At 39.6% G+C, this 72,089-nt stretch overlaps 2 protein-coding genes across 2 annotated transcripts; both read left to right on the top strand.

Moving 5' to 3' along the window:
* The first annotated feature begins 31,793 nt into the window (after positions 1-31,793).
* LOC136676694 (brevican core protein-like) lies at positions 31,794-70,188 on the top strand. The gene is made up of 12 exons (XM_066653873.1): positions 31,794-31,860; positions 32,790-33,161; positions 33,985-34,159; positions 34,925-35,052; positions 36,245-36,538; positions 59,275-59,388; positions 59,497-59,610; positions 61,267-61,425; positions 61,967-62,049; positions 66,831-66,975; positions 68,298-68,480; positions 68,756-70,188. The coding sequence occupies exons 1-12, from the start codon at positions 31,797-31,799 to the stop codon at positions 68,896-68,898; spliced, it is 1,974 nt and encodes a 657-aa protein (XP_066509970.1). The 5' UTR covers positions 31,794-31,796; the 3' UTR covers positions 68,899-70,188.
* LOC136676519 (serine-rich adhesin for platelets-like) lies at positions 40,938-59,151 on the top strand. Its single transcript, XM_066653608.1, has 3 exons — positions 40,938-42,393; positions 47,715-59,030; positions 59,135-59,151. Exons 1-3 carry the CDS (start codon positions 40,938-40,940, stop codon positions 59,149-59,151), a joined length of 12,789 nt encoding a protein of 4,262 aa, XP_066509705.1.
* Positions 70,189-72,089: the final 1,901 nt, after the last annotated feature.

Raw genomic sequence — 72,089 nt, 5'->3', positions numbered from 1 at the left:
TACAACCCCAGTCTGGATTGTGGTAAGAGTTGGAATGCAAAGGCATTCCAGCACAGATTACAAGCATTTAGAGAGTTATTATTTGATATGTTGTATTGGTTTATATGTTTATGAACTCTAAGTTAAAGGTGATAATAGTGTGTTTATAATTGTATATGAGATATTTACATTTAGAAACTGATTTAGAATAAAATCAGATAAGCTAATACAGTAAGAAGTAACCGTGATTTGTGTTTATATAATTTTTTTCTCCCACCTATACATTACATAGACTTAGACAGCTGTGTTTATGTGAGCAGTGAGTAGACTAACAAGGAACCAGGATGATACAGATAACAGCGGAATGCCATTAGGAGAGTTTTGGACATGGTTAAACAGACACATCCACATACATAAACTGGAAACTCATGGAAATATACAGTACTGTGCAAATGTTTTAGGCACTATAGATTATGAGATTTAAAAAGCTATTTATCTGAGCAGCAAATGTTTAAACAAACAAACAAACAACAAATAACACCCAACATTAGAATAAAATCAAATCAGATTATTCCAGTGAGTGTGATACTCTGTGTGTGAATGTTTTGGTTTAATTTTTTCCAAATCTCTCCACGTGGCAGTCCGTATTATTTGAGGTTATCATCCAATACCTAGTTTTAGCAGTTAATAAATAATGATCTTAAATAATGTGTGGTGTGGCTTTAACAAATTCATGCAATCAAGGAGAATCTGAACAAAACATTGGTCTTCAAACTCACCCACACCTACTACTTTATAGAAAAAATATCCGCTTTACCCTGGAAACATAATTTAAACATCATATCCTTTATGGCCTCAAACTTGTTTGTGAATAGTATTCAGCGTAAAGTTTTGATAGGTGCTGTGTGCGTTTTCAATGCAAATAAATAAAAAATGCACTGTATGGCTGGGCCATTGAGTGACTCCCTGCCCTCAGGCTTGTGTGGAATGAATGTCGAGGCAAAACAATGTGGAAGGCAGCAAAGGCACATTATTTTGGGACTTCTCTATCCTTCGGTGAAATTTCATTTCCAATGTCTGCCCACAGTCTGCTGGACTGGCACGAGATGGACATGCTGACCTTTCAATTTAACAACAGCCATGAAGGGACACAGTTCTACACGCCTGAGAAATCACATTTATTGTGTTATACGCTGCACGAAAGACAGAAAATGTAAGCATTTTTGGAGATTTTTCCAACTAAAAGGATACACTTTATCTACTGACATATTGATATCACTCCCTCTCTCTTTTTCACATACTCTGTCAAACAAATACATAAGTACAAATCAATATTTAAGGCAGAACATTAAAATAAGTAAGTAAATAGCAACCATGGCCTAATGTTTAGAGAAGTAGGCTTGGGATTGGTTCATTCCTCAGGGCCAGCAGGAAAACGGGCTGAACTGCCTTTTCAGAGATTACATTTTGTTGTATTATTGTCTAAACCCCATTAAGCACACATTAATGTTTATTACATTATTCATAAATAGGTTTAGCAAATGAATGAAATACAGATTCAAATAAAAAATAAAATAGCACAAATAAAAGCTTGAAAATTCATCATCATCATCTTCTTTGCCGCTTAATTCATTTCAAGGTCACGGTAAGCTTGAAAATTGTTCATTTAAATGATGAAGTAAATAAATATATCTAAGCTTATACATACGAACCAAATCCATCAGTAAAACCTAATCAGGCCATTTTTTGATAGACATTTCCACAGAGACCTCCAGCACATGTTCTGGGTTAGAGTTCATCACTTGTACAGATCTATTCTGGAGCGTTCCCAATCCCACAGAGCTCACACCACCCTTCATGAATCTGGCAAGTTTTAGTTATTGCTAAATGTATGATACCAGCACATTAACCTATACACATTTTATAATCATGTCCATGGGAAAAAACATATCATGCCTCTTTTCCTCAGGCATGTGCATTTGAGCAAGACATAGGTGGAGATATCAAGAAGGAGAGATGCTGTGTTTAAGTTATGTATTAATCAAAGAATCGACAACAATCCAGATGAAAGACTGCAACCATATGAGGCCCTCAACTGGAGTAGCCGTCTAATCTGAGAGTGCAAATTTCACCTTGTTATTTGTGAGTAGGATGCACCCCCTTCTCCCTTCATCACCAGCACAAAGCAGCACAAGGGCGTCTGTTATCTGGCGGAACGGTTCTCCTTTGATTCTCCTCCAAATATGTTGAATTGTCCAGTGCTTGACGTCTTGGTAGAAGCATGAGCTTGCCCTCACTGTCAAAGCTTGATGACTTTGTTTCTTTATTAGGGAGCTCTTAGATAATATGTGGAACTGGTGACAACTGAACTGAGGAGAGGACACAAATGAATGAAGCAACTGATTTTTTGCTCAGCACTGTACACACCCACTAATTAAAGCTGTCATTAATCATTTGAATAGTATCAGCAGACTGATATAGACAGACATTGTAGAAGGCATTAAAATGGTGTATTTTATGTGCTGGGATTGTGTTTGTGTTAGTAAATGGCAGTAGTACTCTGTGAGCTCCAGGCCTTGTCTACTGTGTGGGTGGATGAAGTAGGGTTTGACATCAACAGGAGACAAGACAGTTTTTCACTTCAGTGAGATCTACTGCAGCTCACTTGGATGAAGAATTGAAGAGGGAGTGAATGCCTGATAAAGCTTCCCTCTATCTTGTGTGTGTGTGTGTGTGTGTAGGGCAATCCTCCTGAGCATGTCAGTTTAGTCAATACTTCCTCTAAAGATGGCCGTCTCTGTTAAAGAGGGTGTCACTAACATGTAGATGACACAGAGGTTCCTATTACTCAGCTGAGTGCCAAGTGTGTGTTGAGGGGCGTGTGTGGGTGGGTGTGGATGTGAAAGTGTATGAAGACTTCATGCTGCCACTTATTAACCACTTAAAAATTTCACTTATTTCCAGGAAAAACAGAAGCATGTTGTAAATTTGTAATAATTATTTGTCTAATGTTTGGTGAAGTCAGCTATTTCCTGGTGCACGGATGTTTACCAGACACCGGGCCCTGGAACAGTTGAACTGCAGTCTCTGGAGTGATGGAGCTCCATCACATTCCTTTGGAATGAGTTGAAGTGGCTTTTGTGATTTAGAACTCAATCCTCCATCAGTACCGAACTTAACTAAACGTCTCATTGCTGAATGAAATCACGTTCCCGGAGGCATTTTCCATTTGATTTCAGAAGAAATACTTGAAGAATCTCTACCCAACTAATAAATAAGCATTTAATCATTCAAATGGTTCATGCCTCTATATAGAACCATTGATTATGCCATAGAACACTTGAAGAAGCATTTCAGGATGTACAGGTGATGAGTGTATGGCTCAAATTGTATGGATATCATTGTGTGGAGCAAGTTTTTAAAGGTCTACAGAAGATTTCAAGAGTGAGAGAATCTTGTCTCCAACCTGTGAATGGAAAAGCATGGGACCACCATGAAAAGGAGAAACCAGGTGTGTTAACAGCCAGGACAGTGAGAGCCAGAGGACACTAAAGCCAAAAGTATGATAGGTATTTAATGATCCTGTTTGAAGCTGAGTCTTTATTTGACCTTGTTTCAACCTCACTAAAGATTTAGCACCTCATCGCCTTCTGGTTTGCTGGGCTGTCATTAGCCTTCCTCTACACTTCTGGAGCACGAGGCAGAGGAGTACCATTCAAGTCCAATAAAGCAATCTAATTAGCCCTGTCACAATTTACTGTGTGACCGACCATGTGAAGAATGATAGACATGCAGATGGACGACTGTGTGGAAGTTTCCAATCTATATTTTAATCAAATAAATTGTATGGAATGTGATATGAAAGACTTCAATGCGTGAATGTTAATAAATATAATATATTTTATAAACAGCATGCAGAAGTGTTACTGAATTATTTTTATTCTTTCCAAGTAGAAATGCTTTATTTACAAAATTCCAATAAATGAGAGTTTCTTATTGGACTAAACATGATTCTTTTATCAAAATATCTCAAAGTCCACTGAGGAACCATTTTGGTTTACGTATTTTTGTATATTCTAATTTGAACATGAATTTGTAGTAAAGAATAAAATAAAACGTTAGACAACATCTAAAAGTCTCTAAAATGTGTATATAGCAATGTTGAATCACTGGGGAGTTTTATGTTTGGTTTAGGTGCGTCAAACAATGAAAATAATGAAATGAAATAAATCACATTATTGTCTATATTTAATCACATTTGATTTAGTTGCCACCACGACCCTGAAATGGAGAAGCGGAGAAGAAAATGATAATGATGATGATGATGATGATTTAGTTGCAGATATTTGACCCTGAAATACAGATTGTCTGTAGAGGACACAATGAGCTTCATCACAATGGTTTAATTACATCTCCAAGGCATGGAGTAGGTCCCTTACAGAGTAACACAGACAGTCCATTTAGGAACACCGCCCCCTTTGTTTTCATTTAGACTTAGTGTTCCAGGTTTCTATGTGGGACTTTTCTAACAGGGGCAAAGAAAACACAGCAGAAACATCAAACCTTCTTCTTGGACAAATCTGACAAGTGTTGTAAACAGGAAATGTAATCACAGATTTAGAACAGCTGAATAGCACTTGTTATAAAGAATACTTTCACCTTAAGCGTTCTGAATGCACTTTGGGTTTAGCCGATCTGGAGAGAGCAGACTGTACCTCATCTTGTTCTGGCTCGTGATCAGCATAAGGTTTACCTTCTCTTTATGTAATAACAGAGCCATGTGACCCGGGGGGGATATGGTGGTAAAATGCGGATTTTCAAATTCAACATAATGTTCAACATAAACCCCTGGGGAAGGGTCTCGAGATAAAATTCTATTACACACAAACTGTAGATGGTTCACAGGGATAAACTACAACAATGCATTTACCATTTAATATATATATATATATATATATTACTAAAATAATATCACACTTATATTAAAGCTTACCCTTGACATCAGTCTTTTTGCCCTGAAAGTCTTTACATAAATTTGCCTATTAAAACATTTCCAGCCCAGAATAATTTTCTGTTCTTTCTGTTCGAAAAAAAAAAAACCTCTTTAGCACACAAGTTTATGCCATATGGCAACAATGGGCCTCGACTGTCAGCTGGATTCTGTCAATGAACGCAGCATTTAGAATGTCCTGGGAGTGGAAAAACAATGACAATCCTATTATTTCAACATGTTACAAACTGAAATAATATGCCTGGATCCAGTGTGTTGGGACAGAGGCTGGTTGATTCGGGAAAATTACTTTAATCAAGTCATTTCCAGGCTGTTAGTAATTTAATAAGTTTTTCCATGATCAGAAAGGCAAAGACTCCCTAAAAAGATACACTAGTAATGTATTAGGATATGCCAGGCTGTCCTGGTCTGAGTAAACTGGCCATATGTCTTGCATATAGGCGCTACATTTTCAACACACAAACAATTCTTCTTAGTTGGGGCAAATAAAACCTGTGTAAATACATATTCTGAAAAGTCTTTTCACAAAAGAACATACACATCCAGCTTCTAGAAAACCTTCCCTGATAGTGACCGCTCTGCTTGAGCTCAGCTTCTTCACTGCAGCTCACTGTGGAGGAAAATAGCCCGCGTTTGACAGAACTGGGTTACAAACCCAAACCCTGGCATTAGTTCATTGATCACTGGCACATTGTTTTATGTGTAGATTGTGGTCTGCCAAACTTGCACCAGAAGATAAAATATTGTCTATATTAGGCAATACCAAAATATCTAGGAGTGTTTTGAGCATTTTAAGGGCTATAACTCTCCTAGGTCACCACTTTTCAAATACACCAGCACAGTTCCATTGAAGTACAACATAATGATAATAGGAAACGACGTATGGCTTCTGATTGTAAGCATTTCTGCTCTGCTATATGGCCAATAGTCATTTGGAAATATGCATAGTTACTTATTCAAAAGTCATTCTGATATGTAGGTTATTAATCAGGAATTTGAATTTGGAAGATTGCAGTGCGGATAAGATGGTATTCATTCACAGGAGCAGTGAAGTCAGGTACAGATGTGGAACAGAGGCGGTTGCTCTAAGATTGCAAGGGAAGCTCAGCTTCCCCTAAAATATATAAAAAAAGTAATCAAATATATACCGTTGTGTGTCCATGTCATTGAATAAATATGCACTACAACGCGCTCAACTTTTGTTCAGAATCAGCTTCTTATCACTGGTAAAGACGCAGCTTTCCCGTAGCCTCACAGTGATTTAAACAGTGAGGATGCTGAGCGTCCAGAGTTCAATAGTGAAGCAGCAAAGTGCAGCGAAACGAGACGAGTCATTGGATAAATGCTGGGCTTTGTCCCGCCCATCGGACGCTCAGCGTCTCTGGGGGTCTATGGGGCAGTGGGCTGGCCTCGGCTGGCCCGGACGCTCAGCTTCTGTATGATGATTGGATAATTTGTCTGAGGCTGAATCCCTTTTTGATTGACAGCGAAATGAGCGAATCAGCGATCCTTTGGTGTAAAGATCCGTGGGAGCACAGGTGGACACACTTTACATGGGCCAAGGCCGTTTAAGCAGCCTAGCTCTGCTGGCCATTGAGAGGACACTAGTCAAGTCCCTGGAAAAGACGCCTTGTTGGTACGACAGGGTCAAAGATCATTTTCTTAAAAAGAAACGGAGGGTAGAATTTATGTATAAATAAACCGTTTTTTATGATGTAGGCCGAAATTGAGCTTCCCCTCCTTGAAAGACCAGCATCCGCCACTGATGTGGAAAAATTAGTCTTGACTACTCCAAAAACCCCACTGCTCCATAGTAAAGGGGTGTTTATACCTATCCAGTCCAAAAAAGGCATTAGACATGGTGGTCATAGGCTCATGTACAGCTCCTTCAGGGTTTCCCATTATCAGTGCTTTTCTATGGAGGTTCTAAAAGTGTGTGTGAAAGCCTGGGTTACCAATGTGTGCATCTTAATGCTGCATTCACTCATTGAAAGGAGTGTCCACAAATCTTGGACGTATAATGCATGTAGGCTAAATAAGAGTTGTCTGTGAAGCTTCACCAACCACTGCTGTAAAAACACAAAGCTCGGGGGTGGAGCATGGATGGAGTTGATAAACAAGCTGGTGTTTTGACCATGGCTAGGTCTTTCTTCTGGCAGCTAAACCGCTCTCAGGAGATCCAGATCATGTCCAGAGTGAAAATATTAAGCCAGAGAGAACAGTGTGGTCAGTGAGAAAAATTCCCACCCTGTCTCTCTGTGTTGACCTCATTTCCTTAAGATCATGCTGCTTCCTGAGCAGAGGTAATGTCATTCTTACGCACAAAAAACAAGTTTTCTTGCAAAATGTTGAACAAGCTGCCATTCAGATCAAAGCAATGCTTAGATATTAATTACCATTTTGCGAGATTAAATAGTGATTAGATTAAATATAACTATCCTGCTAAAATGCTGTAAAAGTATAAGGATGCCAATGTTTCTTGATGCTTCTGGTGTCTGAGGCCTCAGGGAGGCTGCTGTTTACAAGGTGAGGTATGGTCAGACTCTGTCAGACAGTTAGAGTTGAAAGCATAGACTTAATAAGTCAACTGGCAAGATGAATAAACACTGAGAGAAATGATGCTTAAAAAAAACTCATGTTAGTCGTTTCAGAAGGGGGTCTTCTTGATCTAGGTGGAGGCAGAGAGTTTTTCATTCGTTTATTTTTAAGACGGCTTACCATGCTGCGTGGTTATGGAAAAGTCATAACTTTATATGTCTGGGTTTTGGAAAACAAGGTGTTTTTCTGTTATGCCAGTGCTTGGTATTAATTTTCAAATGTGTAACATCTTGTTTTCAGGGTCTTGTTTTTGCTCTTTGAATTATGACATTAAAAACCTGAAGTATCAGCTCAATTTTTTCTTCAAAATTTTTAGAAAGTGTTAATAAGTAAAGCAAGTCATCATTTAGTAAAAATGCTCCCAGCTAGCACTCCTTACCGGGCCCACATGGGTTAAGCATGGCTAGCTGATTCCAACATGGGCATGGGCACTGAATGACTTAAATTTGCTGTATATCTTGATCAACCCTGAGCAGCCTGTAACTTTGGGTCCCACATGGGCCCATTTGGGCCATCCTGGTCCCATCCCTGTCCTTGGATGGCATCCATACATGGGGCCAACAATAAACCCACAGATAAACCTTGCTGGTAACCAGGGCTGCCTGCCCATATGAGGTGCACATGGGTGTGGTGGCCAATGGAATAAGACACTTTCAGCAGATAATTCAGACTTAAAAATGCAAAGAAGACTAACAATGGGTGAATTCACATCATAATGAGTAATATAAGATTTACTGAGTAGATTTTAGATGATTTTTCTTGCTATGATTTTTTTGCACTGCCAAGGTAGTGGTTCAATACAGCCATAGTCCAAGTCTGAGTAGTTCAGGGCAGATGTTGTAGGACAAAGCTGCCAAGAGCTGACGTCAGAAGACCTGGCGTTAGAACAAAGCTTCTATTAGGCATATCTGCTACTTCTCAGACACACAATATACAGTAGTTAGGTTTTTAACACTAGTGTTCACATACCTTGTAAAACACTGAGACCACCTATGAATCCAGCTACAAGAGTACATCAAGTGATCAGGAACAAATCCTATTTAAACGTAATATAATCTGGGACCATTACTATTTCCAAAGACGTTGTTAAGGATGTGTTGATGAAGCTTGAATAACTTCAGTGTCCCAAAGACTAAACCCTACACATAAAAAAATATCTTCTTTGGAAGAATGCCACAGAAGAACCATTTTTTGGTTGCCAGTGTAAACAAACATGGTTTCAATGGATAGTTGTTTAAATAACCACTTTTTGAAATTGCAACACATGAATGTGGAAAGATGTAACGAAAAGTACTTCTGTTAATGTTAAGCTTTAGATTTAAACTAAAGCTTCTCACTCTAAGGTCAGTAGAATTGTGTGCCTTGAAGGTATATGTTAAAGGCTCAATTAAAAGACCACAGTGTAATTTTTTGAACTGCTGTTGTGAGGCAGAAAAAAAACAAATATGATCTCTACTATGGTTTGGAGATTGTATAAGTGATTTCTGCTGGATGTCTGCATTGCGCTGTGCCTGACAGGTCTCTCTGGCTAATCAGCGCTCTGCAATTATCATTTCATCATACAAAGAACCATTCAAGCGTACAGATCTAAATAGAACCATTCATTGAAGAACCAACGTTTTAGTAGTGATCATGACATTAAAAGGCTTAAGAATGCATATACCTATATCTGTGTATCACTCAATCATTCATTAACTGCTTATCCATTTCCAGGTTGCGGAATCCCAGAATCACTGGGCGTAACACACCCTGGAGGATGACACACATTCACACCTATAGATATTTTTGAGTAGCTAATTCACCTATAGAAGTGTGTTTTTGGACTGCGGGAGGAAACCGGAGCACCCAGAGGAAACCCACAAAGACACGGGGAGAACGCAGACACCCACAGTCACCCAGAGCAGGGCTCGAACCTACAACCCAAGTAGCTAGGTGACAGTGACACTATCTGCTGCGCTACTGTACCACCCGCTTTGTATCATGTTTTTATTTAATTTTAAAAAATAACCGTTCTCCTCTTAGCACACTGAGCTCCAATGACATTGGATTAATGGCATCTAAAAAAGGAATGGTAACTAGGTCCCCATATATCTGAACAAGCATGTGCTAACCTTTAATCCCCCAGCTTGATAGTATGGTGTGATTTGGGGATACCCAGTTGGTGGAATTTATATTAAAAAAGAAAGATCTAAAGCCGTTTTAAGAAAATACTAAGAGACATTATAAAGATGTCTAATGCCTGAGGGTTCTCGTTTGATTCTTTCTACCTCTCTCTCACTACCGTCCTCCAGCTGGGCTACCAAATGACATAATCACATGGCGCTCATGGCAGAATTACGGCGGCCCCTTCTCATACGTAAGCTGAGCACTTCTTGGAAATAACTGCATGCAACTGCCATTCAGTCTTATAAATGTGACTACTGCTCCACAGGAGCAATGCGCGAGCATGTCTGGTTATGGTGGGGTTCTAGTAAATCACCACTAATTTAACAAATTTCAGCAATTTTTTAAAGGCCTAAAGGCAGACACTCCCACTTCTTGTTCTCCACTGATTCAGTAAACAGACGTCCTTTAATCACCAACGAGAATCGCTTTTCACTGAGCCTTCAGAAGGATAGTTTTGCAATTTCTTTATGTGCCAAAGGGAAACAGAGATTGTTGGTGACATTATATTGTGGATGTCTTGTCGTATTGGCGAGAGTGAAAAGAGCTTACGTCATAGCTTCTGTAATTTAAGGAACATAATCTCAATTATTTACACTTGTCCATGTAGGGAAACACTTGTCCATGTTTTTGTGGCACTAGACAGAGTATTGGATTGGAACTCTGTAGACTGCCGTCAAGAAATGGTTTTCCTTGGTTCTAAAGGGTTGTGACATCCATGACCAAACTACTGAGTATCGACAATCAACCTGAGCTATAATTTTAAACGTCATTTGTTTGGTCTGAGATCTTTCCTTTCATTTATTTATCTTCAGTAACTGCGTCATAGTGTTCAGTGTCACACTGGGTCAGGAGACTACCTGGAAACACTGGTGTACAGACTTGATGAAAAGTCTAAAAATGTCTGTTTTTTTCCCGTCTTCACAACAACTCTAAAAGTGGAGTTTCTGAAGTTGAATATCTTCAATGTGGCCAGTTTTCTGTGACCTAAATCACAGTTTGTGTTGAAATGAAATCCCAAAACACATAGAAAAAGCTATTTAAAAAAATATCTATGTGCATGTGGGCCAGGCATGGCACGGTGTTGCAGTCACACAGCTCCAGGGTCCTGTGGTTGTGGGTTCAAGCCAAGAGGAGTTTGGTGTGTTCCCCCAGTGTCCACGTGGGTTTCCTCTGGGTGCTCTGGTTTCCAACCACGGTCCAAAAGCATACGTTGGTAGGTGGATTGGTGACTCAAAAGTGTCCATAGGGTGAGTGTATGAGTGAATCTGTGTGTGTGTCACCCTGTGAAGGCCTGGCACCTGGTCCAGGGTGTGTTCCTGCCTTGTGCCCAGTGATTCCGGGTAGGCTCCGGACCCACTGTGACCCTGAACTGGATAAGTGGTTGCAGACAATGAATAAATGTCGGCAAGGAGTAAGACTGAAATTTGGAGGTGTGGTAAAATATCCCTGCACTTTATTATCATAGACGTTGTTGGGGATTCTGTTTATTTTTCAGAGAAATATGATATATCTACTGATGCTGAATAATGAAGACTTAATGGTCATTTTGACTAGAAGTTAAAATAATGAAAAATGGTCTCTGACTTTTGCCCAGCACTGCACAAAGAAAGTTAAGAAGTTAATCCTCAGGGGTCCCCACTTTTATGTTTCGATACAGATTTGACAAGGTGTATGTGTATGTATGTGTGTATGTGTGTGTGTGTGCCTGCACATGAGTGAGAGTGTGTTAGTCACAGGGCACTAACCCATTACTCATCTCTGCACAGGACCCTCATTATTTGTGGAAATTGCAAACAGCAGTGTTCAAGCAACATCAGGACAAGGCTTCTCTCCAAGTTCTTGGAACATCAGCATTTACAAGCTCTTAGTTCTGAGTACTGGTAGACACTATATAACTGTGTGTGATGTGTACATGTGTGTAATTTCCTACAAACCTGTGTGCGTTGAGTTTCTCATAAACATGGCAGAGAAAGCGATGACTTATCCGCTATACTGTTCAATTGTGCTGCAAATGTAAAACAGCTGAGTGAAGAAAAACATTTGGTGCATTGTTTTACTGACTGTGAATGGTGGATTTTGTGGTTAGCTGTATGTGTGACTATGTATATAAGACGTATTGTGGTTGCTTCCTGGTACATTTGTTTATGGCTTGCTTGCTTTTCAGGATAATAGGCTTAGCCCCTTGATCTGGCAAATATCACACACACACATACACACACACACACACACACACACACACACGCACACACACATTTTTTCACTCAATTTCTCTCCTTGTGCCTCAGTGTTTTGCACATTTACAGTAAGCCATGGCTCTTTATCGAGCAAGATGTGCCATTCCCTCTCCTTCCTGCGTCTTTTTCCTGGGATCTGACTGTTGACTTAAGGAGAGAATGGGTGTAACGCATTGCATCATCAGCACGCACAGAGACTGGAAGAATTACTCTGGTGGGATTATACAGCACTGTTTAAAAGGGGGACAACTGTTAATCAAGGAGAACAGGTCCTACATGTAATTCATAATGTAATTCTTTATCTGTGAGTATTTTTATTTTGAGGGACATTTTACTTTAACTTCACAATTTTTCAAAGTCAAATACTTTTAACTTTACTACATTATGAGAATTTATTTGTTCTTTTTGTCTCCTGCATGCATAAAAAATAATAAAAAATATTTCCAAACAGAATCACATCAATCAGAACTCTCCGGTTCAACGGCAATGCAGCAGCATCATGTGCCAGTGGGAGTGCATATGCCAAAAGCTGGATGAAAATCCTAACTTGCCACAGCTCCCCTGGCCCTATTGTCATTCATATTTTTTGTGAAGTTACCACAAACTCTTTCTATGTTTTGGCTCGTAGTCTGTTTATGAACAAAGGCCTACAATGCTTAAGTTTTTTTTTAATTAAACTTAAACTTGTAACCATTCATTCATTATCTGTAACCTTTATCCAGTTCAGGGTTGAGGTGGGTCCAGAGCCTACCTGGAATCATTGGGTACAAGGCGGGAACACACCCTGGAGGGGGCGCCAGTCCTTCACGGGGCAACACACACACTCACACCTACGGACACCTTTGAGTCACCAATCCACCTACCAACGTGTGTTTTTGGACTGTGGGAGGAAACCGGAGCACCCGGAGGAAACCCACGTGGACACAGGGAGAACACCACACTCCTCACAGACAGTCACCCGGAGGAAACCCACGTGGACACAGGGAGAACACCACACTCCTCACAGACAGTCACCTGGAGGAAACCCACACGGACACAGGGAGAACACACCAACTCCTCACAGACAGTCACCCGGAGCGGGAATCGAACCCACAACCTCCAGGCCCCTGGAGCTGTGTGAATGCGACACTACCTGCTGCACCACCGTGCCACCCAACTCTGCTTGTTTGCAAAACATAATTTCACAGCAATTTGTTTCTACCTAATGGACAAAATTTGCCTTCAGTGTTTTATGCTTTATGATACTTTTAATAGACATCAGCGTCAGACTGATTAATGACATCTTATTAAAATATTGGTGTAATGTATAACTAAGAGTAAATAAATGTATATACAATGATGGTAAATAATTCTAAAAAATAATAAATAATTGTCCTGGTTATCAATATTATTGTTCAGTATCTGGCATTTGTTAACCCAGTAATAATATATTTCCAAAGACATTTACTGGGAATGAGAGTTCGTGTATCCTGATCTGTACAATGCTTTCCACCTCACAATCAAACCACATTCTCAACTCCTCACTGGTCAGTGCTCTGTGTGTCTGGTCAAATCCCTGTAGTGTATGTCAAAACATCAGTTAAGGACATGGTAGAAATGAGGTCATCACACTGCATGGTCCAAAGTCTCTCTGTTGCATCTACGTTGTTGTTATCATCACCACAGGTCTTGGCCCTGCTGAAGAGCCTATTATGCAGACCCACACTTCAGAGAGAACACGCGTGCCAATGCATTAACTCTGATCTCACACAGTCAGGCCCATGTTCATTGTTCTCTATGGCCTTGTGCCCTTGAGCTTCATTTAATTTAAAGCCTTTTACAATCTCTTTGTCTATAATATCCCCATAATGACTTTCAAATTATCTCCCTAGGGCTCTTCTATTTGTCAGTGTACATATGGGTCTTTGTGAAGTTGTTAGTTGGCTTCATGACACTGTTGCTCAAAGTAGAGGAGTGAGCTTCAGAGTTAACGTTGTACAAAATCATTACAAAAGAATTTTGAAAGTTCAGGAAAAAGTGGGGTTGGCTGACTCATTTTTTTCTAGTTATATTTCAGACATACTCTATTTTCAGATATCTACAATCCACTACAATTTTTTTCATTTAGAAAATGACTCCTCAACATTTGCTATAAAAAAGTGTTTATACACAGCCCTGGCTTTCTACATAGGAAATAAATTGTCTTTGTCTGAAATGGCTCAGGAGCGTGTTGCTGGCTCAGGCACAGCTGAGAAACAATAACAACAATATGGATGTTGGAGAGACCTCCAAACTTTGAAAAGCATAAAAAGAGATGAGGACGTTATTACATTCCTGCTCCGTAGGTGGGTATCATTTACTTATTTTTGCTGTTTCTTAAGGTGGAACTCTGAATTTGGGAGACTGCTATCCATCCATCCATTATTATTGGAGGGGGCACCAGTCCTTCACAGGGCAACACACACATATTCACTCACACACTCACACCTACGGACACTTTTGAGTCGCCAATCCACCTACCAACGTGTGTTTTTGGACTGTGGGAGGAAACCGGAGCACCCGGAGGAAACCCACGCAGACATGGGGAGAACACACCAACTCCTCACAGACAGTCACCCGGAGCGGGAATCAAAGCCACAACCTCCAGGTCCCTGGAGCTGTGCGACTGCGACACTGGAGACTGCTAACTGTATGAAAGTAAATGAAAGTGGAAAACAACAAAACTTAACAGCTCAAACTACAAATGAGTTTCTGTGGTAATTCAAACAGTGAAAAAAAATAAAAATCCAGACAACTTAAATGTCTGCATTCAAGCTTCTGAATGAATCTAATAAGGGGAGTTTGTTTTGCTGTAGAAACAGCAGTTCTCCAGAATCTTCTATGTTGCCTTTAGCTATTTCCAAATGCTGATGAAATGTAGAATTAAAATTCATTTAAAGCAACTTTCTTTAGTTCTTTCATCATAAAAGTTTCACAAAATGTAAAGGACAACTGCGTACAAGAAGATATCAACATACAAGCTGTAGATATAACACACCATGCTCTGTTTACCACTTACTGTACATTCTAACTGAATTAGAATTTGGTTTCCCTTGTAATCTTTGTGTATAGAATATAACTATAAAAGTTATAACAATCTATACACTGATTCATTAAACTAATTCCTTAGCTTATATCCTACAAATTCTGTTATCTAAAGTTTTTTTTTAATAAAGAAACAATTATGTCACAAATTGATGGAAAAACTGATAATTTAATATATGATTTAATATTTTTAAAATATATCTCTATGGACCAAATAGGGCTCCACATTTCCTGGTACTGTAGGGAAACCTTTTGTTGAAACTGTAGGTAATTTTCAGTTAACTCAACAGTGCACCATTCAGGCTCTCCAAGAACACATGCTTTATTGATTAGTGTTTACTCGTCCACACATTAGCTGCTGACGCTGAGAAAGATGAATGTTTTCCCTTGTGTATCTCCCCTTTGAGCTTGTTTGGAAGCACATGAGGAACCTCCTGTTTCTGTAGACACATTCAAATTAGGCTGGAAAAGGTTTTTCTCCAGTAGTGGCAAAAATGACAATGTGTTTTGCTGATAATAACAATAGTAATTATATCCGAAACTCTTATAGCCCTGGGTTTACATGAAAACATTTCTTGCATGATTTGCAGTTTGCAAATTGCTAGAAACATAATTGTCTTGCAAATTATCATAGGAATTTACAAATAATCAATGTCCTTGTGGATAGTATTTTTATCATATAAGTCAATTGGATTATGTAGCATTATCAGGGTGCAGACTGACCAATTAAATGTTTACAGAGAAGGTTATCAACCAATAACGGTAGCTCTACAGTCAGACCATCCAATCAGAAGATTTTAGGCTACTTCACCACGCCCCCTTCTCACTCAAGCGAACCAATCGGAGTAGGGGAGGGCTCGACTAGTTTGTGAACGAACCGCTTCTTAAAGTTCTATGTAAGTTCTAGAAAAACAAAATCCCGGATGTTTGTGAAATTCCGCCCGGACATTTTTTTACGTCTAAAAAAGAGGACATGTCCGGGTAAAAGAGGACGTCTGGTCACACTAGTTAAATACATGGAGAGCATATAACATGCATGTTGTTAAAGATTTGTCATGTTATTTTTAGCTAGTCAGCTGACTAGCTAATGAAATTTGTTACTAACAAATAAACCGGCATTGTTCCAAATGGATGGTAAGTCACCTAAGCTATTGTATTTGGTAGGGGAACAGTAACTACTTCAACTAAAGAAGGTCTGAGGGTGTGAGTAGGTTTTGTAAGGAAGCAGAAGATGAAGATCAGACAGAAAAGAAGGACCAAGGTTGTTAAAAAAAGATCTTTGAGCTGAATGTGGTACTTAACAAGAAACAAGCGTAGGTTTTGTATAATTAACTTTTGGAGAAAGTAGAGGCATGGCCTAGTCCATCCTGCAGCACATTTGCCCACAGATGTTGCAGCTGAGCTTGTAGATCCTGCACATTTGTAGGTTGCTAAAGTAGGCCAAGGATGTGCTGCGACTGGCAGAGACATTTCCTGGGAAACCCCTGCTGTGTGTGGGAACTAGGAAGCCCTGACATGAGAGGCAACACGTGTGGCTTCAGGATGTCCTGCACATATAACAGAGCTGTTAGTGTCCATCTGATCACTACTAAAGGTGACCAACACTCATATGTTATGGCTTCCCAGATCATCACACTAGGGCTGTGTCACTCCAAAATAAAAAAAAGGCAAGATTGAAGTGCTCACCACGATGTGTCCATACTCAAACCCGATCATTGTTGGATCCCAAACAGAACCTGGATTTGTTGCTGAAGGCTAAACGACTCCAGTCCATGTACTCCAGGTTTCTCATCCACGACACCACTGCTCCCAACACTGTGTGGGAAAACTGTTGAAACAACCAGCCTGTTTTCTCAGTCTCACCAAGAAGTACACTACCCAAAAGGAGCACCTGAGAGCACCTGAGGACAGCAGGGGGGAAGCACTTTTATGTGGTTTTGTGGCAAGTACCAGTGTCTAATCAGACCATGTCTGTAATTATTTTCAAATCTGCCTGAGACATATCTGCAGGCCAATATTTGAAGTGTCCCTGGATGCATTATTTATTCAATTGTTGTTGTTAATGTGTGCATTTTCATATGAGTGTGCAGTAACTAAATGCTGAATAGCCTACTGTTTTCACCAAACTGGCTCTCTCGTAATTTTAGCCGTGTGGATACATACCTCTGTGCCTTTAAAGACATAGCTTGACTTGTTTTGAAACATTTTACCCACTGGTTTTCAATATACTTCAGTGTTAATCCTGTATGTAGGTAGGTGGGAATGTGTCGGTAGGTTATGGGAGAGTGAGAGGGGTAGGAGATGTTTTTTTAAGATTAAGATACTAATCTTTGTTTAGTATACTGTATACTTTATATTGTTTCCAACATTAAAACCAATAAAAACAATCTGAAAACAAAAAGAGGGTTTACCAATTGCTTTCCCCTATATTGATGTATAGTAAATACCTGTGATGTAGCCATTTTATTGCCATTTAAGGTGTAACAAAATGGCAGATGGCCTCTGACAAATTAATCCAATCCAAACAGAATTTTAGAGGCCTGTTCAAGGCTTAAAGATATATGCTTTGGAGTTTATAACAATCTGGCTATCGTTTTTCATTTGTAGCATCAAACCAGGGATAACGTTTTATAAAATTTCTTGTACAGTCTAAAGGGTGAAAGAAATGAGCAAACAAATTAGTGGTCACTGTGAAGGATGTGACAGTCTGGTTTCTGGTGAGCCACAAGGAAGTATATGAACAGAAGCCTTTGAATAAACTAGGCTGAGGTCCATACATCCAGTGTTTTTTCTTGATTCATTATTATTATTTTGGACATTATTTTTATTGGTGGTAAGTTTTTTTTTCTGTTACACCAAAATGTTTAGACATGGACTGACCCAAAGGGAGTTTGTTCCTTCTTTGCTGCAGTAGTAGTCTACCATTTTGAGAAGGTTTTACATTAAGTTTTGGAACATTTTTGTGAGGATGTACTGACATTCAGCCTTTAACTAAAGTGAGGTTAGGTAATAATGTCTGTGATTTACTCTACATCATAAATGGAATTAAATTACCCTTTCAGGTAATGTCCTAAGACCTTAACTCTAGAAAAAATAAGGTATATTTAAATACAGTGCTCCATATAATGCTCTATTTATGTGCAATGGGCATGTTTGGTAGCTTCTTTAGCCCCTTGTCTCATGTTTTCACCCATGGATCAGTGGGTGTAATGGTCAGTTGTAGACCCATATACCGTCACATATGAAAAGCCATATACCACCTTTACCCCCTGCAGCTTTTTACTAACGCCAGCTTAATTTCAGCTATTTGCAAAACAACTTCATCATGTTTATTGTAACTGAATGCCCAATGGAATGTTGGATTTTTCTGTCCATGTGATGATTGTTATTTTTAATACCATGGTCAGAAAGCACTCTAACTAGGGGTAATCACAGTACAGAAGCCTGTGTTCATCTAAATTGATTTCCTTCCCAATATTTCCGTAGCATTCATGCCATTCATTGTCATGTTTTAAAATATTTAAATTAAATGTGACATATTGGAGATTTAGTTGATTGCAAAATACAGCATATATCACAATGTTTGTAGACACTCCTTAAAATGAATGAATTAATTGGTCTTATGGTGCACCCATTGCTGATAAAGATATTCAGGTGTACATGCACAGCTTGTAAATCAGCATAGGATGAAATGTGATGCTTGGCAACAGCAAGATCATTACTCCAGTAGGCCCATTACCAAAAGTCAATTAGAACTGTATAAAATCTCCAGCACTAGGTTGTGGAGTATTGGAACTGTGTTCTCTAGAATGAAGCAGAGTGCTGGTGGATTATATCAAATGCTTATTAATGAATGCAGTTTAGCTGTTGTTATTGGAACGGTTTTGCTAAGTTTTAAAGAGCTCAAGACTTGACGTTAAAAACTTCTCATTGTTCACCAAGGACAATACCATATGGTCAAGTATTTATGAGAATTGCTGGACTCTGCTTTTCTTGTTACGGGTTTTCCACTTGGACTGGTTGTTTTGTTGTCACTTGTTGCACTCTTCCACAGACAAACATCTCCAATGAATCTGTGAAGCAATTTATTGCCATACTTATTCATTTCCTTGTTTGTTATGTGTGACATTACATCTATGATCTGAGATGGCTTCATCTTTTCCAAACTCTGAAGTGAAACCTGATCCTTCCCTTTCATGAGTTTAATTGGCTTTGTTGGCCTTCTGAATGTCAGAGCACATTACTCCTGAGTTCAGCAGCTCCCTGCAGCCCAGGCCTGTATTCGTGCTACAAGCAGCAGAGGTTTGGAAGTAAAGCAGCAGGCAGGCCATTATAAAATGAAGGAGCAGATTTCAGAGCGATACATGCTCAGTGGTGAGCTTCCTGTTGGCCCTCTTTGAACTGACTGTGCGGTGTCTTTCTTCTCTTCTTCTGATGAGTCCCATAGGAATTTATCATCTGACTTATTAGGGGTGGGCTTTCCATAATTGATCAGCATATGATCACACAGCTGTAGATCAGTATGACAACTGAGTTCTCAGATATAATTATGATAATAACATACAGCAATATTTTAGAAATAATCACGGGTCACAAATATCAATACACTATAGAAATGATTTGGGAAATAGCTTTTCTATCTAAACTATTATTAGTATTATTCATTTATTGTCTGTAACCTCTTTTCCAGTTCAGGGTCTCGTGGGTCTGAGGCCTACCCAGAATCACTGGATGCAAGGCTAGAACACACCCTGGAGGGGGCGCCAGTCCTTTGCAGGGTGATACACACTCACACATTCACTCACTCACTCCCACCCTGGGCGTGTGTTTTTGGACTGGGGGAGGAAACAGGAGCACCCAAAGGAAACCCACATAGACACGGGGAGAACACAGCAAACTCCTCACAGACAGTCACACAGAGTGGGGCTTGAACCTACAACCCCAGGGCCCTGGAGCTGTACCACAGCGACATTACCTGCTGTGCCAGCGTGCTGCCCATTAGTAGTATTAGTCCATATTATTACATTCTTATGTAAATCAGTCACTGAAATCTTCACATTTTTCCTGCTTTGAAATATACTGTATTTCTCAAAGTTTGTAGACAACCCTTACAATTAGTGAATTGAGCTACCTACTTTCTACCTACAAACACAAATGTTCTATTAATTTACTTCTATTAGTTTGGATAGACACTGTTGTCACAATTCCTGTTTCTGCAATTAATGATATCCACATTTTGTGAAAATTATGAAATACTCAAAACTATGCCTATGTTTAAACTCATAGCAATGGTTTTATTATGCTTTGGGGTCAGTTCTGATAACTGAGAAGACTTGAAGGGTCCATGAACCTCCTGTCAAGCACACAGTTTAATCTAAAGCAGGTTTAGTGAACTGACAAACCAGCTGGTGGTCAGGAACTTCATTTTATTAACATAATAACTCTGGTTTATACGTCCACTTTATAGTCAAGTGTATGGAGAGAGGATTACCAGTGGAACATTAGTAATATACTAGACAAGGTCACCTGTAGTTTGGTTACTACAGTTCTAGTGCATAAATGCTCTTTGAGGAAGAAGGTTCAGAGTAGATCTGTGATGGAATGGCACCCTGTTCAGTTATTGCCTTGTGCACAGTTATTCCAGGACCCACTGTGGACCCTGTGTCACTGTGGCACTGACTAATAGAATGGGATGCTCTGGAGTGATCACACGCCTAGATTCCACATGCTCAGTAACAAGTTCTGGCTAGAAGGGCATAAATCCCCACATGAGATGAAATAGACTGAATTGTATTCTCTGGAATGATCAAGCTCCATCTAATACCTTTGGGATAAAGAACTCAACAGTTAACCCAATCTTAAAGCAATGTTCCAACGTCAACATTCATGCCCTTATTAGTTGAGCTGCATTGGCTACCCTTAGCTGCTCACATCAAATTTAAATCACTAATGATGGCCTTCAGAGTATTCACTGGTTCTTCTCCCATCTACCTCAATAGACTCTTAAAACCATACGCCCGCCCTCTCCGTTCCTCAAAGGAGCGCCAACTAACACGGCCAACCCCCCGTACAGGGTACAGGTCAGTTGAGGCTATTCTCATCTCTGGTACCACGCTGGTGGAACGAGCTTCCAAGCACTATCAGAGCAACAGAAACCCTCTCCGCATTCAAGAAATCCTTGAAGACCCAGCTCTTCCGAGAGTATCTTTTGCACTGAATGTCTTTCTTTAATGCACTTATTACTTCCTGGCATATTGCACTCAATGTAAGGTAATTTGTATAATTTATGCTGTAGTTAAAATGTTAGATCCTCTTTTGTAAGTTGCTTTGGATAAAAGCGTCTGCCAAATGCATAAATGTAAATGTAAATGTATCAAGTGAAAAGTCTGTATATTTTGTATAAATTGGAATAACAGTTGTCTACAATCCTTTGGTCATACAGTGTATATGTTATTGTACCTGGTGGCTCAATGGCTCTATGACTCATGGGACTTAGAGGCCCCTTAGCTGGTTTGGCATTAACAGGGTTGTACATGGGACTCATAACCTACACTAGTTTCATAATGCTTCCCTAAATAAGGACCAGATGATGGGACCCTTTTCTCTTAGTGAACATGGACTGTAATGTCATAACAAATGGACTGCCTTACCGATTATCAAACTATATCAGTATGAAGAGAGACCTCATTCCTAACCATATGAATATCAAGACATGTCAGTTACAGAGAAGGAATAAAAATATATGGGCTAAGCTCTTTAGATGTTCTGTAAGAGCAACTATTTTACACTGCAGTGTAAATAGCCTAAATAGCCTAAAATAAACTAGATATTTGAACATAGCAGTAAGGATCTTCAGCCTTGATGATCAGCCATTAGATTATTATAGCTTATGTAGCTGAGCTATTTCAGTTCCCCACATCATCAAGAAATGAAATCTGCTGCCCAGCTTCATCCAGAGTTCCCCAGGCCAACAAAAAACTGATGGGTGACCGAGCTCTCTCCGTAGTGGCTCCACAGCTCCGGAAATATCTCCCTATTGAGAGGCGATATTTAAGATTTTAATTAAAAACAAACCAACAAAAAAAAAAACACTTTTCATAAAAAGTCTGAGCCATGACATCATGTGGCATTTGGATAGTGGAGGGACCTCAGAACTTCAGAAAAGCATGAAAAGAGATGAAGATATTGACTTATTTTTTGCTGTTACAGATTTCTTAAGGTGGAATGGACTTCAAGTTTGATAGACATGTAAATGCATGCCGGTAAACACATACCAAAAGTGCTACAAATCTAAATGGTTAAAAATTAAATTCTGTGGTAATTCAAACTTACAAACAAGTTTAAGTTCAGCCACATACAAGCTACATACAGTTTCTTACTAAACAAACCATTCCATCTCAATAGAAGCGGAGCTCCTGAATGAACACAAACAGGGACAACAGTGTCAAAGTGTCAAGTTAACCATTATAGGTAGGTTTTAAATTTTGGCTTAAAACTTACTTATAGTTGTTAACTTATGCAAATAACACTTTTGTATAGCAAAAAAGCATTTTAAAGCTTTTTTTCCACTACTGTTACAAGTCAGAGAACCCTTTCTTAACTATAGGACACATTTTGTAAAGAGTGCCGTCTGCATGTGTCAGGGGTATTTAGGGTGGTTCAGTGTTGCTGGCGCAATTGCTAAATCGCTGCACTAATTTTCTCCATTCCCCAGATGGCTGAGCACACATGCAGAGATGCATACAAACACATTGTAAATCATGAGCATTTTTGTGGCCTGATTATCCATTACAGGCTATGACGCGCTTTGTCGCCATCATGGTTTAGCAGTGTGTACTGAGGGCCTGCGTCTAGCCCAGGGGAAACTCTGATGGCTGAAGCTCCATTTATGAGAGTTGTGTGTGCCTTAGGAAGGTGTCTCCACAGTTACTGTAACGGTGCTGAGTACACAGCTGACAGTAACAGTTTTATTGGACATTACCTTGAATGTATCCTGCCAACCCCCTACTAAAAAAGTCCAGGTAATGTCTGAATGAGCCCATTTGTGAATAAAGCCAGTAATTTTCTGGAGAATTAACCATTAATTCATGCCATGCCTTGTGCTACACATGTGCCACCTTATGCCTAAACCATGTGGAACATTACCAGCTAGAGAACCCGTCTGACACGGAAAATCTCTGGCTGTACACTACATATGTGTCTTGACAACGTTCTGGAGTTCATATTCTCACTGTCCAATTAAAAACATGTATCTCAATCTTTGTCGATGTTTAATTTACTACATCATTTCAACGCAGCTGTTTAAACCATCATGTGAATATTTCATGATGAATGAACCAATAGAAATGCTCCAAAACTACTTATAATAAAACCTTTTTACATCAATTCCATTGAAAGTTAAGAAGGCTTTTGCTTCTCCTGTAAGGTTACTATATTGGGAGATATGTGCTGCGACGGGACTGCGACGATATGTGAAAACAACTTCTGAATCCACTTATGAAAAACGAATGGAAACAACGTCATGGAAAATGAGTTTTGGCTAAAACCTGCTGACAAAATCTAAAAAGAAACCCTTGATAAGTAAAATGTTGACACGATTAAGCTAAAGGCAATGTGGCTAACCCTAGTGGTTTATTTAAAGTTTTGGCTAGTGAAAATCTGACTCCCACTTCTCCAAAACTGTCTAATTAAAAAGTGCAGTATAAAGATTGCTTTACCAAATTAAATTACTGAACAATTAAAATGAGAACGAGTCAGTTATTGGAGTCTTTGATTTGCAAATATGTATTATATTCAACTCAAATTACAGCTTCTCTCCGATTTCAAGCAGTACTTTATTTAAATATTTGTCCTATCAACTGTATAAATAATTTTTTCTCTGTCTTTCCAGCAACATGCTAGTGTAATGTGGCACAGTAATAACTTGCTGGAAGCTAGCTGTGGATAGCTTCAGGGAGTATACAGCTTTACAATGGGGAAAAAATGAGTAAACCACAACTGGTTTACTGTAAGTCACTGAAAGCAATCGCCACCCTTCTGTTTCTAATTATAGTATTTTGTCTGGGTCCAACTAAGTGAGCAGTTATTAGGTATAGACATGGGTTATCATGACATTGTGGTGAGGAAATAGCTGGAAGTTTGTTTATAATTGATGCGAACCTGATCTGGTAGTTCTTGCATATGCAGTACATATGTGGACAATAGATGGACAACACACAGGTTTTCACATCCAGCTCATTGGACTTAAAAAGCAATGCTAGGCATCTTAAAGTGCAGATTAATCTTAATATGAACGAGTCCACTATTAGTTCACTTAAAGAAGAACTAAAAAGTGTCTAGACTCGACTGTATAGGGACATAGATGTTCACACCTGGGCTTTTGCTGCTGGCTGGCAGCATGAAGACTAAATAAGCTATAGGTCCACAAATTTTTAGACAGCTTTTCTGAGTGAGGTCCACTTTAGAGCACTCATTGTTGACCAAGGCATTCAAATGTTCACACACATTTTGTATAATCTCCACAGAAAACACTGCCAATATTTTAGGATGCTGTGTATTAACTGCACATTACCCTAAGATCGTCATGCTTGAAGCCGACACTCGAAGCCAGAGGGATGTAAAACTCTCCAGTACTGGGCTGTGGAGTAGTGGATTTGCATTCTCTAGTATAAGGGAGGTCCAATTAATAACTTTGGGTTGAGTTGGACTGGTATTCATGTTCCAGAATTCATCATTCAACATCAGTACCATTCAAAAATCAGAAATCCTTTCAAAGCACAAAGGAATTGTGATGTTTCTACAGAAATACATTTTGTAAAAATACATTTTCTTTAATATTTTGAGAGAAATTCTTAAAGTGGCATGTGGGTTGAAATATCAGAGAAGTAAAAGGCCATGTCAAAGCACCCACTGGTCTGGGAACTGAGTGACAGGTGGCAATCTTTAATTAAGTCTTGACTAAATACATACTCACAGTGCATTTTCACACCTGCACTTTTAATCCAGTTAAATGGATCTCTGGTTTATTTTCACCCTTGATATGATTCATTTGGGCAGGTGTGAAAGATGTAAACAAACTTGTAGACACATAGGAAAAACAGTTTTATTCGTAACAGCGGTTATAATTATATTTCATGCATGTATGGAAGGAGAGATGACTGGGCTGAGTTGGAACAAAGATTCTTCTTTTTCAATTTTTTTGTCTACTTCCCTTACTTACCTTTGCAAGTTATGAGTTGAAAGTCTTTTTTACATTTACAGGATTTAGCAGACGCTTTTATCCAAAAGTGACTTACAAATGTGCTTAATGTTCAGACAGAATGTGTATCCTAACTAGTACAAATAGGTTAGTATCCAAAGATGCTGCCAGAACAAGGGCCAGTGCTGAACAAAAAAGTACAAGGGGTCCTCGACTTATGCACAAATAACTTACTGTAAGCACTTATCTTATCCTAACGCCTATTCTCCTCGGTCCCGAGCCGCGTAACCGTGTATTCTTCCGCCGTGCACAACAAACACGCAGTTCGCGTTACAACGTTTACGACGCAAAACCACTTAAGTCGAAACAAGGCTTTATACAGTAAATGGGAGATGTGTTGTAACCACGAAACATCGTAACTCGGGACTGACATAACCCGAGGACCTCCTGTATAAGTCTATTTAGACCCATAATTCTCTCACAGGAGCAAGATGAACAGAAACACTTGTGGAGTTGAAGTGATAGTGGAATTTGACTTTCTCCAGACTATCTCATTTCAAACATTAAAACACACGTTTAAAAAATTCAGAGGATATTTCCTCACCATTTGCTAGCTCTCCAATCTGTTTGTTTGCTGTGTTTACAAAGCCCTGGTGTCAGTAAACAACTGACAACAGTAAAGAAAAAATAAAAAAACAAGTGGCTCAGTCAGATATGCTAGGTTTTGTTTCTCACTGCTCACAGCAGAAGAGCCTTCCAAATTTAAAAATCATGAAAAAGAGAAAAGGATATGGGTCAATTCCTGCTTCATATGTGGGTAATTCATTCATTCATTCATTATCTGTAACCGCTTATCCAGTACAGGGTCGCGGTGGGTGCAGAGCCTACTTGGAATCATTGGGCGCAAGGCAGGAATACACCCTGGAGGAGGCGCCAGTCTTTCAGAGGGCAACACCGATGCACACAGATTCACTCACACATTCACACCTACGAACGCTTTTGAGTCACCAATCCACCTACAATAGTGTGTTTTCGGAGCACCCAGAGGAAACCCACGCAGACACGGGGAGAACACACCAAACTCCTCACGGACAGTCACCCAGAGCGGGAAATGAACCCACAACCTCCAAGCCCCTGGAGCTGTGTGAATTCGACACTACCTGCTGCACCACCGTGCCGCCCCTATGTGGGTAATATTTATTTCTTATTTTTGTTCCTTCAGATTATTTAGGTAGGAACCCGCTCTAAAGGAGACTGCTAACTGCATGAAAGTAAACACAGAGTAAAGTGCTACAAAACTAAAAAACTCTAGTTACATATGAGTCTCTGTGGTAAATCAAACAGTGAATAAAAATGTACAGACAAGTTCAACTTCAGCCACGTACAAACATTTTTTTTCACTCAAACATAGTATTCCACTTTAAAAGACACAGATTTTCTGAATGTAAACGAAACCAGAGGAAACTACAGTTCCAGTCTTAGACGTTCCCTTTAATTCTAAAGCAAAGCTGTACGTTCCCAATGTTTCAGAATACACCTCAGAAATACATGTGTGTCCTGCCATTCCCCCGAATCATAGACATTGCCTTTAAGTGCTGTTTAGCTAATGCTGACAGTTCATGGGTGTTGGGGCCAGATTTTATCCAGTTTTCTCTCAGATATTTTATTTTGATGTTCCCTTTCCATATGCAGTTAGAGCATCCTTTATCAGATCTTTTTGAGAAATATATAAGAATGAACATCTTTGCCCATTGCCATTAGGAATTCAATAAAGGAAAGGTGTCCATATTTCTATATTGAACAGCTGCCTTTACTATAGAATCACTGAAGAACTTGTTCTTTTTTTAGAGTGTATGGCAAGCTATTGAATGTCATCAAGTCTGGATTAGGGGGATGATACTCTCTGGGCTCAGAAGTGAAGAGGACTCAGAAAGACTCATAATCTTCTGAAGTTTTCTACAGTTTGTGAGCCTGTTCCAAACCGTCCCATATCAAAGGACACCTAAACACAGCTGCTCACATCAGAAGAATGCCTAAATCTGAACTATACTGTGGGAAGTGCTTGACTCTTGAGAGGCTCACTGGACCTCAGATCATTTCCTAAGGGACCAGACTCAATTAAATATAACTGAGGCAGAGGTGACAAGCCTGGTCCGGAACAGTTGAGGGATGCAGAGAAAGTTACAGGCTTTTGCCACAGCTCCTCCTGTTGTAACAGTGGAAGTCTCATCAAATCCCCTTTCACCCCCTCTACCTCCCTTCACCAAACCACGAGCGCAACTCAAATGGAGCGGCACTCCTAGGAAGAGGAAGTGTTGGCCAACCCTGATTACAGTGCACGTGGGCATGGAAAAGACTTGGGGGGGCCTTTTACAAGTGTTTGGGGTGGGAGGGTGTGTGTGTGGAGGGGGTGGTACATTTGTACACCTAACACTGGAAGCCCTATCTGTGTAATCAAAAACTTTTTTATTTATTTGTTTTTTTTTAACAAGTATCAATGTTGCAGTTGGTGTAATGTAGTGGATAACACCACTGCCCTCAGCATGGCAGACTTGGGTGCATTTTCCAACTTGGAAAGGTAGAGCATGCTACATCAATGAATCCTTAGGCAAGACTTGAAACAACACATTAGCCTACAAATGTAACATGAATAATAACATAAATCACTCTGGATAAGAGTCAGTCAAATGTCAAAACTGTATATAAATTCATTTGAACACCTTTGGCAAGCCTGATGAAGTTATATAAAATCAGCCATTAAAGAAACTGAGAGTTATTAGTGTGACAATATCCTCTGAATCAATTCACTGTACTAAGTTCATGATCTGTCTTTCTAATCATACGTTAAATCAAATTTGAACTTGTGCAATTCACTAAGGACATGAGGTGGGAGGAAAGAGTGCAATAATTACTTTCAATTGCAAACCATGTAATTGCATTAAGCGCCATTTGTCATTTTTCTTTCTCTGTGACGTCTCTGTGAAGTTTTACCTCACGATGTCATGGTGTGTTGTTGCAGTTATTACCCCTAGTGGCAGGTCTTGAGGTTTTCTCATTTTTGATCACTTTTAAAAAAGTATTTCTAAACAATATATATATCTATTTGTTTATTTTTTAATTATTTTTTTTTATAAACATATAGTGCATCTTTATTGGAAGCTTTAAATCTGTTTCCCAGATGAAAGAACAGAAAATAATCTTTCATTGAACGACTGTGAAAACGGTGGATGATTACCATTGGCTGACAGGTATCATCTGTCTTGATATCATCCAATCAATTAAAGCGATTTACCCGCGGGATGAAGACGTCACTGGCATCCATTTATGCCAGCGTGAATGTGCGTGCGTGTGTGCACGTGTCAGTGTGTACTTGAGAGACAGAGAGAGAGAGAGAGAGAGAGAGAGAGAGAGAGAGTGTGATCTGTGCCGGCTGAAAGTGTTGCCTTGTGTCTGAAAAAATGTCTGATTGAATCGAATCTTTTCTTTGTCGTCTAGTGTCATGAAAACACCCATTTATCCTCCAATATTCTGACCACTGATATCACCAGGTAGTTGGGGGCTTTCATCTGTTGAAGGATTAAAACATATTTAAATAAAAATTAATCTAGTGAATCTGGGACACAATTACTCATTTTATGGAGCGGGGTCCATTGGTAATAAGATTATATTGAACGGAAATTAAATTAAATTAAATTGTTACGATTATACTGTTTAACGACACAGCAGTGCTTACTGAGACTGCAGACCGGCCAGACACACACACACACACACACACACACACACCTAGAGGGAGAGAGAGAGAGACAGAGAGAGAGAGAGAGAGTCTAAAGACAAAGACATACACAGAAGAAGAAAGATACAGGCAAGGCAAACATAGAGGAAGAGACAGAAAGAGAGAGAGACCGCGCGCGCGCTCGTGTGTGTGTGTGTGTGTGTGATTTTGTGTGTGAACACTTAGCGGTCGGACACTCCCTCGTGTGGAAAAGATGGGCAAAAAGAGCCTTAAAAATCCCCCTCAAGTCAAACAAATAAAATAAACACATGCGCACGTTTTAATTATTTAACGCGCGTCTTTGTTTCTATCTAAATTTTGCTAATAACGTTGAATGGAAAACCTCATTACTTTGGTGCGCAGGTAATGTTCACGCCTTTCCTTTAATATGTAAATTTCCGTATTTTAATTACCATACAGAAGATATGCAGACAGATAGATAGATAGATAGATAGAGAGAGAGAGAGAGAGAGAGAGAGAGAGAGAGAGAGAGAGAGAGGCCAAAACAATAGCAACAAGCCACACAGTAAATTTGTGGGTTCTGCTTAATGAAAAGCATTTTAAGGACAATACATGCCCCCCATTATGCTGCCAGTATTAGAGGCTATATCCAAGTCTATGAATTTTCGTATTAAATCTATTTAGCAACGGTATTTAATCACAATGAAGACGTTACACACGTCACATTAAACACCTTAATCAGCGTGAATGGAGAGAGCTCTGTCTTAACGATGTCCAAAAGAAAGCCTCTCTGAGCGGCTGTCTCACTCTGACACCCCCTCCTCCTCTTAGCCACCCCCCTCCCCTTTCTGTCCACTCACTTTTGGGAAGTGAGCGCTCCTCCTCTCCATCACTGACGACAAAACAGAGATTGGAGGAACCTGCTGCGGAGCTCTCACTGAATAATAGCAGCTGAAGAGGAGAACACAGGAATAAAGCCACAAGGAAAGACACTCGAACACACTCGGTGGGCGCTCTTACACACAAGCACACACACACACTCTGGAAGTACTGGAGCTTAACACTGGACTTTAAGGACCTTTGGACCCTTCCTTACATTTGGAATAATACTACTTATATTAAAGGTACTGTATTTAAGTTAATATGCTCATTGTGACCTTCAGATATTATTGACATAAATGGGTTAAAATGAAGATGATGTTATCTCTGAATAGAAGCCTTTGAAATGATTTCCAACTGTTAGATTTTAATTTGTGTTCTTTGTTTTTGGTGATAGACAAAGACTTGTACTTATTGAACGGAATAAGGTGCATTAATTCACTAAGTTCTCAACAGAGAGCTCAACCTTGAATAACTTTTAGATGTGATGGATTTTAAGTCAGAAGGCAGGTCACCTCTCCAAGTTAAGGACAGATTCTCTGGTTTGCAAAAGTGCCATGATCTATGGGACAAAACAAACAAAAACAATGTGCATGAATAACAAATGATTAGCTTTTATTTCGCTAATATCAGTGCACAATCGCAGACACCCTGCAATCTACTGACAGTCAAATATAAAATGTGCACGTTTTATAGGCTATTTTCACTTTCTCCAATTTGTAAAATCAGCAATTATTTACCTAACAGTGAAGTATAATGTGCAGACGTGTGTTTTCCTTAGAACAAGTTAGCAATTTTCTTTTCACTTAGAAAATCAACTGAACATGTCCAGTTTGGCCAGGGGTGCCAAATCTTTTACACACAGTGGTATGTCTATGCCTTTAAATGGCACAAAGCTGGTACTCACTTATCTTTCTTCCTCTGATAGAGATGAGATGATGATGATGTGGGTCAGTTGAGTTAATCTGGAGATCAGCCAAAACTATTCTTTTATAACTGCTTTTATAGGGGATTATTCTAAATGATGATATCAGGATATGGCAACCAATATTGTAACTGAAATGGCGCTAATTTCTATTCATGTGTAGTGGGGTGGGAGAGTCACGGGAAGAGAGAGGGTGTGTGTGAAAGAAAGAGGGATTCTCTACTTTATTCTCACTTTATGTTAATCCTTAATGCTTTGCCAAAGCTGCAGCTTGATAAAGATGCCTGTAAATTGTACTGAACTCAACCGAAGAGAGAGAGAGAGAGAGAGAGAGAGAGAGAGAGAGAGAGAGAGAGAGAGAGAATTTGGTATGAAAGCTGAGGGAAACTTACCCTTTGTTAATCAAATATTGATTAAACGCACCTTAGTTTGTGGCACAGACATTACAGGACTGCTGGATTTACTCCTATTAGCTAGTACAGCTAAGCCTCTTTCAACACGACCAGGCGCTAATTCCTGAGGTAAACTACGCTAATTCGCATAGCCGTATGAAATTAGAGCACCGCCGCCGCCACTCCTCACACCTCGACATGAAAGTGAAAGTCTTTAAGCGTCTTAATCTTGGTTTCATTCAGCACTTGCAGGATAATGAGTAATTAGAGCTACTTTTCTTGTTGCCCTTTGCGTTTTTGCCTCTGTAGGGGGTTACGACAACAGAATCCTCAATTTCCACCACCTACCTTCTCAAAGGAAGCGTTCCGTTTGACCGCCACCACACCATGAGAACATCACAGACTGATGAGTGGAGGCATTGATTAACTGGCTAAAATGGCATTTTTATTCCTCCATTGGTTTTACATCAGTCAAGAACTGTATCACTAGTTACCTCAAGTTTCTTCAGCATGACTTAAATTGGGGTCAGCTATGATTTTTATGGAAAATGTGTCTACCAGTGTGTCTATCAGGCTATTAATTATCTCTGATTTTTTTCCTCACTCTCTAGACTGAAGATGTTACTGAATATAAAGCATATATTGTGGTTATTATGCTTGTTCCACACATCCCACACACTTGGTAAGTTATGATTTTGGCATACAAAAGATTTGGCCTGTTACTTCGAATCTCTTTAAGTCTTTCATAGTAGAGACAGACTGTGACTTAACTGTTAAGCCTTTGGGGATTTTTGAATGGTTTCACTCCAAAAAAGCTCTATTACTATGCCAACCATTTTATTTATTTATTTTGTTCTCCACAGTATGCACTGCTGTCATTGGAACTATTTAAACAAAGAAAATAATCAATAAAAATTAAAACAACTGTTATATACTACATGTTGGAACGTCACTCTTTATTTATATCCTTTTTCTGATAATTTCACACCTGGTTCCCTAATTTTTAATATGTTCTTGAGTGCATTTCCCAGGATCAATACCTTTTAATTAGGGAACTCTTGTGTGTCTGGTGAAAACAGATGGCGTCATCTTATCACTTAGAAAGGCCCTCCACACGCTGTGGTGTACACAGCCCTCAGGGGTCATCCCACCTGTCTAGGGCATTCCTCACATTGCTTCAGAGAGGATTCCATGATTTCCCTCTGATTGACCAGCGATGGCACTTGGATTTCTAACTTTAAGTGATGGTTAATAATGTAGAAATGTTACTTACGATGTTGTTTATTTAAATTGAACTGAAAATTGGCCTCTTATCAGCTTTTCACCACAGCTGTTACTTCCCACTGGGATTCTCTGTTGCTTTTTAGCCAGCTTGTTTTAACAAGGACAACTAGGCCTTTTGTTTATCTCTTTTCAGCTTCGGATATTGCTTGTAGGCTCTGCATTTCCCTGCTGTTCACAATACATTTTGAATCAAAGAATGTAATCTTAGGAAAATGACCACAAGGGTTCTTCCATGATAGCTTTGCCCTGGCTATAGAGATGATTCAAATGCAGATTAAAATTGTAATGTATATTCAGAAAATATTGTATATTTTTGTCTCTTTCTAGTCACTAGCTCTCTGACGGTGATGAGACCAGTTAGTGGCTCTCTTTCGGGGAAGGTGGTCCTGCCGTGCTACTTCTCTAAACTGCCCACTGTAGCACCCAACAATGCTTCCACATCAGCAGCTGATCATCTACGCATCAAATGGACCAAGATGGATGGTAATATAGAATACACGGTGCTTGTAACTCAGAACGGCGTCATTAAAATTGGGCAGGGATACAGGAACAGAGTGTCCGTGCCAAGTCATCCAGAAGACATTGGGGACGCCTCTTTGACATTGGTGAAACTGCGAGCCAGTGATGCTGGAACTTACCGCTGTGAGGTCCTGTATGGGATTGAGGACACTCAAGACACTGTCAAACTGAATGTCAATGGTAATATATATTTAAAAAAAAGTATTGCTTTTGTTTTCTGTCTATTTTCTCTACGTTTCTGCATAATCAGATCACTGGCGAGTTAACAGAGTCATTCATGGTGGTTTGAAATGGTGAAATGATGAAACTTGGGTTTCTTTTGAGTGATGGTAAGAGGAAACAGTCTCATAATGTCGAATATACCTTGTGATCTCTAATATTTGATAAGTGACATAAATGAAGGTCTCTTTAAGCCTTAGTCTTCTTTTCCCACAGTCCAAAACTCAACATTTCTTTAACATCATTTAACTGCAAAATGCTCTCCAGCACACTCCAAATATCTTCTCTTGAACTTGCTGTGGTGTCTCCTCTGAGACCGTTCCCCATCTAAAGAACTGATTTATGCTTGGGCCATGAGAAAGGATGCAAAGGGTTGGGTTTGGAAAGCTTTGGCCCTCAAAATACGGCACCTCCCATCCCTCTGCAAAGACCTCGCCATTTTAATTGGAGCCATTACTCATTTAGTTACTGTGCATTAGAAAGCCACCATTAGGGAGGACGGAATGTCCCTTCACCCACGTGTCAATGTTATTGTTACGATTCGACACTCACAGTTTTATTAATTTGTTTATAAGTGACCCACAGTAATTTTTTTTTACACTGTGGTTAAATTCCTGTTTACTTTTCAACATCTGGCTTTAGATACAAATCTGTGGAGAAACCATCTTTGATAAATGATTGTTTGTGTATAAATATTGATAAACTGTCCGTCTATAATTCAGTGAAATTAGTTGCTTGTTGAAGCATCTTTGTCACCTTATCCACTGCTTCTTTTTGTATTCAGGTGTTGTTTTTCATTACCGAGCCAAGGCCAGTAGATACACCTTGAACTACAATGAAGCTGTGGAGGCCTGCAGAAGTGTTGGAGCTACAATAGCTACAGCAGGGCAGCTGAAGGCTGCCTTTGAAGATGGTTTTGACCAGTGTGATGCTGGCTGGATAGCAGATATGACAGTAAGGTTAGAGTGCACTTGTTTTTCCACAGCTATTGATGTTCATTTTGGTGCCTTCAAAAACAGCTTTAACATGATTCAAAACAACATTGGTAACTGCTATAAATACTTTACATTATGTAGTTGCTCTTGTTGTGGCTCTATTTCACATTCACACAAAATCAGTTATTAAAAAATGGAGGACACGTTTTAAAAAAGTATTTTAACTGCTTTCCTTAATTAGTGAGGTGTAAACTGGATCTTTTCAATATGCAGTACTCACTGTAGAAAATGAGCCAAGTCAAAAAATATTTGCCAGGGGTTACAATGTCTCAACACAAATGCCAGCTTTTAATACAGTGTTGAGTACTGTAAAATAGCGGTGAATCACATACAACTGGTTTATATTTTGTTCATATTTTGCATTAAAGTGCCCTGAATATGTCTTTTTTGTCATGAGTTCATCAAACAAAGTAAAACACTAGCCTGTTCTGGATAAGAGTGTTTGCCACATGTTTAAAGACCTCTGTGGTAGCAATTAGAGCCATTAAAATCTTTGGCTGTCTGGTTCCTATGACCACCATTCAGAACATTTCTGATTCAGCAAACTTCTCCAGAATGTGAAAACCTGCTTTGAATGAGTTGATCTTTTACAAGTTTATAGTAATGGTGTAATGATGCATAAACTATGATAAACTTTAAAGATTTTTTAACACCTTTTATGGGTCTCCAAAATGAGCAATTCAGTCTTTGAATGTTGAGCCACAATAGTTTTTTTTTCTGGATTTGTAGATACCCCATCACTACACCAAGGTTTGGCTGCTCTGGGAATATGCCTGGAAAACCTGGCGTCCGCTCATATGGCATTCGAAAGCTGACTGAGACCTATGATGTGTACTGCTACGCAGACAAGCTGGAAGGTAACTGTGCAAGAGAAAAGGTTCCATGTACATTACTTTTTCCTGTGGAAAATACAATACTCAGAACTTTACCACTCTTCGAGTCACCTAGTCACCTTTTTATGGTGAACCCTTTGGACAAGAGTTCTAGTTAGGGACGACCTTGGAAACAATGGAGTTTGGACTTATTTAAAAGTCAGTTGAATACCAAGAAGTATGTGATAATAAACATTATTGCATCTGGCACAAGTGCTGATACTTCAAGAGGAGCCAAAGTGGTTAATTTGTTGTTTTTTGGCACACTGCTAACACATTTAGTGTGGTTTTAAACCACAGTCATCACAGTTACACCAGCAAAAAATGTTCTGTATTTCAGTGTTGGGGATCAAGAACTTCAATAATGTTCAGAATTGGACGAGGAATATTTGTATGATTTTTGACATCCCAAACACATGGCAAGAGGAACATGTCTTGTAATGACATGTCAGTAGACTCCACCCATCAAATATCCCAGTATTGATTTTTTATTACAGGTGTATTATTACCGCTTTATTGTGCTCTGCAAAATATTGAGAGAGACGAGTGTTTCCAAATTTATAGCGTGTTCAAAATGGCGTCACTTCCTGACATGCCCAATTGAATGTTGTGGTTGTTAATTTGCCTTAATGAAAGAGGATTTGAGAATGTTCCTTGTTCACAGCTATAAATTACTCAGATACTATGGAAACTTCTGTTATAACTTTTAACAGTTACGCCCAAGTCTAAGCGAAAACATGCACACCCTCTACTGTGATTTTCTTTTTACATTTAATTCACCGCAAGTTCCCATATGGAGAATGTTAAATGTTCTGTCAAAACATTTTGTTTATAATAGAATAATCTCTTTGCATTGGGAGTGTGTGATTGGATCATTTTTTTAAGATGGGGAACTGATTGTGAATAGGCTTTTTTACCGCTGCGATGCCTAGAAGTAGATTGCATTTGTTAATATTCTATTACAAAATGTATGAGATCCTATGCAGTAACTGATATTAATTAATTGGCAGTCTGTGGTTGCACAGCATTGATTATAAAAAGTAGGACGGTAATTTTATTGCTAAATAACTTGATTGAAAGTTATTAAACTTTCTAATTGGAAAAGAGTAAACATAACACTGCCACATGCTGGATGTGTCTGGATATATTATGGTAAATTTTATGTATGCACACACAGGTGAGGTGTTCTATGCCCCTACTACTCACAAGATGACATTTGAGGAGGCCAAAGTTGAGTGTGAGAAAAGTAATGCAGTACTAGCCTCCCCTGGTCAGCTGCATTCTGCCTGGAGAAAAGGTCTGGATCGCTGCGACTATGGCTGGCTCTCTGATGGAAGTGCCCGCCACCCGGTCTCTATACCCAGAATGCAGTGCGGTAGAGGTTTGCTCGGGGTCCGAACCATGTATCGCTACCAAAACCAGACGGGCTTTCCTGAACCCAATATGAAGCTGGGAGCCTACTGTTTCAAAGGTAAAAAAAATAAAAAATCCATATGTTTTACAGAGTGTTTTTCAGTTACAGCGTTTACACAGATCCAAAATATTTATATGAACTCTATAAAAGACTAGTCTGTTTATAGTTATGTTTATATGCTCTCCAGCATAGGCTGAATCAAATACAATGTCAAACACACCCCTCTATAAGTCACTTAAGTTTACACAAGGAAAATGTTGCAAGCCTTCAGTTTCAGATTTTTTTAGCATCAGTAGAGTGATCTATGCTTGTATCTATATTATGCCTATTGCATGTTTTAACAGGATTATCTTAGGTTTATTGAAATTTAATCCAGAGGTTAAAACGGTTAGTATTCTTGCCGACACACTTGATTAGCTAGGCCTTATTGAGCTGAATCCAGAGTGTTGTTACAAGTGTTGCTCACATTTCCTACTTTTAACTGGACAAACCCAAAGAGAAAGCCTTACTTGGAAAGTCTGTTAAAGTGTTACAGTGCTTGACTGAAGCTCAGTCTGAACTAACCACAACTGGAAAACATAGAAAACAGCCTTTTAATTGGGAATTCCCCTTTGGGAAGGTGCCCTCTGCTTTGAATTCAGAACACTGACAGCAGTAATAATGCACCACTTTGAAATAAGATTATAGTGGTTGCCTTAAATCAAAAGACATAGTGTGTAATGAATGAGCCTACACTACTGTTAAAAGCAAATGTAAATTTTCAGTTTACACCTTGAATTAACCCTAACCCTAAACATTAAACTAGGCATTGTCCCAAACCTTACCCCTCCAACATACAGAGTGTTGTAGTGGCAGCGGGTGCATTTCGTGCTTTCATGACCCAAAAACATGACAACGACATTGGTCCAAACGTTTTTGGCATGATACCAGTTTGCCAAAGCATTTCTTGGGTTTGTTCATGAAATTTTTTAAACCCGTTTGTAGTTCAAATGTGCAAAAATTGTGTATGTCTGCACTCCAATTTCCAGAGCAGCATTAGGAGAGAAAAGACGTTAATCTCTGCAGAGCTTTGGCCCAGAATGAACTCAATTTGACATGCTTGTCTGAACTGTTTAAAAGGATCATCCATTAGCTAGAGTAGGAATCTTAATTAGACTTATATCTTTAAACATAATGGGAAATAATGGAGCTTCGTTTTATGAAATATGTTCTGAAAGCATGCGTGAATGCTGCTGATAGATACCTGGGGGGATTTTGGGGAAAGAAAGGACAAGTCTTTAGTCAGACCTCCAGCTCCTTGATGTCATTTCTTGCAGTGTGCGTAATCTAGTCCCCCACCCATGCAACACATGTAGACACACATACACATGGACACAGGAGTTTGCTCGTGCTTCCCTGCGTCCATAAAACTCCTTTCCCACATCACTTGCAGTAAATCCAAGCAGAAGCTTAAACTGTGTGTACATCTAAGCTCATTTTATTTGTGCTCGAAATGGTTGCCATTGTTTGTTAAATGAGGGAGAGTTCTCTTCAGCTTGAGCCGGGGTGCACTGGAAAAGTTTACACGAGTCTTAATAGTCTGTGGAGCGGCGGTCCGCTGACCTCACTCCATTTCACTTTGGGTTGCCGCCCGTTTCCTGGGAAACCAACTTGGGCTTGGTTGGGAAAGTTCAATCATATTTCTAACTTCTGCTCACACTCTATACACTTAAAAAAACAGCTAGTAAAAAAGGAGGTTCTCATAGCAGTGCCACAGAAGAAAGCCTTTCAGTTCTCTAATGAACATTTCAATGGCTGTTTATTAAAAAGGTGTTAATGAGATTTACAAGTGTAAAACCCTTTTAAAATGTAAATCACATCCACACAAAGGAAGACCCTACCCCATTTTTTTTGTCTCCAGACGTCTGTCTCAGAGTCTAGACTTATGTAGGAACTTTTGATATTTACTAAAGCATAGAGATAGAGCATTTTGTTTGTTATTTACTAAAGCATAGAGATTTTAAATGATTGTATTTACAAAGCACCAATACGACCTGGGGTTCTGTTTAGAACCATAAACAATAAACAACCGTCTAAATGCATAAATGATTCTTCTCTTTGATGACAAGTTACTTTTGAAGAACACTATTTCAGCATTATTCCAAACCCTTTATATTTGAGTGTTAAATAATAGTAGACACAACACGTTTCCCTTTTCCACATATTTACTTACATTTATTTTCCATTCATTCCTTTAAGCTCATTTAATCCAACCAGGATAACATCCCTTATGGGATTATCATCTGCGTCATGAATTATTTCTTCTTACAAATCTGCAGGACAACACAAAACCCCCTTTGACGTGACTTTTTGTGGGACGCCCCGAGGCTCCATCTTCAGCGTGAGAAAGTGCTTAGGTGTTATCTGCTGTGTTCCCTCTTTTCTTTTCCATTTACCTCTCATTTCCGTCATCAGACCCGCCTACCTTTTTGTCATCTGCACTCATGCTTATCAGAACAGACATGTGAATAACGTAGCGAGCGACCATTGGGGCTCCAGAATCTGTGGCTCCGCTGACCTCTGACCAGGGAAGGACTCTATCTTTTCAACTGAGGCTAATTTAGATAACTCGCCTCCTGCCAGGCAGGGCGCTCATCCAGAATGACAGCCTGCTGTGATAAGTATAGGACCCCAGGGGTCACCCCAAACAGGACGCTGTGACCTCCTTGTTTGTTTGGTCTATTTTAGGTCACTTAGACCTCTCAGGAGTCCATTTGGTTTGAAGTGCTTTTCAGGTACAAGTTGCATAATATATATTGGTTGTTAATGGTTATCATCATATTTACCTTTATGAAATGTTAATATTGCAGCTTAATATTTTATAGTGTGCTATGAGAATTCTGTCTGAGGTGTTTGATAGCAGTCTATAAAAAGAGATTTAGCCGTCATAAATACAGTCTCATAAATCATGTCTTTAAAGGTTTATTCAGTCATGGGTTCTGCCCATTGAACTAAAGAAATGGGTGCACTGAGTTCTCCTTTTCCTCACAGTAACCTATCTGAAACAAGAGTCCCAATCATTTAAAGAAAGAATAAATAGTCACTCATTGACTGGAGCAGACCACAGTCTGCTTTTCTGCAAAGGAAAATAGTGCCTCACACCTTACATCAGAGATAGCTGGAGAGGGAGAGGGAGGGCATGCGTCTAATGCAGAACAGCTGGAGTCTTGGCTGCAGTTCATGTCGCATTAGAGAGGAATAGTTTTGAAGCTGTCACTCCTCACTGTGTTTTAGTGAGAAATGAAGGTTTAAGGGATTTTGGGTGCTTAATACAAATAAAAGGATTCATAAGGCCCTCCAGCATCCATCTGTATACAAGTGTTGAGATACTTGTAGGGAGTATTTGAATGGCAGGCAGTATTATATTATGGTAGTGAAAGGAATTTATTTTTGAGACACAATAAGATAATGAAACAGCTCGGCAGTGGAGTTAATTACCCCAACATGTTAAGAAAATATATACTACATTATACTGCAGAACACTTTATCCGTAAATAAGGTAAAATATATATAATCCTGGTGCATATTCCTAGATGAATGGTTAGCAAAACATCCATATATTTAAGTTTTTTAGTTTGATTCAGGATCCTGCATGACCCCCACAGAGCAGGTACCATATGGGTGGTGGATCATTCTCAATGCTGCAGTGACACTGACATGGTGGTGATGTGTTAGTTTGCGTTAAGTGGATCAGACACAGCAGTGCTGCTGGAGTTTTTAAGCACTGTGTCCCTCACTGTCCACTTTTTAGACACACCGACCTTGTTGTTCCACTTTGAAAATGTAAAATCAAATGTTTTCGTTGGTCATCCTCTAGTCCTTCATAGGTGGACATAGAGCGGTGCCCCCAGGACGCTGTTTGGTGGACTATTCTCTGTCCACCAATCTCACTGAGGACTGTACAAAATTAAATATAAAATAAATGTATTGTGTCCAGCAGTGGTGAAGCCTTGGAGAGAAGAGTCCACACAAAAAAGGATACATTGATTATAGTATTTCAATCACTTAGACAAATTTGCCCGATAATGGATTTATAAATGTATAGACCACAGAAGAACTTCACAGACATATTTTTCATTTTGACCCTTAATATGTTACAATAAATCAGTGCTTCCCTACATAGAGGGCACATATAGAAGGATTCTCTTCAGTATAAGACATCAGGAAACATCTCAGTGACTGAGGCAAATTTGCAGAGGGATGTGCTGTATGGATACCTTACCCAATATCAGTTAAAAGGTTTGGTCAACTGCACTACAATTTTTATTTGAAGATGTTTACAGTGTGTGAGACGATGTTTCCTTGTCTACCTGCAGGTCATTTATTCAACCAGTCAAGTTGGGTAGGCGTTACAATCCATGGTGTTTCCACAACTTCACCCACTTCAGCCTCTTCAACCACAGCCCAGACAACCTCCATGGAGACAAGAGAATCCACTGACACACAGACCACGCCTGAAGAAGACCTAATGTCCAAAGACGACTCAGAGAACCAGGCCCCAACAGAACCTCCTTCCATGTTTTCCACTAGCATGGCCCCACCAAGTGTTACACAGGCTCCAAGCAGAACTGAGTCACAGACTAACCCAGATGTAGCAGCTGTGACAGTGGATTTTGAAAAAGATGATTCACTGATGACAGAATTCAACATTAATGAATTTGACCCTAAAATTACAGAGTCTGAAGCACAAGCTCGAGGGGATGTAGTCCGCATAGTTTCTACTGCGGATCCTACTGTCACTGAGACTCCATACGAAGAATCAGAAGACCTCAGCCTAATTAAAGTAAGTACGATTCCACCGGATGTTCCTCTTCCTGCCTCTCCAAGCACAGAGCCTATGTTTGCAGTGGGAAAAACAGAGGAATCTGTAGTGGAGAAGATCACAGCATATTCTGTGTCTAATCCAGAAGAGATGCCGACAACCCCATACATCTTAGATGCCACAAAGATGATAAGTGGATCTCCAGATGCTGAAGGTGATCCAATGTCCAGTACGGATGAAACCACAGGAGCTACAAAACCAACAGCAGAGACGAGTTCCCATATGATTAGCACATACGTGTCCTCAAGAACTGAACCAACCACCAAGCAGAGTGGTCTCCACAGTTCGCCACAAATGCCAGTACACTTGATCTCTGAAAGCAGTTCCAGAAGAACCATGGAAACAGATGATGGAGGTTTTCCAGGCACAGCAGAAGTACACAAGGCCACAGGAACAGAGATAACCCCAACAGAGGGAACTCCAATTACTATATTAGCTGACTATGATGTAGATGAGAAAGAAGGAGGTACTGGGGTTATGGCAGGTCCACCATCCATTCCTACTGAAATACCAGAGGCTGAAGTTCCCGGACTTGATACCACAGATGTAACTACGGAAGCCACAGTCACATTCACAACTGTCGTGTGTGACACGGTTCCTGATTCAGAAACTGATGTGTCCACCCCAGGTGCAGAAGAGGTAAAGTCATCCATCAGCTCTGTGGATGACAGCTCTTTGCCCTCAATAGATACCAAGCCATCAGACATAATTGTCAGTCAAGAAACTATAAGCACTACACCTCCTTCTGATGTGACCACATCAACAGTATCCACAGATTCCATGCCAGTCAGGCTAACGACAGCTGTAGTCAGTGAAAGAACATCTGATGAATCTACAAGTGCAGTAATATTAGAGGAATCATCGGCTGGTTCTCCAGATTCCCTCAGTGAGACAGAAGCTACAAGCAGTGACACTGATGCCAAGCATGTGCAACTGGCAACTGTTTCTCCTACAACAAGTCCCACCAACTGTACAGTGTCCCCTGATGGCATGTCTGTCCATGTAATCATCATTAATGTTGAAGAACAGAATCCGAAGGTTACAGATACAGGTAAGGCCTATTTCATATTAGTGTTTCAGCTGATATCATGTTGCTCCCTTAGACAGAATATTATAGAGTTGTTGTGTCGAAGATACTGTTCCTTCATAAACTCCAAGTGCAGATTAAAAAATGAGTGTGTGATTAATCAGGAATGTGGCTTGCTGTCTGTTCTGTAGACATCTGAAAGAGGAATTCCACCAGTTATTACAACGTTCTGCATAATTCTGATGCTGAAAATGATTCCGTTCTAGTTTGAAATCTATGTCAAATTTAAATATCTATTAAAATGTCAAGCAATGATACAGGATGACTCAAAAGTCACAGGACTCCCTTTTATCTGAATACCCCAGCAAGTAATTGGTAAGGGGGCCTCATTTCTGGCTATCCGAAACATGGCCGACATCTTGAAAGCCGCCATATTGGATCAAGGTCAAGTTTTTCCAATGGGAAGGTGGTCATGTAGTATGCCTCTCTTGGAATATATGATTTGTTTGGGTGTTATGCAGTTAATATTATTTATGGAATAGCTTCCAGTGAGATGGTTTGTAAAGGCATTAATATTTCTAAAGTCTGGTTATGAAAATGCCTAAGTTCTCTACTCGTTTCAAGCAAGTGTTGCAAATTCCCTGGTTCGTTTTTGGATTCTGTGACATTCTTCTCCAGAATTTATAATGGGGGAGCAGTATAACACCCAGTATTGTCTCTTGGTTGGATGGTTCTCTCTATAACTGGCTGTAATTTTTCTTAAGATAATTGCTCACCATGAATAACTCTCAAACATGCTCGTGGGTAATGTTACACTACAGGTTCCATGCGTTTTTACTGAGATAGATTAATTTGCTTTTTATTAAGAGGCTTCATTGAGCTGTGGTACAATACAAGTTGCACAAAAGCTTTTAAAATGGTTTAGTATTAAACTACTTTTAATGTCTTTACGTATTAATAGTTTAACCTGCAACGTTTAGATCAATCTGTCCTCTCAACCAACCAATCAATCAATTAATATTTTAAAAACAGATATAAAGAGAGCACTAGAACTGATAGAGATAACAGGTTATAGGTAAAGTGAAGGTTGAACATGGGCCCTGAAGATGACCGAGCAAAGAGTTGTTCTGTGGCAGGGTAAAAATGTATAGTCCTTGCATGACTATGCAGGATATTGGGGAGAGGCAAGGCCAAGATTTGCATCCTGTTGGATGGAAGCAGGGGCTAGATCAGGGCAGCAGCAGGGAGTGAATTTGGAACAGGACATGGATGCATTACATAGAGACTGGAAAAAGAAAACCAAAGAGTAGGGAAAAAACAAGAGTGGTAAATTGGTTCATGGCATACCTGGATAAAATGAGCCACTTTTGAACTACAGCACTGTGAACAGAGCTCATTTCAACAGATCCCTAAAGTTGAAAAGTTAATTTTTTAAAAAAGTCTGATTTTAGAAATCTTTTCTAATGAAAACATAACTTTATTTGTTAATATCCATTGGCTTCACACAGTTTGTCAACACCAGAGGGTTAATAATACAGGAACTTTGAAGGATTTTTGGGATTTACTTCTAAGCACAATTAACCAGTGTTCTGAACGCATGCTGTAAAATATGTAAAATGTTACATGTGAAAATTGTATTTAAAGTACAGGGTAAATATAGAATGTCTGTGCTGTCCAGGGTGCTGAATAGATTTTTCTGCCAAGTTCAACTTAAACACAGTGTCTCTCAAATCAGCAGAATACTGTCAGCAGAAATGTACAGTAATTTATTTTACCGTTTTACTGTTTCAGCAAAGCATTTTAACACAATTGTCTTTAGTTCTCCTTGTCTTAGTCAGTCATGGAGATATCTTTATAGCAAACTTTACGAATATAGACAAAATTAGATCATTTAAACATGTTTTTTAATGTCATTCGCTTAGGAGTTAAATAGTGTCCTCTTTGACCTGCGATGAAATCTGGGCAAGCGTGTTGAAATCACTGTTGTGCTAAAGACCTGATTTAATGAGGCCTCATTGTATTTTTTGTGTGTAGTACAGAAAAGCTCTCTGAATAGATGTCTCCACGTGGGTTCTTTATAAGCGTGCTTTGTTCCGGATATACTGAGATTAACCACAGTGTTCTGTAGACTAGGCACTTTCAAGCCCCTCTTCTGTTCACTCTCTGCGTGAAACCCCTCTTAGCTGCTTTCAAATGAGGTCTCTTCTTCCTTGTTGTTTGTTCAGACAAGACTGGCATACGCTAGCCTCCCTCAGCAGCTGTAAACGAGTGATTTGTCAGTAATAATCAAGCTATTTTACATATTTTACAGCATAATCTATGTTGGTTTTTATAAGAAAAACTGAAAATATGAGTTGGCCACTGTTGTTTTGGTTGTACAAATTTCACAGTCAAATCAGGCCTGTTTTAGATGTATTTAAAGTGTTTTTCCAATTTGTACACTGGAACTGTTGACATAATTTTAAGTTGGCTTTCGGTGTGGTTAACAAGAGCCTCTCGGCATGAGATTAGTGGCCAAAACCAGATTTGTTTACTATTGCTAAATAACACAGTCTATTACTTTGGTAACCACAGTTATTCCCATTCACATATATCGTGTCATCTGCCATCCTATCTGAAATTACAACATTGTAAGTTCTTGTAAAGAGCTAGAAATATAGAAATGGCACAACCAAATGTGCAATAGTGGAATATAGATTCCAAGGTATGTTTAAGTCTAGGCTACTTTTGGGACAGGTTACTTTCTTAGCCCTGTTGGCTTTAGTAATATATTTGACACTTGTAGTTGTTTAGATTAATACTGGGTTTTTCTTGGGTAATATGGCCTCTGTCTTTGGCTTCATATTGAATACAGTCTGGTTAACAGGCCTCTTGATGAAAGGACTCTGCGCCATAGGTTTTTTCTACTTTCTTTCCCAGTTTCTTGAGGCTTGGCAGGGAGACATCTTGGCCCAATACCTGAATAAACACAGATGCCTATTAGCACGTTGAAGACTGGGCACCTCAACAAGGCTGATGTCACCTACAGAGCAAATCGCCTCTCTCTGTGGAGACAGCGATGAAGCCTTTGCCTGGCTGCTGAGAAAGAGTGATAATGGGCAACTTTTTTGTTGGGCCATAATTGGGTGGCATCATGATCACTTAGCCAGACCTTTTCTTGTAGAACACAGAAGCATGGAAAATGTGTTCCATTCTGTGTGGCATTCTGTTCATATTACGAGGGAGCAAAGAGTTTTTTGGTATTATAAAATACAGTGATGCTTTATATTGTTCATGCTGCTGGTTTGATACAGTAATATATAGAGTACTATGCAGACATTATTAAAGACTCTTTATTGTTTCCTGTGAAAATAGGCATTCATCGCAAAGTACTTAATTCACTGCATCAAGACAGCATAAAACATATATACAAAATATATATACAAAATATATATATATATATTAAGGAAAAACACAATAATCAACTTCACATGCAACCAATAAACATCAATAATTAGGTGGGGTTTTTGGCTTATTTTTTGAGATGTAATACAGTATTCATAATAATTATCACAACCAAACATGATATTCCTAAGTTTACCACTGGACCATGTTGTGTAACTGAGGTAATAATTTGAACACAAGAGTCCTTTTGTGTCTGTCTTCAGCTGCCTGCACTAGTCTCCCTTATGAGTTTGCTGCAAGACATGTTATTTGACGGCTGTTTTAACAGATGCATAATATGGCCACAGGGCTTTGGTCTGTGTTCAGTGGTGGGAGGCTAAGTAATTGGGGAAAAGACAGAGGGGAGGAGGAAACTAAATTCTGTCTTCCCAGACTGTGTTGCCTGAAACAGGTGCCTTTATCTGTAACCTCTGGCCTTGCAGGTGTTCCAACCCCCAGCCACTAATCTGGCAAAAGCCTAGCTTGTGGGAAATGCTCCTAACTGTCAGCTTTGAAACTGTATGGTAGAATCGTGCTTTGTGTGGAGAGTGAGTAGTGAAATATATGTGTTATTGCATGGCTGTGTGAAATATCTTATATAAAATATTTTATGATGGAGAAAGATTGTGGATTGCTATGTTTGAGACTGCTCCCTTGTTTTTTGGGCAGGACTACTGACATCAGCTTGGCTGTTTAGGGACAGATCTCATGTCATGCATGTGCTTGTTATTGGGCGTTGTTTTCAAATATAGTCTCAAGGGATACAGAAAAATTGCCTATGCCGTTTGCAGACAGTAAATCATGTGCTTGCAGTATTGGAAGAATGTTTTATTACATGTGGGTTTATTTTTCATGTGAGAAACCTATAGATTAAATCAAGATTGTTATGACGTTGAGAGTTTTTGAGATATTCTAATGAGGTCACGGCATTAGAAAAAATGCTCAAGAAATACAAGCACTAAAACAACCATTATAAATAGATACATAATACATAATACATTTTTAGTTTAATTTGCAATAAAATAATTGTAAATAACTCCAACTCTTAGCACCCAATTTGCGGTATGACAAGCTAACTCAAGAATGCTTTAACATATGATTCGCATACCAAAACAATCTGCAAGTCGTCGTCTATACGACCTCGAAGATCATCTATAAGCATTCATGAACATTGCTGAGGGATTAAGTGAAAAAAGCAATAAATAGGGAAAAATGGCTAGATTTAAAATAAGGAATTGATTAAGTTATAAAATGTGAGCCATATGTCAGAATAATTAGCCCTTATAAAAACAAGGTCCTTAAATAAACACCTTATCTACCCAGGCAGTGAGTGACCTCCAAGCTCTAAATATCACTATTTATAGTCATGCTATTATCATCACAAAGCTTCATATGCCATCAAAGGGTTAATTTACTGATATAAATATTCTGTTAACATTTTCCTATATCACAATTACATTTAAGAATAGTGTAGTTTCTCCTGAAAAAAAATACATAAAAGTTATATGGGTCAACAGTTCCAAACATCTACACTAACTTTTGTGTTATAAGAATGAAATACACTTTAATCATTTAAAATCAATGTGAAAAATAAAACAGTATAATAAACTACTTTCAGTTTTAGTTGTGTGAGTGAGCATCAGCATTTGTCTGTTTCCAAGACAAATGACAAAGAAGAGCACTTTGAGAAAGAAAGCAGCATTCATCCAAACTGGCTGACCCATGGGGATAAACTCTTAATCCTGCCTTTGTGGCCACTCAGTCTGTTTGCTCTGATATTACAGGATTTACAGCATTTACTGTCAGGTTGTTATGTGTATGTGGTCCCAACTTAAGAAAAGTAAAGAGAAGACGAGTTGCATTGTTGATTTAATTTATTTGATATAATGTAACTTTATTCTTTTATTACTTTAATTTCACAGCTGACATTGACTCCATACTGGGAGAGTTTCCAGTTATTCCAGAACCAAACGATCTACCTGTACCTTCCACTGTGGATGGTGAGCCTATTTTGAGCAGTGAAGATTCTACTCGTGACTTTTCCACTCCTGGTTTCACCACCAAGCCTGAGCTCAGTTTCATAAATGGCAAGACAGAGGTGAGCCTTGAGCCCAAGTATGATGTTCAAAAAGAGGCAAGAGGAGATGTATTTGAGAGTGCTTCACCATTAGTTCGCAACCTAACACAACTAGAAGAAAAGGAATTAGAGACAACATCTCAGTTTGATTACTCGCTGATAGACTCTGATACAACCCAGGATGACTCACTTGTATCAACCCAAGATGCAAAGTCCTCAGTGCCTGTTTTTATCAATACAATTGAGCCAAACTATGATTACGGCCAAGAAGGAATAGTTGTAGAGTCCACTCCTCCATCAGATCTTGTGTCAGATCCTGAGTTGGAGACTCTCATACATGAGGGAACTATCGTACCAAGTACACCACTTGGAACCTCAACTGAAAGAAGCTCCTCCTTGAAACCACATCAGCCATTAAATGAATCAGAAACATTTGTAGTCACTTCTGTAGAGCAGAATGTGACATTGCTGTCTTCTACAGCAGCCCCTGCCACTAAAGTAGCCACTGAAGATCCTAACCAAGTGGACACAAGTGTAAGTGACGCATCAATGGTTCCCCCAACTGCCATCTCAGCTACTGTAACTTCAAAAACAACAGAATACGTTGTGTCTACTGCTACTCTCAAAGAAGGACCTGCAGATGTTTCCATTTCTACAGATTCTCCAACCATGCAAACTGTGCTAGATGAAACCACATTACTAACCAGCATTCCTTCTGAAAATCAAACACTTGATGAAAGTAAAATACCAGATCATTCAGAGCTGACAACAAGCACAGAAAAAACACCAGTGGGATCCTCTTCTGATATGACAGTCACTATCTCTGCACAGGAGAGTGACATAAGCTATCAGACTAGCAGCTCTGAGAGTAGCGGCCCAACTGTGTTTAATGTATCTCAGACTGCACCTGCTAAATTCCCATACACAACAGGAGAGGATATAAAAGTGACATCAACCACTTCAGCTGGGATGACCGATGTTACAAATGTAAGTGACTCTACTGAATCCAAAACTGTTATGATGTCAGAGGATGAAGGGTCAGGTGATGCCCAAACACCTGATTTCCTTTCTACAAAGTCTACTTCATTACACACCACACCAATGAGTAGGTCTGACTCTATTGCGTCAGGATCAACAGTACTATCAAAAGTTCCATTTACTGAAACAATAAATTTACATGACAAATCAACTGAGACACTGACATCTGTTGCAGTTCCATCAAGCACATTAACTACAGAGGAGATGCATAAAGTTTCAGGTACAGGCTCAGATTCAGTGTTTACATTTTCTGATGCTGATGGTTCTAGAGATCATACTCAAGACTCCTCAACAGTGTCAGTAGATGAAAGTGTCAACACAACAGTTACTCATAGATTACAAACAGGTGACGGCAAAACATCAGTACATTCTGAGGAAACGTCCACTTTGGATAAATCCATGGTGCCCACAACATCAGTTAAAGCCATAGCTAAGACACAAAGTGAAGTCTCAACTGAAAGGGTTACACCCTCAGCTGTCAAAAGCAGCATGGAAGAAACATTTATGAGTGCTACCACAGAGCAAGCACCATCTAGTGTCCATACTATAACAACAGCTACCCCAGCACTAACTGGAACAGAAACTGCAGGTGTGAAAACAACTGGAGTCCCCACCTTGGAGCCATCATCATCTGTACATACCTCACATCAAGCTTTAGGTATGTCTACGCTTCCTCCTTCTGACATTGCAAGGAGCTACACTTCCAAGGAGGCAACAATGGAGGCAGTGCAGACTGGTGGTACTTCTGAATATGCTGTAAGAGAAGCCACTGTTGCACCTATTTTTGCGACATCAGATGACGTCTCTGCCGTCCAAACTTCTGACATGTCTACAACAGTGCCTTCTGCAGTGAGTTACACCACAGCAACAAGTAAACCTAACATGACATCGTACAAACCTGAAGTTACTGACACTACTACACACCACACAGAAGCAACATCGGTGCGATCAAAGCCATCACGAGTGCCTATTATTGATGCCTCTGAAAAAATGTTCTCAACAGACACCACAGATGAGAAAACTGCTGATACATTCACAATGGAGTCCATAGGCACAGTCTCTACTATGTTCAGTACAGGGGAAACTGTAAGCCAAGTTATGACATTAAGTACAAATCCAGGGTCTCTCTTTCTGTTCCCTGAGGTTGAAAGCACGGATGATCAGATAGCTGAAACTCTTACTACAACTACGACAGCATTTACTTCATTTCATGCAGAAGACCAAGAAAAAGTCACTTCCACTGCAGCAATACTGAATGCCACAGTTTTACCCCAATCAGAGAGCACAACACTGGATATGACATCAGTCAAAAAATTAACTGTGACCTCTGTACATGAGCTTAGCACAGATCAAGAAGCTACCACAGCTCCAGGTATTATGAACACAACTCAAACCCTCACTTTGAGTCAGGCCATGTCTATGACAGATGAAACAACAGTAAAATCAACAACAGATCATTACAGAGAAGCAGAGAGTGAGAAGACACTTTTAACTACAACAAGTGCAGATATCACCTCAAGTTTATTGTTTTCTACAACAGAAGAGGAATATTCTGGTGATAAACTCATTGATTTTGCTCAAGAGGAAAGCACACAGACAACAGAACAGGACATTACTAGACCACATACAGCAGCTACAGATGGAAAAGCCACAGCAAAAGTCACATCTGGAGATACTTTAACAGTACCCATGTCTACAGCTGAAACCATTCATAATGCAACTGAGTCACACAGGCAAATGGACATCAGCCATGCTTCAACCGTGTCAGTCAAACCAGTCCATGCTACAGTGGAATCTATTAGTGATTCAGAGAGGACATTGCTGGAGAGGGCATCAGTCACAGAATCATTAAGTGCCAGTCAAACTCCACACTTAACACCTTCACCAGAGGAGGAATTTTCTGGTGAGAAGGAAATTGATTTGTTCAGCACAGCCACTGTTACTCGAAGACCATCTACATATACTGCTACAGCAAAATCAGTTATGTATGGCCATAATATGACAGCACCAATGTCAAGCTATACAACAGTAGAGTCCCCCAGGTCTGGCCCAACCACAACAGAGACTACTGAAACACTTAATACTACAGCTGAGTCACACAAGCCTAGCAACATGACAGAAAAACCAACTGACATCAGCCATACTTCAACAGTGTCAAAAGAACCATTCAACTTTACAGTACCATCTGTTAGTGATTCACAGACAGTCTTATTGGAGAGAACATCAGTCAAAGAACCAACAAGTGCCAGTATCACTTCAAGCATACTGCCTTCTACAGAGGATGAATTTTCTGGTGAGAAGGACATTGAATTGTCCAGCACAGTTACTCAAGGAAAAATTACTTTAACTACTACAACAACATCAGTTACACCTGACTATACTACAACAGCATCAAGCTCAAGCCATACATCAGTGGATTCTCACAGATCTAACCCGACCACAACGGAGGCTGCTAAAACCCTTCATACTACAGCTGAGTCACACAGGGCTAGCTATATGACAGAAAAAACAGCTGACCTAAGCCATACTTCAACTGTGTCAGTCAAACTACTCCACAGTACAGTAGAATCTGAGAGGGCCTTATTGGAGAGAACATCAGTCAAGGAACCAGTAAGTAGCAGTATTACTTCAAGCATGCTGCCTTCAACAGAGGATGGATTTTCTGGTGAGAAGGACATTGAATTGTCCAGCACAGTTACTCAAGGAAAAATTACTTTAACTACTACAACAGCATCAGTTACACCTGACTATACTACAACAGCATCAAGCTCAAGCCATACATCAACAGATTCTCACAGATCTAGCCCAACCACAACGGAGGCTGCTAAAACCCTTCATACTACAGTTGAGTCACACAGGGCTAGCTATATGACAGAAAAAACAGCTGACCTAAGCAATACTTCAACTGTGCCAGTCAAACCACTCCACAGTACAGTAGAATCTGTTAGTGATTCAGAGAGGGCCTTATTGGAGAGGACATCAGTCAAAGAACCAGTAAGTAGCAGTATTACTTCAAGCATGCTGTCTTCAACAGAGGATGACTTTTCTGGTGAAAATGACATGGATTTGCCCAGCTCAGCCTCTGTAACTCAAGGACAAATTACATTTACTGCTGCAACAACAATTATTTCTGACCATACTACAGCAGCCTCAAGCACAAGTCATACATCAGCGGAGTCTCACAGGCCTAGCCCAACCACAACAGAGACTGCTGAAACCCTTACTACAGCTTCATCATACAGGCCAATAGAAACCACTCACACTTCACCAGTTTATTTTAGACAGTTTCATACTACAGGGGAGTCTGTTAGTGATTCAGAGACAACCTTATTGGATAAGACATCGGTCAAAGAACCATCAAGTGCCACTGTCACTTCAAGTTTGCCTTCAACAGAGGATGAATTTTCTGGTGAGGAGGGCATTGATTTGTCCAGCACAGCCTTTGTTACTCAAGGAAAAATTACTTTAACTACTACGACAACGTCAATTACATCTGACCATACTACAAAAGCATCAAGCTCAAGCCATACATCAGCAGATTCTTACAGGTCTAGCCCAACCACAACAGAGACTGCTGAAACCCTTCATACTACAGCTGAGTCACACAGACCTAGCTATATAACAGAAAAGCCAGCTGACCTCAGTCATACTTCAACAGTGTCAGTCAGACCAATTCACACAACATCTGACTCTTTTAGTTCTACACCCTCTACTCTACTAAGACCAGTCTACACTGTAACAGAATCAACTGGATTTATTCAAACAAGTGAGTCACATACGTTCACTCATCCTGCAACAGAGAGAGTACATTCAACAGCATCTTCGCTTGAAGCTTTGCAAACCTCCACAGATTCAATCAGAACTAGCCATAGTAAGACAGAATCACTGCTAGAAACTACAGTAAGCACTGTTGAAATCTCAAGTATAGTTTCTGAGTCACTTATTAGTTCATCATCTGTTCAGAGTACAAAGGAGGCAGCAACACTATCTGACTACACTGACAGCTCAGCAACTTTGCACCTGAGCTCGGCTATTAGCCAGACATCCCTCCAATCATTTATTAATCAACCAACAGAAGAATCAGGGGGTTCTGGAGAAGAAGATGATGATGGTTCTGGTGATTTATCTAGTGCAGGTGCTCTTGAGTCAGCTCCTCCCTCTCAAGCTCTATTAACACAAGATGTGTCAGCAACAAAATCAGAGATGGATATCAGAAATGAAACAACAGGGCAAACAATTTCTAAAGAGGCATCATCAGTTTTTCCTACCTCAACTTTAACAAGTAGAGTAACTGACTTCACAGTTAATGTGGATGGCTCAGAGGACCAGGATCCTGACATGTTTAAGATCATTACATCAACAACATATGAAGTCTCCACGGCACAAACTGCCACATCAAGTGCAACTACTCAACTTTCTCCATCGATTATTGCTGGAACACCAGTTTATCCCTTACAGAGAATAAGCACAACAGTGCAGTCTCTCAGCACTGATATGGAAGTGTCTGGAGATGGTGATGATGATCAAGAGTCTTCCCAACTTGAAGGCTCTGCTGAGAAGGTATCAGAAACTGCAACAACTGAAGCAAGTGAGGAATATTCTGTAAGAACTGATGAAGCAGAAATCAGTGACCCTAAAAGCACATTAGATTACTCACATGTTGAAACTGCTACATATTCCATGCCAGTGGCATCTCAAGCTACTTCTATGATTCCTTCAAGCTCAATTCAGATGGAAATTAAGACTTCATCTATGGAGCCTGGTAGTGGTGACACAGAGGACACTACAGCTGAAGATGGCGGATCAGGTGATGGATTATCCAGTGTTGGGGTTGAGTCAACTCCTCCTTTTCAAGGTCCCACAGCAGAAGATAAATCAGAAGTTAAATCAGAAGCTGTTACAGAAGCTAAGGGAACAGATTTGCCAGCACACTTAAATACTAAACAGGTATCATCGATTTTTCCAACCTCAACTCAAAGTTCAAAGACTTCCATGACCTCTGTTCCAAAGTATAGCGAATACACATCTACAACTGTATCACCAACTTCTGTCATAGATGTTACGATGTCAGGTGTTAGGAAGGAAGACACCATAACCAGCAGCGGTTTATATTCACATTCAACAGAATCTGTTATAACAGAACTTAGTCACAGAGAATTATACACTTTCACCAGCCCACCCATAAAAGGTGATGAAACATCTGCTAAGGGAATCTCAAAAACATCTTCAGGTACTACCCCTTCTCTGTCGAGCACAGCTCAAACTTCAGACTCCCACTTTAAAAGAATGAGCACTATTGTGCCTTCAACATTACAAACTGATATGGAAGGATCAGGAAGCTTAGATACAGAAGGGTCTGCTGAATGGACATCCGAAAAACCAACAACTGAAGCTAGCACAGAATTTTCTGTAACTGATGAGGCAGAAACTAGTGACAAAAAAACAACAATGGATCATTCAAGTGCTGAACTTTCTACTCATTCTGTATTGCTCAAGTCTGAATTTACTTCATCAATGTCTCCCTCAAGTCTAGTTGAGGAGAAATATATGACTTCGACCCCAGAGCCTGGTAGTGGTGACACAGAAGATGAAGGGACCGAAGATGTTGGTTCTGGTGCAGTTCTTGAGTCTGCTGCTCCCTCAAAAGTGCCATCAATAGTTGTCACATCAGAAAAATTAGACTTGTCTGTACACACAGTTGCCAAAGAGGTGTCATCTGGCTCAGTTGTTGCCTTCACAAATGACAGTGTAACAAGTGCTCCCATTCTGTCAAGTACAGCTCAGATGCAACCAACATTAGACCACACTGAAGTGGAAAAGGCTGTGGTATCAATCACAGATGACCAAGTACTCAACAAACCTTATACAGAGGATAGAAGTGAACCTGCCACTGGTAGTACAACAAGCTCCACACTGGCAGAAATTACACAAAGTTCTGCATTCAGTAAAGATACACCCAAAGCTGATCTGGAACCTGGTGTCACAAAGTTTACACCTGAGCCAATATCAGACATTTCAAAGATGTCTACTTCTACACAGGACGTCCTAACCACCAGTTTACCTACGGCAATTACCTTTACCACACTGGATGACATCAGTACAAATACGTCCACGATATCAATAAGCTCTTCATCTACCACCTACCAGCATAGTACAGATAAAGAAGATACAGTGCTTATCCCTTCCAGTAGTGAGATTGTATCTAGCATACCTAGCATGCGGCCTCATGGAAGAAGACTACCAACAAGCACTGTGATCATATTCACAGAAGATATTAAAGATGAAGATCAACTTTTCTCAACTGCTACAGTTAGCATGGCAGAACATACCACGAAAGCAGAGCTTTTTACCAAAGATGACAGGATAATTGACGCAGACACAGTTTCAGTGTTGAAGCCCTCATCACCTTTTGCCCCAACAATCCTCACAGAAGAAGCTGCAGGTATAAACGCAGTCACTATGACACCAGACTCCTCTAACATTACGCCAGAAGAACCTGAAGGATCTGGGACAGACAGCATTTTATTTTCAAAGCCAGAATTGCGTGTGCCATATCAGTTAACAACAGAAGTGCTGCCTGTTAAAGAAATGGCTTCTGGGCCAAGCTCTCTGTCAAGCAGCTTGACAAAATTAGAGACAGAAACAAAACCCACATTTTCTATGAAAGATCTCCATGAGAAATTTACTGTTCCACATGAACATACTCAAACAGTTGCTCCTTCAAAGGCCACAATTCCAGAGTTGTCTACTTCTTCATATTCTGCTCAAACAACACCATATTCCACTCAAAGTTCCACACATTCCATACAGACAACCTCACATATAAGGTTTAGCACTTTACCTCACACGGTTGTCACCACTCATTCCAGTATCAGCACATCCTTACCTAGTCATACCACCTCACGTCCTAGTCCCCAAATTACACATCGATCCATCTTTACCACCACTCATCCTTCTTTAACTACAACTCACCACAGCTATAAAAGTACTAAACCTAGTCAATCAACCACAGAGCATTCACATTTGAGTTCTTCTACAGCACATGGTGGCTCCAGTACCACACAGTCAACATTCAAGACTGATAGAACTTTGATGACAGAGTCTGCTCCAGCTTTTGGAACCACAAAGGACATGTTATCACCAACAGCCTCAGAAGAAACTTTTTCTAAGTCATCAATGCCATCAACATCATTTAATCCATCCTTAGCAGTGGAAGGCTCTAGTGAAGGCCCTGACCAAGATGTACTCATTTCTATATCTACACCTCACAAAGTCTCCATGTTGTCATCTGCCACAAGTATTCCGTCAGCTGTTGTTTCACACTCTTCAACAAAAACACTATCAACTGACACGTTATCTGTAACACATGAGTATGGAACTTTTCCTCAGCCCGCTGAGACCTCCAGCTCTTACCAAGCAATTTCACATCCCACAAGTACTACATTTGCCCACACAGGAGTAGGCTCAGATGCTACTGTTACTTTTAAGACAGACACTACCAGAGAGTATATTAAGACTCCAACAATGATTGAGTTGGCAAAAACTTCAGTGGACACAGAAACATCAACAGTTGGACATGTTTTTGATGACTCGGAAACAGGCAGTACTTCTGATGTAGAGAGCTCTACTCAGAGTGAATTTAATACAGTGACCACTGAGGTATTAGACTATAATGGCACAGCTAGAACAACCCTGCAGCCTGAAATACAGACAAGTGAGTTTTTATCTCAAAAGGAGAGTGACAATGAAACTGCCACAAGATATGAGTTCATTGAACAAACAACTCTTAAACACATAGTAACTGACATGTCATCAACAAAAACAGTTCAGGAGACAGCTAAAGTAACAGCAGATATAAACACAGGAGGCTCAGAGAGGCCAACCTTTGATACAACCACATGGAAGACAGCAAGCCCGTTATTATCATCTGGAGATGAAATCTCAGGCGATGGTTCTGTTGAAATTTTGGGCCATGAATCAACAACAATATCTCCTAAATATTTTTCCACCCCATTATCAGAGTCATTAGTGTCACCATCTGACAAAACTGATCTTGGTGCAGATGCACTCTCAGCACCCACAGCATCTGTTCTGTCTAGAATTACAGTTCAATCTGAGGCTTCTACAGATACTCGTGCACGAGTTTTATTAATGACAACTCCAGAAGTGCCTGTGTCCATATCTCAAAAAGAAATATCTTCTCAGTATTTCAAAACCACAACAGAGACTTTGCAGACTACAAAAGGCATACTAATAGAGGAAAGTTCAACTGATTCTAAGTTATCACCAATTACACATACACCCAAACAGATGGACACATCTACAGTTGCAAAACCACATGCATTTACTGAACGTACCATAAGTGCATCTACAGGGTCAGACATGGATGTAACAGTGGACAATGATGTTGCCTCAGAACCACTCCTAGTAGAATCCAAACCTGTTTTTAGTGGTATTGAGACCAACTCATCCTTTGAGAGTGTAGAGTTCTTTGAAAATACTTCACTACCTGAGAGTGAAACCTCAGTCCCAAGCTCATCAGTCCCTCACAGCAGCATGAGCTCTGAGAGATCAGGCACCTCAGACCAAACATCTACCCTTATGTTATCCAGTAAGTCCCCTACGCAGCATTCCACCATGCTGGTTCTGACAACAGATTTCACTGATGGAAGTGGAGAAGGATTACATGACACTGCTGAACACAGCACTCAATCACCATCATATGATAGTGTGCTGGAAATGACTACTCTGTCTGAATCTGAAGGTTCCACAAGATCTAGCAGTTCAGAAAGCAACAAAACAGAGGTGACGACAACCATCCCAGCATATGATAAAGCTCAGACAGGTATTTTATCCTTGGGTGCCACAGCAATACATACTCAGGATGCTATGGATACCACCTCATCACCACCTTTTGTGTCTGAAACAGCATACACTGTAAAGGAAATAGAAGCAACATCTGTAGTATCTATTCAAGATAAGTCAAAAACAGCTAGTCCAGGTTTTGAAGGGGAGAGTTCTATTCAGTATGAATTTACTGCAGTTACTCCTATATCAAAGACTGATGAAGTATATGATGGTGCAACTAAACCCTTTGTAGAGTCCAAAATAGGTTTAACAACAGAAGTAAGACCAGAGACAAGCACATGGAAGACAATACGTCCATTACCATCATCAACAGAGGAAAGCTCTGGTGATGATTTATCCACTGAAATTTCAAGCATAGATTCAACTACTGTGTCTCCCAAAGAGTCCACAGCCCACAGAGATTTCTCTACCACGCTTTCAGATTCATTTGTGTCACTATCTGAAGAGACTGCTACAATTTTCTCAGCTGTAAGGTCAGTGCCCACATTAAGCCCAACTACACTATCAGAAATGACAGTTACATCCCAGCCTTCTGAAATCCTGATAGAAGAAAAAGATTTTGGAACAAAGTCTGTTCCCTTACTTTCCACATCCACATCTGAAAATGAGACATCCACACAAAACTTAGAAACAACAGAAGAAGTTGTAGCATCTACAAAAGAGATTCCAAACGCAAAAGAGATTTCATTTGATTCAGATGATATGTTGTCAACAACTACACACTTACCAGAGCATACAGATGTATCAACCTTTACTTCCAAACCTGAAGACATAACCAAGACCCTGAACTTTACTAGAATTAGCACATTTGCCTCAACTAAAGCAGAAACAGATGAGGTACTAGACATTGATGGCACATCAGAACCCTCAGTAGTAGAGTCCAAGCCAGATTTCAATCATTTTGGGACCCCCTCACAAGTTGATCTTGAGAATGCCTTTGAGAGCACATTACTCCCTGAGAGTGAAGCATCATATGAGGGCTCGACAACATCCAGAAGATTGGAAGATGACAAAGAAGAGATGACTGCAGCAGTCCCGTCCTCTGATAAGATCCAAACAGTAATTCTATCCACAGTCACCATGCCAACACTGTTAAAGCCTCTTGTCCCAGGCACTGGATCTGTTAGTGACAAAGACATTTCAGAGAACCTACAGGCAGTTGGTCATATTGAGGAAGCAGTAACTCCTTTCACAGAGATACCTGTTGAAGAACCAGTGGAATTCACATCATCACCTCCTTCCGGAACAGAAAATGGTACTGACGGATATGGGAGTGTCCAGGAATCCACGTTGGTGGAGAGCTTACCACCTCATCCAGATGTGGAGAATGCAACATCTACACCTAGGCACACTGACCAGGGATACACAGTCCTTGAAGAGACCTATACTATTCCAGGTATATATACATCATCAAATTCCTTTGGTGTTTTTCTCATGGCTACATTCTATAGGCTGTGTACTACATATTTTCTCTCCTATTTTGCTGTTTTCAAATGTAGGTGTCCATTCGTGTTCTAATGGTTCATGTCTGAATGGTGGCTTATGTCTGAAAATGGGTAATACTCATGTCTGCACCTGTCCACCTGGATACAGTGGGGAACGTTGTGAAATAGGTATATTTTCTACAAATGTATTTCTACGGCAAATTCATGTTATTGCTATTGGTGTACACAATAACTGTTATGAATACTTTGTTTGATTTTAATCTCTCAATAACGCAGACATTGATGAGTGCCAGGACAACACATGCAGAAATGGAGGTACCTGTGTGGATGGACTGAACTCCTTTACCTGTGTATGTTTACCAAGCTACACAGGAGCACTCTGTGAGCAAGGTAAAGGCAAAATTCTCTAGCAAAATTACTCCATAATTTAGATATTAATGTACAGAATGGCTTTGAAGTTAGGTAGCTGGATTGATAAATCATGTGGAAGACCAGCTTTTCATAATGAAACCTATAATGGGTTGTTTCAAGAGTTACTTCTCAGCTGACATTTTTAAGTGTTAAGTTTGAGATCTTTTTATCGTAGTCGGCTTGAGAGGTTCTCATTTAAAGACCAGCAACCTGAAAACAAAGATACAGAAAGTTCCCACTCTTGGACATCCCATCTTTTTTACATATTTCCAATTGTTGATTGACCCTTAATTATTTTCTTTTTTTAACTCTGGCTAACGTGTAAAATGAGGTAAAGTTGAAGTTGAATCCTAAACTGGTTATTTATTTTTATAAGTTGAATAATCCTTGGAAAATGTGTTCAATATATGTACTACAAAATGTTACATCCAAAAATGGAAAACATTTTGAATAACAGATTAATAGAAAATTCATGCAATTTTGCCTCTGGCTCTCATGGAAATTTTCAGTTAAATATTTCTTACTGGCACTAGGCATTGTCCACCTTCGACAATCTTATAATACATGGGTAATTCAGCCAGAGGGTCTGAATACTTATACACAGCTGCTTTCTCAGACACTGATGCCAGAAGTCTAACAGTGAAAGACAGCAACAAAAATAGCTGTTCAAGATTCAAGAATGACTCAGAATACATTGTCTCAGTCCAAAGAATAATGTTTCTACAATTTTACTGATTTTAGTTTACTACATCATTTGAACACAACAGTGGTCCCTGCATGTTTTTCTTTGGACAGTGATGCTATGCCAAGATAAGGAGTCAGCACTGCAGTGATGTACTAGAAAATGCCATTTTATTTTGTAAAAACTAATGTTTTGGTCATTTGACTTTAAATTTCACCTTTAAATGACTCGTACTACCTTCTAAATGCCTGTTAATGAAACACACAGGGTCTTCCACTGCAGTAAAATCTGGGCTTTTCAAGGCTTCTCCTTCAGCATCCTTCAGGTTTGGTGATTAACTGCTAGTCATTAGTGTCTCTGCCAGGGCAGATCTGCTCCAACCAAGGCCATTTTAAACAAGCTATCAGCCGCCTGAAACAGTGCAGCTTAGGGCTGGTCCAGAAACAGCCACAATGATTGATTAAAACATAGTTCATTTGGAGAGCAATGCTTTATAGTTCATTCATGACTGACTTGATGCAGTATCTTAAAATCTTTTTGTTCACAATTATTCAGCAGAACAGCAACAATCAAAACCTGTGAAGTGACATTTGGAGTGTATTAACCCTTAACCTTTTTTGGCAAGCTATACCTTACTCCAGATAATCCTGATACTACAGAATCACAAGTGCTTAACACACTTAACCAGTCTCACCTCAGGGGAGTGTCGTTTAGTGGGAGGGTGAAAGAGAGACAAAACAGAAACCCTAAGGCGAAGTACATTTGAAAAACTTGAAGGTTTTCTCAAACAAAACCTTTTTTTATGTTAACTGTAGTTAGATTTATGGTACATTTTTTTAAAAACACCTGTTTCTAACAGGCCTTAAGTTGAGAGTAACTTTAAACTGAAAGATAAATATTATTTTATTATACTTTTTATCAAATTAACTATTGAACATTTCTTTTCATTGCAGATACCGAAATATGCAGCTATGGCTGGCACAAGTTCCAGGGTCACTGCTACAAATACTTCCCCCACAGACGCACATGGGATGCAGCTGAGCGCGAGTGTCGTCTCCAGGGTGCTCACCTCACCAGTATTTTGTCTCAAGAAGAACAGCAGTTTATCAACCGTAAGTGCTGAAGCTCTAGAGTGCTTGCATTGTACTGTTTATCAGTATGACACATGGGCTCATCAATATCAATATGATTTATAAGAGACCATAATAAATGATTCATTATGTAGTATGCTGTGATAACCTTGTAATTGTTTTTCACTGTTTGAAAATGCAAATCTTTTAATGTTTCAGGAAGATTATTGAATTACAGTGAATTTGCCAATATTCAGTTAAAAATAAGCATATTTCTCTCACTATTAAAATTTGCTTAAGGCAGTAACTGAGTGTGAACACTATGTCTGTAATTAAAAAAAAAAGGAATAGAAACTTCTTCCAAACAGTTAGTAAAGTGATAGATTCCTCAGGGCATTTACTGAAACGAAGATGTTTATAACCACATGCTTTCATCACTGCACTAGAATGGAGCCCAGCTTTTTAAGGCCTGAGAAACAGGAAGTGTGATGTGTAAGCTATAAATGCCTTATTTTTATAGACTGAGCAGGCGCACCTAATATGGCAGAGGAATTAACCCACACGCTCTGTTTTACCCTGGCAGAACTTGGGCATGACTACCAGTGGATCGGTCTGAATGATAAGATGTTTGAAAATGATTTCCGGTGGACAGATGGCCGTGTTGTGGTAAGAGTTTATCAGGACTGATGTGTTCCTCTTGTCAGGAGATAAATGGCATGAATTCTAAAACAGATACTGATAAAATAGGAATTTACAAGGACAATTTAGATGCTTTATTTCTAGTATTTCCAAGATTGAAATAGATTTACAAATGTAGTATTCAAATGTTTTTAAATGTCTTTATTTAACATTAAAGTTATTCAATTCAAATCTGATGCCAAAAACCTGGCAAGAGATTTCGTAAGATGCCAAAAGCCTTCAAGAGTTGATTATACCTCAGAATGGTTTTATTTTTTCTTCACAGAAGTCTTAAATGATGTGGTACCAAAAAGTATCCCGTGTAAATTAACATTGTGCTGCAAGCCTATGTTATTTTATCTACTCTACTCTGTTAGGTTGTCTGGATGGAAAAGTGGCCATTTTTGTGAAACTTTTCTACAACCACTTTTAAAACCTGTTAAAGTTAGGGTTAGAAAAGCACTGTTTTGAGCTGAGGTTGGAGTAAGGGAAAAGTTCAAATAAAACAGACGTGCTGCTGACTAGAGCTTAAATATAAAGTGAACATCTTCAAAGCAGCTAAAGTAGAGCATCAAAAGAAAGTGTTAACGTTAGCTCTAACTTAAAATACACAAATCTAAGGATTAGCGACTCTTGCGAGGTTTACTGCTTTTTATCAGTGAATCTCTGTGTATGTACAAAGAAAGGTGGAGGGGGCAGCGGGGAGACAAGATGTTCCCCAATTGTTCTTTGAGTAGCACACAGGAAAGTGGCTAATTACTGCTTTGGGTGGTTTGGTGCCGATTGGGCTCTCACTTCAAAGATCCAGATTGTAGCCGGGGGATGGGGAAGAGAGAAAGGCCTCCAGGGGCAGGAGATAAACGGTACTTGCCGGTGGAGGTCCTCTTCCAGCTGAGAGATTAAAATAAACCTGAGAATGAACGAAAGGAGAGGAAGCTGACAGGTGTGGACAGGTAGTCGCTCTGTTCAGGAAATAGAGGGGAACCAGCCATACAGATGGGCAGCACCTGGGTACTTACAGCAGTAAAGCAGGAAACCTACAGGGTTCTGAGTGGACCTGTGTGTGTGTGTGATGGTAGATGTTTTTTAGCATGTTTTTATATGCATGCCATATATTTAACCCCCAATATTTTACCTCTAAGCCACAGGTTAATTTAATATTATATTATTCCACTGGTTCCCAAACATTTCTACATTGCCTCCCTCACCCCGCCCCCCACCCACCACTCTGACACACAAATGCACATCGTTTGCTTCCAAACTCCACTGAAATTTATTTTAAACATTGTAATCCATACCAAACTGGAACAAAACAAAATAAAGTGACAAATATATAATATAAAGAAGAAGTATTAGAGGTGATGTGCTATGTATGTATCTATTTGCCTTGCTTTGATCTACTTCCAATAGCACCACCACACACTTTGGAAAGCACTGTATTGTTATTCCAATGTTTGTCTTAATTACACCTTCCAACACCTTACACCTTAATTACACCTTCTTTTTTAAGAGTGTTTTTTTTAGTTTGTCAGAAAGTCTACAGGGATGTCATTTCACACCTCCAAAGTCTTAAAAGTTGGATGCTTTGTCTGTGCCTCACAAAATATACATTTTGTGTATTTTTTTGGGTTGTGTACATTTTGTGGTGTGCACTTTAACTCTACAGTCTATCATTAGATTAAAGGAGATTTTTTCAGCAGTCTTTAAGATGTCCAACCTCACTACAGTTATGAAAGATGCATTTGTTGGACAATTATAAACAGGCAAACTCATAGAATACAACTATGCTAAGCCTTGGGGTGTAAGGGGTCAAGGATGTTGCCAGGTATATATACCATATGCACATGCATACCTGAGCACAAAGAGAGAGACCGAGAGAGACACACACACACAGAGAGAGAGAGATAGTCTGTGAGAGTGTTTGTGTAAATGAGTATGTCATTGGGGTTGTCATGAGAGTAAAAGCTGCATCATTACAGAATGTCTAGAGGAACAGAGGACAGCCGGTGGAACCGTGTAATAACAGGACACGTGGCAAAGTGGTCTGCATGGCTTTGAAGTATGAGTCGCAATCCACCACGCTGCTGAAAGATGGCAGCCACGAGCAGAGCGCTTGCTTCCAGAAAACATTCCACAGGATTCAGCTGATACACACCAAAGACAAGAGCCCCTCAGCTGTTCAGCTAAATTGTTTCAGCTGTTACACTGGTTCAATAGGAAGTGGTGTCGACCACAGACCTCCCTGCATTTGGATCTGAATGTGATTCTTTAGGAAATGATTCACTTCACATAGGAACTCTCAAATATACTAACCATTTAAATGGGTTTGATTATTTTGGTGGAGTTTAATTTGAATTAATCACAGTAAGTTAGAAAGCTGCAGTAGTCAGAGATGGGTGTGGTTATATAGCACTAAGAACAAGTAATATGAATTTAAAAAATATCAGCACATAATAAGACATATTATTTTGAAGTTGGGTCAACAAAGTGGGGCTATATACTTATTATTGGTTATATAGACTTATTACTTTGTAGCTGGTTATGGTTATGGTCAGTTTTGGTAAATCACACTTTCTGAGAAGTAAAGTGTAAGCCACAAATTTTTTTTAGAAATATAAAGTATTGCAGGGCGGCACAGTGGCGCAGCAGGTAGTGTCGCAGTCACAGCTCCAGGGGCCTGGAGGTTGTGGGTTTGATTCCTGCTCCGGGTGACTGTCTGTGAGGAGTTGGTGTGTTCTCCCTGTGTCCGCGTGGGTTTCCTCAGGGTGTTCCGGTTTCCTCCCACAGTCCAAAAACACACGTTGTTAGGTGGATTGGCAACTCAAAAGTGTCCGTAGCTGTAAGTGTGTGTGTTGCCCTGTGAAGGACTGGCGCCTCCTCCAGGGTGTATTCCTGCCTTGCGCCCAATGATTTCAGGTAGGTTCTGGACCCACCGCGACCCTGAACTGGATAAGGGTTACAGATAATGAATGAATTGAGTACTGATCACCTCCTCTGAACCTCCTTGCTTCCTTTAGCACGTTACCAACACAAATGTGTTTCATTTTGTGTCAATGTGCGTTAAGTGGCTTGAAAAGAAACAGTGGGAAGTTTCCCATGTCTTGGAGGAAAGGCGTGATAGCTGTCGCATTAGCAGCTGATTAGGAAACCAGCAGCAATTTCTAATTTCTAATTAGTGCCAGATACACAGAACATTTCTGTTCTGCCCTTAAAAAAGTCCACTGATCTAGTGCTTTAACTGGAGAGATGGTTTAAGAGAGAACATAACCTCTATCCAGGATTTACCTTTTACAGAAAGCCACTGATTGCTCTTCAGATTAGTGTTCTTTGCTGAACAGACTACTGCTGTTGTGCATTTATCTTCTTAAGTCATAAACACCCAGTTTATCCATTCTCCTGCCTTTGCTATATCACTTCTCTCCTTGGATTTTACATTCTTTCCATCTGAAGAGAGACATGGCTGGTGACATCATACTCGGGCAGTGAGGTGTACTGGGGAAAGGGGCAAGGAGAGAAAGGAAACTTTGTTTAAGCGTTTTTAGGTCCAGAATAGTCCCATGCAGATTGTGTTATTGTTTTCTATGAGACTGTGTGGAGTTAATCTAGTGTTGCTAGTATACAGGGATGACATTTATTGTGGACTGTGGCCAGTGACCATGGCCAGCTGGCTTTTTGTTAGAGGAGGCTGTAGATTGGGAGAGCTGATCAGAGATTGGAGTCAGGTTTAGATATAATTTTATGGGGGTATCTCACAGACCTCAGGTCCGTTCTAGCTGCGCTGTCTTCTGTTTACTGCTGCATCTTTTACTGGCCTCAATATAGAATTAGCATTTCAGAGATGTTAGGTTTTGATATGAGAGTTATTTTTGTTTCAGTTTTAGTTGTACATTTGTTAACCCTGAAAACATCAGACTTGATTCAATTGTCAATATGTTTTATTCTTGTTACTCCTTGCAGTTACTACATGCAATGAGCGTAGTTATGAGCATGTAGCTATAAGACACTGAACTGAAGTATGTCCAAATTCTGGTCTCTGAGATTTAAAAGCGTTAATTAAAATGTTCTGCACAGCACGCTGCTTCAGGTGGTAGAAATTAGATTTAGTGCAGTAAGGAAGTAGACAGCGCCCCCTGGTGGCCCCTGATGTTAACTATTACCATAAGGGTTATCTTTTTCCTTGCGAAGGAAAATCTTTTGTTGTGCTCCATATGCTTTACATGATTAGCAATGCATAAGCTTTTAGTTCTTTTTAATACAGATGTTTCCGTGTAATGAACCAAAAGAGAATTAATATACAAGCTGTCTACGTATATTAACTTATAACTCAAATGACTGTGGCAAGGAATTGCTGAGCAACATTAGCTCATTTTTGACTGCCAAAATGACCAACATTTTACTCTGGTCATTTTTTAAAGGATTTTTAAGATGACAGATGCATTTACATGGCCTCACCACGTCCAAACACTGTGTGGAGGAAATGAGATATGGAAGAAATATATAGAAATAAAATGTTTTAAAAAATAGCATTTCATATTGGCCTTAAGCTTTCGTTCCTTTGTGTTGTTTAAAACATAGTATGGAGCAATATGACGTTAAGATTTTAATTAATGCAGATAAATCTGTACAGACAACACTTCAACATGTTTTGTTTCATTACATACAGCGCTACTATTTATTCTTTGCAAAATGTATTGCAAAGAAATGTTAAGATTTTGCACATGACTAAAGTGTCGAACATCACCTTACGTTTATTTTTGCCAATCTCACAGCAATATGAGAACTGGAGACCCAATCAGCCAGATAGTTTCTTCTCTTCTGGAGAGGACTGTGTGGTGATGATCTGGCATGAGGACGGTCAGTGGAACGATGTTCCCTGCAACTACCATCTCACCTTCACATGCAAGAAAGGCACAGGTGAGTTTATCTTTTTTAATGGTCAATAAATGTCCGTATACACACTGTATACTGTGCATGCCCAAAGATATGGAATCTGTAGATATTGCATGAAAACAACATTATTGTAATAAAATGTAATCGTGAATGTTTTTATGGTAAAATGGCTGATATTAAACTACCCTTCAAAGAATATAATGTCCTTTTCAGTGTGTAGTTTAAGGTGTACCAATTAGTTTTTAAGCATTTTTGTGTAATATGAAATTGTAATTTAATATTCAAACTTTCTCCCACAGTTATTTTTAGCAATGGTTGCATAGTATTAAAAATAGCAGTTATAATTTCTTAAAAAAAAAACAATAAAATGAAAACTAAAAATTAAGCATATTATCATGAAGGGCGGCACAGTAGCGCAGCAGTCAGTGTCGCAGTCACACAGCTCCGTGACTGTCTATGAGGAGTGTGGTGTGTTCTCCCTGTGTCTGCGTGGGTTTCCTCCGGGTGACTGTCTGTGAGGAGTGTGGTGTGTTCTCCTTGTGTCTGCGTGGGTTTCCTCCGGGTGACTGTCTGTGAGGAGTTGGTGTGTTCTCCCTGTGTCTGCGTGGGTTTCCTCCGGGTGACTGTCTGTGAGGAGTGTGGTGTGTTCTCCCTGTGTCTGCATGGGTTTCCTCCGGGTGCTCTGGTTTCCTCCCACAGTCCAAAAACACACGTTTGTAGGTGGATTGGCGACTCAAAAGTGTCCGTAGGTGTGAGTGTGTGTGTGTGTGTGTTGCCCTGTGAAGGACTGGCGCCCCCTCCAGGGTGTATTGCCGCCTTGTGCCCAATGATTCCAGGTAGGCTCTGGACCCACCGCGACCCTGAACTGGATAAGGGTTACAGATAATGAATGGATGGATGGACATTATCATGATCACTAACATTAAAATCACAATCTTTAAATCATCAAAACCAAAAACCAAATGCACTTTTGGATGCAATATTATCCCTAAGAACTAAAGAAATCTATGTATCTATTTTCCTAGATTTTACTCATAACAAATCATTCATTCATAATAAATTCTTCTAGCTTGCCATTTTCAAACTACTTAATTTTTAGGTTAATTTTGTCAAATAAAATAATGACAAAACAACAAAAGGAGAAAGTTTGAATATTACATTATAAACATGTGCTTTACAAAGTGCTTTAAAACATATTGATACATTTACACTGATCTTCACTGTGTTCAAAGTGTCCATATAATTGTTTTAAAGTGATATTACCTTTGAAAACTAGTCTAGAAAAAGTTAAGTAACTGTTAAAGGAGAGTTAAGTATCATTTTCAATGTTCTGTTTTCTGTTCCAGTGTCCTGCAATCAGCCTCCTGTGGTGGAGAATGCTCGAACCTTTGGGCAGATGCGTCCACGTTATGAGATTAACGCACTGGTGAGGTACCAGTGCTATGACGGCTTCATCCAGAGGCATCCCCCCACAATCCGCTGCAGAGGGGACGGCTCCTGGGATCTGCCCAAGATCTCCTGCATGGCCCGTAAGTCTTTCATTAAGAATTAACTTCTTTCAGATCGCTGGAACACAAGTAGTACAGAAAAGCTTGTCACTGCTTTTCACAAGTCATCAGTGGGTAAACCTTAAAATAACTGACTTATTAGAAGGTCTGGCTGGGTGCTTTTAGATGTTCTTCCCTGAGGGATGCAGATAATTACAGGATGTTGACTCAACCACAGCTCTGTTAGTGCTTCAGTTAGTGCTGCTGTTGTTGCTAGAAAATTTTAATCTATTTCTCTTTTTTTACTTTCTCTCCAGCTTCAAACTTCCAGAGGATGTATAGCTGGAAGTATCAGACTAAAAGAATTTACGGCAACCATCGGAGGAGATCGGCAGAGGAATCTGATTTACCCAAGAAACACCAACGTCATGCTTTGAAAAAGAACAGGACCAAACATTAGACTTGCTTGCCACAGCAGTATGGTCCCAAAGGAACTGTCATAGAGAGATTACTGAAAGAGAGAAATGGACCTTTATGTGATTTGAAAGAAAATAGCTGCATATATGGAAGCAGGACAAGGACAAAGGTCTGAAAGTTTAGATACTGGAATCAACACAGTGCCTTTTCAGTATTTTAGGTGTAAGGACAAACATTTCAAAATTATAGTCTCAGCTGGTCACTGATAACAAGACTGTCACCGTTTCTGCTGGATGAATGACTTCTTTGCTAGTGAATTGAAAAATCTGCTTTTTTAAAACTTGTGCTTTGGATCAGTGCCTTCTACGCCAGTGTACTCCAGCCATGGATGTCTGAGGTTTGCTCATCAACGTCAACTCCATCTCATGGACGTTTTCATCCGGCACACACATCCACTGAGAAGTCCATCCTCGATTACATGGGAGATGATTTTTATGACTATGATGAGGAAAAGAAAACACATCAACCAATGTGGCGAAGGAAGATACCACCAGCAAAAAATGAAAACTGCATTTGGACTAAGATTCGATAGTGGATCCAAACACAATCCTAAAACAAACTCATCCAAAGGAACACACAAGTGCCTCGATCAAGGCGGAAAAGTCAAGGATATTTTGATTAATCTCTGTTTATAACAAAATCCACTGCTTTTATTTAATTCCTTCACTTCCTTCCATCTTTAAAGGGAAGGATGAGCTCCTGTACCAACAACTCCAGCTTTCCTAGCTTTCATGATGTCTCTGAATGATTCAAAACTACTTTAAAGAGAATGTACTTTTGTGAATTGCTCCATAAGACTTGAACCAAAAGCCTCTTAACAGCATGCATGTAATTTATTTTTCGAGCTGCTCTTCTTCTTCTTGTGGTTGCAGTTTAAACGCAACACCTCGAAGATTTAACACAGCCTAGCAACATTGATTCATGCGGAGGACAGTCGACGACAAATGAGTGACTGATAGAATGTTTGCTACTCAGACACACAAAGGAAATGGAAACTGACACGACATTTGGGGTGTTTCACTTTTTTTGAATGAACGTCGCAGACCAGAATCCGGCAGTTACAGATTTGCTTCCTGATATATTCCACTACACATCTTTATAATTCATAATTAAGGTCATCTGTATGTACATCCCAAGTGTTTTAGAGTTGTTGTTGTTGTTGTTGTTTTTTATCCTTTTTTTGGTGTTTTGTCGATTGTGTTTTTACCCAAAAATGCACATATCTTTTTATATTTATAGTATAACATTTCTATTGTATAATGTGAATGTCTGGGGTTGTGTGTGAAAAAAAAAATTGTAAGCAACTTTGTTTTTATACCTACCATGTGTCACCAAAGAGAATAAGAATGTTTATTCCATCCAACACTGGCTCTCTGTCATCTTCTGTCCTAACACTGAGTAAAGTAACAGTCAGTATAATTAATATAGTTAATATAGTGATCATTTGGTCTGATGCACAGATGTTCTACTGAAATCAGGTTTTTGTTCCCTTTTGATACAGGATCAGCCTCTACTCTTCTGGGAAGGCTTTGCACCAAATGTCAGAACATTTTTGTTGCCATTCAGCCATAAAAATGAGTAAGGATTAGTTCTGATGTTGAATAATTAGTTCTGGTTCTCTAATGACCCTCCACCTCATCCAGTGCTCTACTTTTCTAGCCAGTGCTCAGTGCTTAAGCCTAAGGTCAGCATCCATGGTGGCTAACACTGGCTAGAAGTGTAGAGCACTGGACTGACTGAGTGTGGAGTACAGCTGCTCCAGAGTGCCCTCTAGCAAGTGTATTACAAAGTTATGGACATACAGTGTGGGTCTTGTTATCTGCGTTATGTAACTGTGAAACTACTTGACATTAATGTCATCTTGATATTGATAATGGCAAATCCTCCCCAGTGTAAATGTTTACGCAGATCTATGTCACATGTCAGAAGGAATAATATAGGTGTTGTTGAGACTTATGGACACTGCCATACAGCACAGAGGCATTGGATTTAACGTGGTTCTACACACACCTGCACTTCGGTCATTCAGGGGTTCTTCATAGAACTTGAAATTGTTCCTCTATGAAGCCATTTTGTTAACTGACCCTGGTGTGTATTTGTGTGTTTGTTTATGTGTAATGTCAGGACAAATAACGTTTTCTGACTTTTCTAAAGGCTTTTATTCCAAATATGACTTTATTATTCCAAACAATAAAAGAACCAAACGTTTTCCTTTAGGTTAATTAGCTATAGAAATAATTATTCATATGGAAATCCTGACATGTATATTTGAAACAAATATGTGTGTGTGTGTGTGTGTGGTTTCCACTAAGTATATATACCTCATTAACTGAGGATAAAAAAAGTCAATTTCAAATTTGGACCAGCAGATGGAGTGATTGCTTTACTCAACTGAGGCAGCATTGGTGTAGTTCAAGGGCCATACTTCAGCGACAATATAAAAAAGCTGGGTATACAGTGTGCGGTATTGCACTATTACTTAATGCCTGTCTGTATGAGATGCTGCAGCTGAAAGATCTCTGGTGTGTTGCAAAATGCATGATGATTTTCTGGTGACAAACTCAGACTGAGAGGAAATTCTTGAGTCATTCAAATATGCGGTGGATCACAGCTGCGGTCACACTGTGAGATTTAAATCCAAAATATCTGACACTCCTTAAAGATTACTGCAGATTGCCTTTGGCTGCAGAACGCACAGAACCTGCTGCTGTACAGCACTTCATATTACACCATCAAAGACCAGCAAATTTACCTCACGACCAAGAATTTTTTTTATCACCAGCAGGGTCGGCTACAACAACAAAATCACCATCAATGGCACACAGTGTAAACTAGTCTTAACAAAGACACCCAATAATTCATGATCCAGAAAACAGGGTTCTTATGGAAAAGCTTAGCATGAGATTGTAATAAATCATTCTGTATCCCAAAATACGCATCCCCAAAGGCCTGGTCCCATACTGTCTCTTGTCACATTTGCAAAGCTGCTAAATAAAACAGCAACAGTCACTGCAGAGCTGTGAGAACAGCACTCTGAACATTGTTCACGTTGCTTTTCAAATCCTTTGTGAAGGTTTTTAACGCCTGTCATTGATTTGTCCTCAGCTCTAAGTTTACTTCCTCAGATCTTACAGTGTGTGAAAACTTTATAGATAAGCTATGAAAAACTAAAGT

Source organism: Hoplias malabaricus, chromosome X2 (assembly GCF_029633855.1).
Source record: "Hoplias malabaricus isolate fHopMal1 chromosome X2, fHopMal1.hap1, whole genome shotgun sequence".
Lineage (NCBI taxonomy): Eukaryota > Metazoa > Chordata > Actinopteri > Characiformes > Erythrinidae > Hoplias > Hoplias malabaricus.
The sequence above is the reverse complement of the archived record's forward strand: the minus strand, read 5'-3'. Positions and strand labels throughout refer to the sequence as shown.

Coding starts and splice junctions, on each gene's coding strand:
- LOC136676694 (XM_066653873.1), top strand. CDS start 31,797: ATGTTACTGAATATAAAGCATATATTGTGGTTATTATGCTTGTTCCAC. Junction 31,861..32,789: donor CCACACATCCCACACACTTG/GTAAGTTATGAT, acceptor GTCTCTTTCTAG/TCACTAGCTCTCTGACGGTG. Junction 59,611..61,266: donor AGGAGCACTCTGTGAGCAAG/GTAAAGGCAAAA, acceptor TTTTCATTGCAG/ATACCGAAATATGCAGCTAT.
- LOC136676519 (XM_066653608.1), top strand. CDS start 40,938: ATGGAGACAAGAGAATCCACTGACACACAGACCACGCCTGAAGAAGAC. Junction 42,394..47,714: donor TCCGAAGGTTACAGATACAG/GTAAGGCCTATT, acceptor TTAATTTCACAG/CTGACATTGACTCCATACTG.